Source organism: Pseudonaja textilis, chromosome 10 (genome assembly GCF_049901715.1).
Source record: "Pseudonaja textilis isolate UNSWEBS1 chromosome 10, rPseTex1.2, whole genome shotgun sequence".
NCBI lineage: Eukaryota > Metazoa > Chordata > Lepidosauria > Squamata > Elapidae > Pseudonaja > Pseudonaja textilis.
The window spans coordinates 4,893,314-4,965,402 of record NC_141999.1 but is presented as its reverse complement, the minus strand read 5'-3'; the positions used below and the strand labels follow the sequence as shown (position 1 = coordinate 4,965,402).

The 72,089-nt window shown below is 41.4% G+C and overlaps 1 protein-coding gene across 4 annotated transcripts; it reads left to right on the top strand.

Annotated features, from left to right (window-relative positions):
* The first annotated feature begins 11,970 nt into the window (after nucleotides 1–11,970).
* On the top strand, nucleotides 11,971–70,407 carry NFYC (nuclear transcription factor Y subunit gamma). 4 transcript variants are annotated; one of them, XM_026702692.2, is made up of 10 exons: nucleotides 11,971–12,186; nucleotides 41,727–41,836; nucleotides 49,317–49,388; nucleotides 52,405–52,518; nucleotides 56,965–57,060; nucleotides 64,035–64,208; nucleotides 65,298–65,456; nucleotides 67,304–67,411; nucleotides 68,802–68,861; nucleotides 69,508–70,407. In XM_026702692.2, the coding sequence occupies exons 2-10, from the start codon at nucleotides 41,735–41,737 to the stop codon at nucleotides 69,625–69,627; spliced, it is 1,005 nt and encodes a 334-aa protein (XP_026558477.1). In that variant the 5' UTR covers nucleotides 11,971–12,186; nucleotides 41,727–41,734; the 3' UTR covers nucleotides 69,628–70,407. The 4 variants fall into 4 exon arrangements, with proteins under 4 accessions (XP_026558477.1, XP_087795685.1, XP_087795687.1 ...); XM_087939559.1 differs by lacking the exon at nucleotides 11,971–12,186 and adding an exon at nucleotides 12,540–12,719; XM_087939561.1 differs by lacking the exon at nucleotides 11,971–12,186 and adding an exon at nucleotides 17,127–17,668.
* Nucleotides 70,408–72,089: the final 1,682 nt, after the last annotated feature.

Here is a 72,089-nt window from a genome sequence, read left to right as displayed (position 1 = left end):
ACCAGATTGAGGTGGCAAAACTTTTTTTCTTTAATGTTATAGTTTTTTTTATATTCCCTTCTTGTGTGCTACATCTTAGCTTGTATATAGGCAGTAGGGTTCCTCTGGGCAAACCTCATGGCTGCCTTCAATTTCTTTTTCAGTCCCTGGCAATCCGAATCAAGCCAGCGAGGTCTAGCAGCTGAGTATACCACTGAGTTACTTCAAAGGCCAGCATGAACTCAAAGAACATTAGCACTTAATCAATCTCGATGGTGAATAAATGGTAACATGACTGGTTATCCCCATGGGTTCACTCAATAGATTCCCTTGAAGGCACGGTGACAGTTATTACGGAATAGATCAATCTTTCTAGAGGATCCTGAAGTCAACTGGTAGAATTTCCAGAGGCGCAAGGCCAAAAGTTGCCATTCTTGGGAAGCTAGGGCAGAATCTTTTTGTTTATGTCTGGATTTTCGGTAGCTGAGTCACAAGTTACCTCCACTAAAGCTTCTCTTCATTTGGAGTCTTTGTTGTTTTGTAAGTGCTGGCAGAAACCGAGTCTGAAAGCACAAAGTGGGCGTTTCTCTTGCAACCTGGGATCCTCATGGAGGTCAGAAATGGTTGAGGGTCAGTGCTGCTGCTTTTCCAAATGTTGATCGGCTCTTTTTCTTGGCAGATGGGCTATAATCATAGGGTCAACTGGGTTTAGGTGTTCCCAGGACATGAATGGTGAGCTGAGTGAAGTTATTTTAATCTTGTACATGACTGGGTTTGTTGTGGGTTGAATTGAATCTTGCCGAATCAGTCAGTTGGATCAATTAACCCTTTTAGGTGTGTAGCCACATTTGATCCCTCATTGACCGAGTTAAACATGTTGTGGAAAAAGAGCCACGGTGGTGCCTTGTTAAGAAAAAACATATATATTTTCCTGATCTCCCAATTGCTTCTGGAAAATGTCATCAACAGGTATAGCGCAATAACCTTCCTTTATGGTTACCCTGGCTTCTGGTTCTTAAAGATAGTGGTCCTTTTTCCAAAGGACGTTCCATCACCCAGGCAAATCTTTTCAGTGGTTCTTACATTATCACATTAACCAGGTTAAAAGTATTATTTTCTGGAAAAAAATGTTCCTGCTCATTTTATTTATTACATTTCTACACCATCTCTCTTACTACATTAAATGGCTGTGAGTGTTTTACAGCAGCACAAAATATACACACCTGAATAAAAGCACAGATTAAAAATAGAGCTAAGATCAAATTATAAAACCTAGAAGTTAAAAGTGAAAATCAAAGGTAATCAAATTCAGAAGGTTAAAAAGATTAACAAAGCAGCAGGAATGCCCTGAAGCACTGGTGGGATTCTACCGGTTCAGACCGGTTTGGGCGAACTTGTAGTTCCAGTAAACATTTGGCCCTGACCACCCGCCTCTGCTCTTTCCTGTGGTTTATTTCCTGTTTTTCTAGAACAGATTAGCATGGCAGAACAGTTTGCCGTGTCTCGGTTGTTTTAGTCACTGGGCTGCAGTAGAAGGTAAGCCACCAGCCGTCCCCAGCGTCTTAGACACTCATGCTAATTTGGCAGAATCAGTCTTTACATTCTTCTGGAAATCCAGAAGAGTAGGGGGTTCACCTCACCCCTGGGGGTGAGATGTTCCAACTAGAGGAAGCCCTCCTCCCAGATCCTGCTACTCAAAACTCCTTGACCAATGGGATACACAACATGCCCTCCTGCTTGACCAGGTGGGACAGATCAATGTGATGGGTGGGATGAAACAGTTCTTCAGGTATTCTGGTCCCATGTCATGACAGGCTTTACAGATGATGACCGACATCTTGAACTGGACCTGGAAGTACATCAGCTCCCAATGCTGCTTGTGCAGCAAAGGTATTACATGTGCCAGCCTTTCTCCAGGAAGGCCAGCCTTTCTTTGTTGGCCAAGCAGGCAACAGTAGGCATGGGTTGGTCAATGCAGTCAATAGATTTGGGTGATCTGTTCTCAGCTCCATGCTTAGGGAATGAATGCTCTTATGGTCTGGCTTCCTTTTTCAGCCACTCCTTTTGGTCTTGGAGAACTAGATATGGAAAACAATCAGTAACTAGGGTTAGATATTTCCCGAACATGGATGGATCAAGTTAGTCCTTGGTATGACTGGTCTTTTTAAAGGAAATTTTATTTCCCTGGGGATAATGCCGTGAACGCCATCCCATTGACCAATTCCAGTGGAAGCAGCTAGAATGATAATAGCCAACATACTTGTACAGGTTTATCGTCTTTCTCACTTTTTGGTGATCCCTGGTGCTACTGCTGAATAAGTTACAGTAGCTTAATTGGCTACCAATTTGCTTCCATTTCTGGTTAAAAATGCTGGATATCACTTATAGAGTCCTACATTACTTGGTTCTCAAGCACTTATTTCTCCCACCAAGTTTCAACTTGTCCTGATAACCTAGAAATGACTTTCTAAGTCATTTAGACTTAGATGACTTAGAAAGTGATGCTGTATCTGTCGGTTTGTCTGAATAGAACCTGTGAGGTCATTGCCTCACAAAGGTAAGCATGGAAATCTCATAAAGTTGTAACCTCCTACCTGATCAGAGCATTAAAAAAGAAGGTTGGGGATAACAATTATTATCTGATGCTGAGAGTCTGATATTACACCCGAAGACATAATGGTAAGTAAAATGGGCTTTCTAAGTCACAATAGCCTATGGCCATCATTATTACTATTACTGTTCATTTAGCAATAGCATCAGCCCTTAGATTTGTGAATGGGCTGAGGACACTGTTCTAGGACCTCCCATATGCTTCTGAGGTAAATGGTGCTCCTAACCTTCTGGCTTTTAAGATGACACTGAAGAACAAGCTTATTTTGAAAAGAGTTTGCACATAAATGGGAATACTACTGCCTTCAAATTGATTTTTAATGTGGGAAATCATTTCAATTTCTATTTATTAATTGTATGCATCATAGCAAATGGCCTTAAGTCTTGTGAAGCAGATGGCATATAAAATTTTATGTAAATAAAATAAGCCAAAGCCAGGCAAACCATACTGTGTTCATTCAACATTGATTCAGTTATTGATTAAATGTATTCATTGCTCATTTTTGCTGTCATAATATCCTTAGCCAAATGATACCTTCACACAATGCACTTTGCTCAGTTGCTTCTATTTTTCAAACCTAGCTTTTTTGGTTAGTATGATTAACCCCAAATAAAATTTAATAACCAAGTTAAACATGCTGTGCAAGCACAGCCGTGAGGTCTTAAGTGTGTTAATTAGGTACCCTGTTATAAATAATTGTGTTTTGAGTTAATATATTGTGTAAACACAACCACAGTAGTTTCTTCAATATTATCTTTTATTCATTAAACATGAAGCTCAGTCAGCTGAACATTTAAAAATGTATCACAGATATCAGTGACTGATTCTAATGGTTGCCAGCACCCTAGGTATCAACCAAGTCTTCTTAAAATATATGATGTTCTGAGTAGTGCAGTTTTTTGCAGTTCCACTGGTGGTGTTGCAGGAAGCTGCAATTTCTTGATGTATTATGTAAAATTATTGGACAAGGTACCAAGTGCCCTGATGACAATGGGTATCACTGTTACTTGTTTCATCCATAACCATGTAGTTTCAATGGCCAGATTGCAATATTTTATGACTTTTTTCCAGTTCTTTTTTTCCGACTCTGGCATCTCCTGGTACAGCAATATCAATACATTGTACGCCTCGGCCCTCAACAACTTTAATATATGATATATTGTGTTCCAAATGGCGATCCATCTGTATTCAAAAGTCCCACAAGATGTTGTTATTGTTATTGTTGTTGTTATTGTTATTGTTATCCACCTTGTTAGGAATCTGTCCACCAATTAGTTGGATTGGCAATATATAAACCAGCAATGTATGTTTGTAGCTTTAAGACAAAAATCACTGTATCGATTTATACTATATTCCGATTGGTTGATTATATTGCAAATTACCATAAGATGGAGCTAGAGATCATAGCTTGCTCTGTCTCTGACATTCTGTCTCTCTGACATTCTGTTTCTATCTAAGGTTATCTGTTGTATTTATGCTGTGCTTATACTTTGATATTTTTGTTTACTGGAAATGACAAAGGCAACCGGTAAGAAGGTTTTGTAATTAGATATTCTTTGGACTGTAAAACGTATATGACCTGGACTGTTTATTGGGCTGTGCTATTTCTTAAAGTAAACTTTAAGTCAATTTAGTGTATCTGTGTGTGGCTGAATAATTATTCATAACTACTCTCATAAACGTTTCCATATGCATATCCTTGTTACTCAAGGGTTATTCTGTACATATCATAACACACCTATCTCACCATGGCTACTCTGGGCAACCCAAAACCATAAAAACGAGGAAGATTAAACAAAATGAAAGCAAAATAATAGAATAAAACAAACAAGGAAAGAGAAAACAGAAAATACATCAATACATCTAATAAAAAAGATGGATGTGTGGGGAGCAAGAGGTGGAGCAAGATGGAGTCTGCTGTCAATCTAGCAGTACCTCATTTCCCCATTGGGACCCCATGCCAAATTGCAGAGTCAGGTTTTTAGGCTATTATGGAGGGTTAGGAGCAGGGGTGGGATTCAAATTTCTTAACAACCGGTTTTGTGGGTGTGGCCTAATTTGTGGGTGTGGCTTGGTGGTCATGTGACTGGGTGGGCATGGCTTGTATGTAAATATTATAAATATTTATGTAAATATTGGGTTTTTTTAATTAAAAAAGAGCAACTTTTAAACAATGGTTGCAATGGCTGGGAATTTCAGGAAGCTGCATATTCATTTATTATAATACGTATGCCACTTATTCATTGGACAGGCAATTTCACTTCACTTTTTTCTTACTTACTGCAAAAAACATATTCCAGGGCTCTTTATTCTGCAAAGCCATGTAATGCAAACTTTATCTTTTGTGTGTGCCTTCAGGTCAATCCTGACATCTTCCTGGAAACATCCCTGCAGTTTTCTTGGCAAGATTTCAGAAAGGATTTGCCACTGCCTTCTTCCCAGGGCTAGTGAAACAGCGAGTGGCCCAAGGTCACCCAGCTGGCTTTGGGGCTAAGGTGGGACTAGGCACTAGGGTAAGGTGGGACTACAATTCAGCCCCCTTGTGAAAGCCTCTCAACATCCATGGCAATGGTGAGGGGGGGGAGGAAAAATAGAAAAAAAGAAACAAGATTTATATGACTCTCATATAGATATAAGATTACTTTAATGATAAACAGAAATAGTTTGTAATTTCCCAATTTATAAAACAAAGTTTAATCCCAAATTCTATGTTTTTGTGCCTGTCAGACAAGTCACACAGATGAACAGGTGTCTAAGCACCAGGTTATAACAAACATGACCAGACAATATAAGAGAGAGAAAGCGTTAAAGAAATAATGAACCTTGGAATTCATGTATCAAGAGAACTCTTACATATGCTATCCTTTTATATCAATAATGCAGGATAGATGTTCCAAGAACAGACAATATAACTCAATTTAAAAAGAATACGAAATAAGAATAAAAAAATGAAACATAAACCTTGAGCAATATAAAAAGCAAGCCATGCTACTGCTCCTAAGGTGAATATTCAACCTATATATTTTATATAATAACCATTAATGCCTGTCGGAAACAGAAAGGCATCGTCAGCACACTAACCCCAACGATGCTGTTCACAGTGTTCATGATCGGGCCCCAGTTGGAACCCCGAGGCGCTGAAGAAGCCATTGCTGGGGCGTGGGGGGAAGAAAGGACATGAGGGAGAGAGGGCAGGTAAAACAGGGAAGGGAGCCTGGGAAGAGGGAGGGCAAGGACGGCTCTCTACGCCCACATGGAGCGCCAGACTATGGCGGAGGAGAGGGGTCAGCGGGCCGCTTCGAGCACCAGCATCCCACCAAACAAACTCTTCTCCTGCAAGCTGGCTCCAACCGCACATGTCCTCCACCTATGTGGAATTCTTAGCCTTCGCCTTGATCTTCCCCTGCGACCCACTGGGAGCGATGGTCAGGTTGTTTTCCTGACCATCGCTAGCATCAGCAAAAACCATCGCTCCCAGTGGGTCGCTGGGGAAGACCAAGGCGAAGGCTAAGAATTCCACGTATAAAAGCACACACACACACACACACACACACACACCACCCCAGCCCTCCCAAAGCACCTCGGTGGGCGGCAGAGGCAGAGGACCTGGATGCCTCCCATTTGATGGCTGGGGCAGCAGGTGCTCCTGGCCCTGCTCCTGTAAGCACCTCCACGTGCTTAAAACAGGTCCATGAGCAGGGGTGGGATTCTACCAGTTCACACCTATTCACTAGAACCGGTTGTTAACATTCTAAATAGTTCAGAGAACCGGTTGTAGAAGAAATTACTGGCCTAATCCTGTAAGGAAGGCAGGAAGGAAACATTCTGGGGTTGCTTTCAGAAACTGCCTCTCCGTTAACCCTTATTACATTCTTGGCAGGACTGGACTTCCTGTCTTAGGAATGTCTGTGGAGTTTTTTTTTCCCTTTTTTTTGCTGGCACTTTGCTTATGTGGAGTGACCATTTAAAGTTACAAGGGCACTGAAAAAAGTGACTTATGACCATTTTTCACACTTACAACTGTTGCAGCATCCCCACAGTCATGAGAGGCCAGGCGAGGAGATGCGTGCCTCGATGTGAGTGATATTGAGTTGGCCATGCCCAGGCAGTAACATGGCCACCAAGCCACACCCACCAACTAAGCCACGCCCACAGAACCAGTTCTTTAAAAATTTGAATCCCACCCCGGCCATGAGCACACACACACACACACACACACACACACACAGCCCCAGCCCTCCCAAAGCACCTCCGCTCCACATGCAGTGACAGCTGGGAAGCAGGTGCTCCTGGCCCTGCTGCTTTAAGAACCTCCACATGCTTAAAACAGGTCCATGAGCACACACACACACACACACACACACTGCCCTAGCCCTCCCAGAGCACCTCCGCTCCGTGTGCAGCGACGGCAAACCATTGCTCTGAGTGGGTCCCTGGGGAAGACCAAGGTGAAGGCTAAGAATTCCACCTATAAAAGCACACACACACACACACACACACACACACACTGTCCCAGCCCTCCCAAAGCACCTCTGCTGGTGGTAGAGGTGGTGGACCTGGCTGCCACCCGTTTGATGGCGCTGCTTATGCGCAGTGCCCAGGTCAGCTGCCTGCCACGAGGTAAAGAGAGCTGGGAGAGCACTGCTGGGAGAGCCGAGCCCGGGGATGTTGGGGAGGGCAGCTAGGTAGGCTGGGCGAGGCCCAGGGAGTCCCAGGGACAGTGGGGGAAGGGCAGGCTTACCTGTGAGCAGGCAGATCAGCTCCGGGCTGCTTCTTTCACCTGCTCTTACTGGGAGAGCCTCTCCCGGCAGAGCGAAAAGCTTACAAGGACTCTCCCTTCGGGAAACGGCTCCTGGGCAGCAGAGAGAAACGGGATTCAACCAGGCTGCTTTTCTGCTGCCCGGGAGTGAAAGGCAGGCAGCAATGCTGGCCTGGCAGGCAATAGCAGGCTGCAGGCATGTCGCACATGCTCATGATGTTGCGCATGTGCAATAGGGACTGACTGGGCAGGAAGCGGAGAAGCGGGCGGAGAGGGGCCGGGCCAGTCAGGGGGCCATTTTACCAGTTCTCCGAACTACCGGGAGCCCTAACATCCGGTTCTATAGAACCAGACAGAACTGGTAGAATCCCACACTTGGTTAGGAGGTTGGAGGCAGATCTTATGCTCGAGGGCAGGATGTCCCACAGGGCGGGTTCTGTGGTTGTGAAGGCTCTTCTTCTGGATCCAGTAGTTGTTTGACCAATGGGATCCACAGTAGGTCCTCTCTGCCAGCTCAAGTAGGAACAACAGAATAACAGAGTTGGAAGGGATCTTTGAGATCTTCCAACCCCCTGCTTAGGCAGGAAACCCTATACCATTTCAGACAAATCGTTGCCCAATCTCTTCTTAAAAAGTCCAGTTTGGAGCACCCACAACTTCTGCAGGCAAGCCGTTCCACTTATTAATTTTTCTGTCAGAAAATTTATCCTTAATTCTAGGTCGGTTCTCTCCTTGATCAGCTTCTATTCATTGCTTCATGCCCTGCCTTAGTTAGGAAGGGCTACCCTTAGTCTCTGTCCTTAATAATATGATCTATGCACATTGTGCAGTTTTTTTTATTTCTGATTTGGATGAAGGAGATCCACCCCATAATCTGAGAATCTGTAGAATGACCTTCTTAATGAGCATGTATAAACACTGTGGAAAGGAAACTTCACGCGGACAGTGGTGACACCCAAGCAGGAAAAGCCCGAGGGGAACATCAGGCCAGCCATAGAACAAACTTGCATAGGAAAAGAAATTTAATAAAAAGTATTGAAAGAAGCCCCTTAGACAAAAGCCCAAATAATTAAGAAAACTAGGGAAACAAGAAAACATGCCAAATCAGCAAAACAAACAGGCAAAAGACACAAAATATATTGCAAAAGAGACAGACAGGAGATTGCCACAAAACAAATATAAGAAAACATTAGGACAAAACTGATAATCCAATCAAACCACCCCGCGGAGTTTACCCTCCGGCGGAAATGAAGACAACCCCTGACAGGATTTAAAACATTAAGAAATACAAACACAAGCACTCACACACAAAAGGAGAAAAAAAGTATAAAAATCAGGGGCTTATCATACAAAGCTAGCTAGCCCCAGGAATGCAGACTTCTTGCTATCTCTCGCCTTCCTGAAAATAAAAAGATCCAGCTTTCAAGCAGTTACCTGTATCCTTGCACTGGAGCTCTCCCAGCAGGAAAATCAAATCCTCAGAAGAAAGGCATTTTCCAAGCCTTTCAACAACACGAAAGGGAGCTTTTACGTAGATTAGGATGAGGGACCTAGAGTATAGTCCACCAAATGATAGGGAACTACAGAATTCAGCAACCTCTGCCTTGGAAGCCCAGGACAATTATCATACCTTTGTGGTTTGGGCAAAAAAGGCTGACATCATCTCAAGGAAACTGAAGTCCTGCCTTCCAGATTCTTGGTGTAACCATTCGCAGTTTCTTGTCATTCTCTGGTTCTTTTGACCATTCTCAGCCAGGCTGTTGCGAGCTGAGTGAAGTTTCAATAAAGGAGAATAGGTCAGGGTTGAAATGAGGGATCCTTGGTGGTCTGTGAGCTTGGTTGTTTTTTTGCAGATGTTTCATTATCTAAACTAAATAACATCGTGTGTTAGTAAAGTCTGAAATACACAACCTCTCAGCAGAGCATTTTGTTGTCCAGCCTTCTGGATGGTGTTTCCTTTCCTTCAATTGCAAGACCTGGGTTGGAAACATTTGCAAGCCAAAGATACAATACAAAGAGTTCTAACCCTCCATCTAGTGGCTGTCTGTATTTGAATAATGCCTCAGCTTAATGAAAGGTGAAGTCCCTCAATATGTGGGAGGCAAAAGGCATGCAGAGTGCACAATGTGGCAATTGAACCTTATGTCAGTCTCCTATCCCAAGAATTCAATGAAACAGACCAGCTGCATTCCTTTGTCCCTTGATTGTCATTCTGACCCTAATACAGGTAGTCCTCAAATTACAGCCATTTCTTTAGGAACCATTCAAAGTTACAACAGCACTGAAAAAATGACTTATAACTGGTCCTTGAACTTACAGCTATTGTAGCATCTCCACGGTCATGAGAACAAAATTTGGATGCATGGCAACCAACAAGGATTTGCAATAATCGCAGTGTCCTGGGGCCATGGGACCACTATTTGCGAACTTCCCACTTGGCTTTGTTGGAAGAAATATCCAGTTCCAGTTCTAAGCTGGGAATAAAATGGAGGCTGATTAGAAAGAAAGATTCTGTTTATTGGTGAGCAGAACCAACACACACACTGTGTGCAGTTCTGAGACAGCTGACCAAATGGAGTTGAGAGTGAGTGGGTTTTATACCTTCTGGATCTCTATGGGGTCAAGTAGGGATCATGGCTGGCTCTATAGGCAAAAGGGGAAATGCAAATCCTAGGTGTTTTTCTTAGCTAATTTTGTCAACCTTTGGCTTGATTGTGTTGCTTATCTGAAGTTTCTGCCTGACCCAAATTTACTTTACTTTACTGTCATTGCACATTGTACAACAAAATTAAATACCATATTCAGTGTACTATATAGTAGAATTCAATAGTTACTGCCCTGGGATAGAAATCTGCATTTCTATAGGCTGGCCTCTTCAGTTTCTTCCTGGGGAGGGAAACTGGGGCTGGTTTTTGCCTCCTTTAAGGGTTTTTTTTCCCCATTTCTCTGTCAGGGTAAATATTCTATCCTGCCTTTTTAATATTCCCCCAAATATTTCATTCTTCTAGGGGTGGGGAGGAGGGAAAGGAAGACAATGGAGGAAGCTGGGTTCACTTAATGACCATCTATTTGTTTAACAGCTGCAGGAATTCACTTAACAACCATGGCAAAAAAGGTTATAAAGTGGGGCATGATTCACGAAACCTCCTCCTTCGTTAGCAGTCGAAATTTTGGTTCCAAGTTTGATCCCAAGTCGACAAGTACTTAATTCCATTCCTGGAGTTACTATATGGCAGAGGTCTCAAACTTGGCGCTTTAAGACTTGTGGACTTCAACTCCCAGAGAATTCTCTGGGAGTTGAAGTCCACAAGTCTTAAAGCAGCCAAGTTTGGAGACCTCTGCTATATGGCAATGTCTTCTGGTTTGTTTATTTATTTTATTTGGTTTGTCAATTGTTTACAAGATAATAGGTATAAGTAAAAACATAGTTATGAATAGATGGATGCATATAAGAAAAGAAACAATAGGACAGGGACAGTAGGCACATTGGTGCGCTTATGCACGCCCCCTATAGGCCTCTTAGGAAAGAGGTGAGGTCAGACTTGAAATCTAAGGTGAGGTCAGTCTAAGGTTAAAGTTTTTGGGGTTTGGGGAAGAAACCACAGTCAGGTAGAGTATTCCAGACATTGACCACTCTGTTGCTGAAGTCGTATTTCCTGCAATCAAATTTGGTGCAATTAACCTTGAGTTTGTATCTATCGTTTGCTCTTCTATTGTTATGGTTGAAGCTGAAGTATTCATTGACAGGTAGGCCATTGCAATGTATGATTTTATACACTATACTTAGATCAGACCGAAGACGGCATAGTTCAAGATTTTCTAGGTCTACAATTTTGAGTCTGGTGGCCTAAGGTATTCTGCAACGAGTAGAGGAGTGGAGAACTCTTCTTGTAAAATATTTCTGGAATTTCTCAACTGAGTTAGTTTCAGATACATAATGAGGGTTCCAGACTGATGAGCTGTACTCAAGTATTGGTCTAGCAAATGTTTTGTATGCTGTAGTTAGTAGTGTGATATTACCAGAGAAAAAGCTACATAGGATTAGGTTAACAACTCTTAATGCCTTTTTGGCTATGTAGTTACAGTGGGCTCTAGCACTTAGATCATTAGAGATGAGTACTCCAAGATGCTTGACAGAGTTTGGATCATCAACAAGATCTTGACTATTCAGCCTGTATTTTATTTTCTGATTTTTTTTTTGCCAATATGTAAGATAGAATATTTATTTGTTAAGATTTGAAGTTGCTGATACATAGTCGAGGTCTTTTTGAAGGGTAGCAGTATTGTCTGTTGCTTAACTAAAGTGTCCTTCCACCTTCCAAGACAAACAGCGAGCGAAGGACATCAGAGGTGCGCAGCTGCTCGTTCCCAGGCCAGGCTTTCCTCTGCAGCGGGCGGGCAAACCCAGCAGCCACATAGTGGGCAGAGTTCCACGACAGACCTGTATCGGCGGCTCCAAGTCCGCCCAAACTACACTTCCCATAATTCCACGGGAGAACCAACTCCCTCTTGCAGTGGCAAAAAAAAAAAAAAAATCTCGGCCATTGGTGAATTCTCGCGGTAACCTACACTTCCGAGAGAATGGAGGGAGAGGTAGACGAAATTGGAACGTTGAGCCTGCGCATTAGATCAGAGGGAAGGGGGCGGGGCTTGCCGTTCTCCTCAGTTTCAGCCCCGCCGCCATCTTGTTTCACCGCCGCTTCGCGCTCGCTCCGTTCCCTCACATCCCCGCCCCCTCCCGCTCGTTTCGGTGGGAAGCGCCCGAGCTGCGGCTAAACCACTGGCATTCTCCGGTGCAGCCGAAGCGCAACGGGAGCCACGGACTCGGAGCTGGACGGTGAGTTAAAGTTGGGCGAAGGAAGCTCCGAGGTGGAGTGGCGGTTGGACTTATCTTTCCCTTCCCCCTTCTCCCGTCGCCGCCATTCACCCTGCCCGTCCTTCTGATTGGTTGGAATGGCCCTCCGCTGTCATTCCTGATTGGCCGCCGGCGGGGTAGACAAATGGGCGGAACTGTCGGTAGGCCATTGGGTAAAAGATTGCGGACGGACCGTGGAGAAAGCAGCGTGCAACGGAAAGAGTCTTTTTCTCCGCCCCTCTATCCAAGCCTCGAGGCGGACATCGGAAAGGGCGGGGCTTGTGACCATGGGTAACTTTCCATAGAGGAGAGCAGAGGGGCCGGCAAGGTTCAATCGGAGGCGGGGCTTAAATGGAAGGAACCTGAATTTCTCCTGGATTCTAAACAGCCAAGAAAAAGTCAGAATTCTGGCTGGGCTCCGACCATACCCCGAGCCGTTAATCTATGCTTGTATGGGTATTGCATGAGTCCTAGTGATGTGGTTCATTCAGTAAACCATGATTCATTTAATCATGGTAAGTTTTTCGAACAACTCGGTACCTGTGTCCTCTTTAAGAAGGAAGCAAAGTGGGTTTCATCTCTTGGAATTTCATGACTCTCAGGAAGATCTGGTGTTGATGATCGAAACTCTTATTGATCTCTGGCTCTTGACAGCCTCTTACTTCCCATGGCTATGATTGGGATTAGAAGAAGGGTATATAGAATGCAAAAGAAAAGAAAAATATTTAAACCTCTATGTTTCATTACTTCAATTTCTATAGTTACATTCTGATTTTTGAAGTATCATAGTTTATATCATGTTTTCCTTTAGACAGGAAAGTCAGTTTTTAAAAGTTAGGCTTTGAGCCAGTCACACTGAGCCCAACCTGCTATTCACCCCGTACTATTGTGGGGAAAATAAGAGACACAAGTATTAATTAGTTGCCTTGAGTTATACAAAATAAAGGTGAAGTGTGAATCTAAAAATAAGTATTTTAACAGAAAAAAAGTGAGCACTTTGGATTCAGAAACAAATTTGAATATGCTTTATATATGACCTTAAGTCTGGGGCAGCTAACTTTGCAGGTGTTATATTCTAGCTTTTAAACACTTCTAAATATGTAATTCAGGAAATTTACCAGGGCCACTTCATAACCCTAAGTCAATAATTTATGTTCTGTGCTGAAGAAAGTAATGCTTCTAATAGATAATGCACATAGTTCAGTTAGTTGGGAACTTTCAAGGTGTTCCAAAATTCTAGATCCTTTTGTCTTGGAAAGTGATAGCCTCCCATCCTTCACTTCATCAGATGCGAGGAATGGCTTGAGGTGTGGGGTTTAATTTCATTTGGGGAGGTGAGGGAGAGAAGAGTAGAGGAGAAGACATTGCAGTTACATAGATGCATCTCATGAGAACTTATTTTTTTAATTAAATATTTAAATTTAATGGACTCTAGGCAATATACAAAATGAAGACAGAAAAACAGTTAATATTGACTCATGCAGCCCAGACAAAAATAATGTAAGACAGCAAAAACAATAAAAGAAAATGGGCCATTTATTAAATAATATCAACTCTGCCCAGCAGCCAGTTCAGCTCATGTAGCAGTGGCGATACTTAACTTCCTCTTTGCTTTTTTAAACAGATGTTTACTAATTACAATTAAAGCTATATGAGATTTATTTCCAATTAAATATACATTGAGTTGTATTCTAATTCAACCCCCCCCCTTCTCTGCTTTCATGTCTATGTGAGTGTGTCATCTCCAGGCAGGTTCTTTCCCTTTAGTGTGTGTCCCCCCCTCCCCATTTCATTCCTGCCTCTTTCCATAAGCAGTTCTCCTGATTTCTTCCAGTTCTCCATTCTTCTCTAGAGGTAAGGTTACATCTTGGTTGTAGACCAATTACTTGCTTGATACCTGTCTTGTTTTGCATCAAAACAGAACAGTTTATTGGGATGGGGAAAAGACTGTGGATGTTCCTGTAGTTAATGGTGTCTTAGGACATAACACCTTTTTGAAGCATGTATATGTCCAGTAAGCTTTGTGTACACAGAAAGCTTTATTTTTATACTGTTGTCCAGAGCAATAGCAAGAGTTTTGCCCGTAATTTTAAAGCAAGGTGTGTGACTCATGGCAATTTTAAAATAGAAATAGATTGGACTTCCAGAAATCTCCAGCTAGCACACCACAGCTATCTAGAGAATTCTGGGAGCTGAATTCCACCTATTTTAAAACTGTCAAGGTTGAAAAACTTTTTAAAACCCTATCTTAGCCTGGTCATATCATTTTCAAAGTTCATTCTGTTTTCCCTATGACCATTATCAGTATACAATCTCTCAAAGTGTTATGAGCCTTAAATACATGTAAACATTACAGTTATGTAGAGAAGTCAGCACCATGGTTATCTGAATAAGCTAGTGTGATGGGCTACAGTAATACTTTCACAAGGATTTTTTTCGGTTAATGAGTGTTTTACGTCAGTCATTTTTGCAAGTTTTAAAAATCTAGTTCACTTAAAAATAGATATGTAGGCAATTAGATATGTAGGTTCAGTGTATCTTCATTTATTCCATTGTTCACTAAGAATTAGTGAATTGGACTTTTTATTGAAATATTATTACTGTCCAAATGTTTGGCTGTTGTATGTCAAACTCATTTCAACCTTTTTCTTTTCTCTTTGCTATTGGAGAATTTAAAATGCTCTTTACATAAAATATAATAAATCACTTAATATCTCTCAAGACTTTAAAAGTAGGAGGTGTAAAGATCGTCTTAAAAACTTAAGCAGTTTCAAGAGAAAGCATATGTCCAGACACTAAGCATCACAAAAATTACAGCTAAGTGCTGATTCTGGCAAAAAAGTCCAGAAAATATGCAGGTATATGCATAATTTTGTATTTACTGTATTTATTTTGTCATGTTTATGTAGTGTATATTGGAGAAGGAGACCCTTTGAGAGCTATATGCAACAAATTTTCATTTTAATGTATGTTGATTAATGTACATTCAAAGTGACAATCAAGTTATTCAAAGTCTAAAAGTGGGACTAGATAATGGCAGATGAGGTAGACCCATTTAGCTGGAAAAGTGGGGATACTGTTAACATCAGGAAGACAAGGAATGTATTCATATAATCTGCATAGGTCACTTTTGCATGACTTATGGGTGACTTATCTTCCGAGTGGATAAAAATCTATTCTTTTTCATTTTTAAAAAAATTTAAAAATGGATTTTTTTATTTAAATCAGTTTTTTTTTATTTTTATCAATTTATTTTAATAAAATGCTTTTGGAGTAAAAATCTATTTAAAGATAGTTTACTATTTAAGATACATGAGTTTATTCAGCATGAAATGGAGCTTAGTTATGCAGCATGAGGCTGTATATTCTGCAATATTGGGACTGTTGGTGGGTCAACAGCAGGTCAGAGGAGCTGCTGCTGGACAGAGATGACAGTTGCTCTTAAAAAATTATGTAAATCAAGCCTCATGATTTAAATCGACTTGATTTAAATCAAACCCATCCTGCTTATCTTCTAGTGCTAGATAATTGCAGTATCTCATAGCTACTTGTCAGAGGTAAGTAACCTGACCCCAACCTTTTTTACAGTAGCTGGTTTACTGTCATTTCTCTTTAAAGAATTATTAAATACACATGCAATTGAGCCCAAATCAAGCTGAAGTCACCATGGGTGCTGGAGAAAGTCTTGAATTTTCCAGACCTTCCAAGTCTGCAACACAGTTGTTTGTATTGTTTATTTTCACAATAAACTTTTGATCTAAAGGTGGGGGGAAATGACCTTTCTCCTGAGTTGAAATGATTTGAGTTTCAGAAGACTTCTTATAGAAACGTGGTCACATTTATGATATGACAAGAGAATCTTCAGCTACTTATTTGAAAGCATTGCTTGGACTAGATGTAAATCCGTGTTTTTGAAACCTGGCAACTTTCTGATGTATGGAATTCTGGGAATTGAAGTCCACACAATCTGAAGTTGCCAAGTTTGAGAAATGCTGAAAGAATTAGGTTTCCCCCCCTTTAAATATTCACACAAATGAAAAAATATGTCATCGTCACCCACTTTTGTGAACTATTTTCTTATAGTTGTTCTTCCTTGAAGCCTGGGATTCTCTATTTCCTAGTAACCTTTTACTATTGAAGTGCAGGAAAGTAGTTTTGCTCTTCTCGAATGCTTCTTGGATTGCCTCTTTGTTCCTAGTTATGGAACTTTTCCATAATTTAAGATGACATATTTGTTTGCTGCCCTTTTTATGAACGTTACAGATGCCTTTTCAATCTTCTATTTAGGTTTAGTTATGATTTAGCTGACTTTACAAAATATTTTCTTCACTAACTTAGAACTTTATTTTTAAGGTGAATCTAACAAAGTGATTTAAATCTAGAACAGCCTCTCTTGACTTCTTGCTAATCTGGGATACTCGGAGTTGTAGTTCAATACTCCTGGAGTTGCAAAGTTAGAAAAGACTTTGCCCAATGCAGTTTCTACATTATACCAACTGATATATTAAGGATACTTTTTTAAAAAAATGCAGGTGCATTTTAAAACAAAGATTAATATAAATCATCTGACTTTTCTGATGTGTCTTGATTTTAAATTAGACCCTTGGGGATCCTACCTCATACATACATCTATAATCTCAGGGCATTTTGTGTATGAAATGTATGCATGTTTTGTTTATATTCTGAATGGTTGGAATGAGTTTGCAATTTTGAGGTTAGCACCCAAGCAAGAAATTCTGCATTTGGCAACACATTTAAAAAAACCCTTTTTTCCCCTCTTGTAAAGGAAAAGCCTCCGTTTCGGCCTCTTTGCTGTGCCTCTCCTCTATCCTTTCTGTTTCTCTCCACTAGTCCTGCCCCCCTTCCCTCTTCTTTCATTCCAACGGCCATCCCTTGTTTTAACACTGCCTTGCCATGGAAACACAACTGCCCTGGCTTGCAGTTTAGGTAACACAGAGATGGGGTTGAGGGAAGGAGTCGCCTTCCTTCAAGAAATCGGCTGGGCCGGTAAACCGCTGAGCCAGGATGAGAACCGGGGCGGGAATCCCAGGAGCGGCCAAAGGACCACTTTAAAGGAGGGGGGCGGGGAGGGAAAGGTAAACGGAGCCTTTCCACGCATATCCCCCCGCCCGCATTCCCCATTATTCGTGAGGGCGAAGCGAGGGTCTAAAAATTAAACCTCGGGACTCCCAAGGCTCCTCCCGCCTCGATTCCTTGCTCCCGAGGAAAGCAGCGTTTCTCAGCGTCTTCTCGCTGCTTTTTGATAAAAGCCAACGCTGCCTTTTCACGGACAGTCCCCGGGTCCCATCGCGAGGCTCCGGCCCCTCCCCGCCCCCTCCGAAAATCACCCCGGCTCCCCTTTTGCTCTATTGTGACCCTGGAGCGTCTCCGCGAGATCCGCCTTTTACATAAGTTGCTCCTGGCTTGAAGTCTCTGCGTCTGACCCCTGTTCTGCCTTCTCAAGGTAACTTGTAAAACAGGAAGTGTACAAAGGAGGGTTTAGTGACGAGCGGAGCAGCCAATCCGGGCGCGGGGAACCTCCGCGAGGAAGGCGCTTGGCCAACGAGGGGCCGGCCGAGGGGAGGTTCGGTGTCCGGGAGCAAGCTAGATTGAATGCCTTTCACCGTTAAAGTGGAAGGAGGCTGCACCGTGTCTCATTGGAGTCTCTGGGAGTTTTGCACTGAGGCAGGGGTCAGCTGAAAGACAAAGAAAAATGGCGAATAGTTTGGGAGGGCAGCTGCTCAGTTTTGTACCACAGTGGACACTCCAGAGAGCTTGGCCTGCATCTTCTGCTGCCTTTGTTTCCTCTTCCTCCACGTCTCTCTTCCTCTCTCTTTTGTGTGTGTGGAGAAGGACTAGCAATGGCTAAATTAGCTCTGTCAGAGGAGGCATAATTAGCTGCCTGTAAAATTAACGCTATCCCTGGTAAGTTTTTTTTTTTTTGCATCGCTTTTGTTTTGCTTTCTTAATGTAGCAATACCCGGAGTAGTCATGAAATCCCAAAGTGCAGATAAGTTGAAACTGTCTCAGAAAATGGCCCCTTACTTCGCAAGCTTAAGGAAGCACCTATTTTACCTTGCTGTCCTTGGCTTAAACCCAGTCTCTCTCTCTCTCTCTCTCTCTCTCTCTCTCTCTCTCTCTCTGTCTTTCCTATTTTAATAGCTGTGAAAACTAAGAGAAATTTGTACAGAGATGCATAGTTTTTTTTGGGGGGGGGGGGAGGGTGTTGTAAAAAGCTGGAACTCTTCTCCCATCCACTTTCCTGTCATTTGTCCTTTTTTTTGGAAATGCTTTTGTGGAAGGCTAAAAAAATGTAAGCAGAGAGAGTTATTCAGCTTCCCTTTGGATTTTAGGAAAAAGGACATCGGCAACAAGCGTGGGGGGGTGTCGAGGTGTCAGATCAGGATGTTCCATTTCAATACAAAGAATTTGGAGTGATTGGCACATCTGAATTAAATGCCACCTATTTGCAACTACTTGTATGTTGACATCTGTTTCATCTGTCATTCCTTTTTCCTCCTTGTCTCCACCCACATCCCAATATTGTGTAGCTTGACTAATGAGGCTGCAGGATTGAAAGGGTGCTTTCTTAAAATGACACATGTTTTAAGCAGCATGAGTCATAACAATACCTTACCTATCATAAAGCTAATTTCCCAGTATAGTCTTTGGAACTTTGTAATATATTTACAAGGGAAGAAAAGTTTGTGTGGGATAGCTGAAGGGGGATAGCTTCTCTTCTCCTAACTTGCTCTGTCTTTTCATAAGTATAAGGATACTTTGGGTTTTTTAAAAGTAAGTGATGAAGGTCACTGGAATGTTCCTGATGTTGAGATATCTCATCCTTTAATAGATTAAGGTGCATAAGTGTATTCTGGAATCCTTTTATAGCAAAGGGCTTACCTTTGTGTTTGCCTTAAGTAAAGAATTACACCTGAGTTCTTTACATTTTCCTCCTTCCCTTTCATCTGAGTGGAATAGTGTTGCAGTAAAAGTTGCTGAAGCAAGGCCTGCCTCTGTGCAAGCAAGAGTGACCTTGAAGCACAGCTTCTCTGGGTTTTAACTGTTGAAGGATGAAGTTTGTTTATGCTGTTTAGAGCTGGTGAAAAGAATCAGTTGGAAGGAAGAAACTGGGTTACTAGTACCTGAGAAAATCACTATGAATGACATGAACATCTTAAACTAAAGCCATTGTAATGAAGAGATTTGAACTACCTATTCCCTCATGTCTTCTGTGCCCCACTATTATCCTTATTCTTAAAGGTTTCACGAGGGTAGAGTATTTTAACTCTTCAGAAATCCAGAAACATGACACATTTATGCCTTTCTCTCATCTATAACCATTTACTGGCCTTGAGCAATATTTTGAAAGTTCAGAATAGGTTATTTATTCAGAAGTGACCTTGGCACTCACCTGGCTTGCTGAAAGGAGCAGGAAGTAAGTTCATTTTCTTTCCTCCATCTGTTCTGCTTTGTGTCAGGCTGCTGGTCACTTCCTCTTTTTTCCTTTGCATTTTCAGGAAATAACTATTTTTGGAAGCAGTTTTACAAACAAATGTATATCTAATAGCATCTTTCAATAAACTACTGTGAGAGCTCTAATGGCATGTTCATTCAGTCCTCCCATTTGTCACTGAAGTTTTGGAAAGCAAAGTTATCTATTGTTCATAATATAAAAATGTAGTACATAGCCAGCTGAAGTTTTCCATGTGCATCTTTGAACTAATGGGAATTGTACAAAGTCATTGTTATTTCACTAGGTATTACATGGCTGAGTTTCCTTTTAGATTCTACTTCTCATGTAGTTTGATTACACTTAGAAGCTTATTTTCTTTTTACCTTTTGCAAAGGATAGTTTTAGATTTGATACGATTCATAGACTCCCATTGTGACCCATACTTTTCCTCATGTAAGCAGGTAAACCACCAGATTTATGAAAAAGTAGATTAACTTATGTGTAAAGACAAAATACTTAATGTATACTAATGTATGATCCATACTTTAGCCATAGTACTTGGCTTCATAAAATGTGCTAATGTACAAACCCATCATGCCCTTGTGCAATATGTGAAACCTGCCCACAGTTTATAAGACCTGGTTGCTTCTATGCCTTTGGTCTAGGTTTTAAAAATAATGTTTATTCTATTTTCTCTGTCACCATTTCTAGGCATCTATATTAGTTTCTGTCAAATAGCTTGGTTTTATTAGCAACTTTTAGATATTTTATTATGGGTGTTATTAGTAATGGCAAAAAAGCTGGCTTGCAATACAATTTTGCTGAATTTTTTTTGTCTCTCACCTCAGCAACAATTTTTGATAACCACAGAGGTCCTAAACTATGACTTCCATTTTTCCGAACAAAGATCCATTATTTTTGCTTTCATTTTTTAATCTGTTCAGCATTCTAATTAACATCTTACATGTGTGCTTACGTGTTGACACATTTGCATCGGCCTTGTGTAGCAGTAAGTTTTGGGTTGTTTTCATATATTATTGTTGTGCCTGTTGAATTATTTCATTTGGTTCCCTCAATTAGTAACTAACTTAAATGCTGTGGTTTGTTAACCATGGTTATGATTTAGTATCTGTGAACACAACCATGATATTGGTTTGTCATAATTATGTTAAGCTCTCTTTTTTTTCTTGGTATTTTAATACATGATCTCAGCTACCACTTTTGTTGGTAAATTGAGGTTTATGGGTTAGTATTATATGAATCAGCTGCTTGTAATTTGTTTTAAGAAACATAAGTAAAGCTATGGTTTAATGTACTGTGTAAAACCAGTGACTGTTCTTCAGAATCTCAGATGCTTTCCCTACAGCTTAAATGTTTTTGTACCTTTTTATGGGACATTTATTTTACAAATAAATGAACAATCAAGATGGCTAGCTCAAATTTATGATCTGGAAATGAAAGCAGACTATTGCATACTATATAATATGTAACATAAGGCTCAGAATATACAAATCTACCAATGTGTTGTGTTTTTCTTAAACTCTTATTTGAGCAAGATTTTAACCAAAAGTATTTGCAAATTTAGGTATTAGGAGTCAAATTGTTAATATATATCACCTGATGGTTAAAAAAGATTTGTCCCACAAATATGTATATATATATATATGTATGTATGGAACCGTATGTTCTGTTAAGCCATTGTTTAGCATAATGTGTGAATCCAGTTATTGTTGTTTGAATAACACAATTTATGCCATAAGACATATAAACTTTTCTATAGTAGCTTAGTTAACGCTGATTGAAACAAGCCTAGGCTTTTAAAGTAGTTCATGCTAATTAAAAATACATACTTTCCACTATCTTTAAAGAATGTGGCTTATTAGATAACAGTACAAATAATGCTTAACAAGATATTAAAAGCTGAGAAAATGCACAATTGTTGAGGGTGGTGCTTGAAGCCTGTCCAATGCCATAGTTGTTGCAGAAACCCAAATTTTAAGCATCGAAAATGAATTATTTCGTATGTTCCTTAAAGTTCTGAGGAGCCCACAATTGTTTGCCTTTAAATGGGTAAAAAGTGCTCTTCGTGTTGATTCAATTTTTTCATGTTCTTTTTTGTACTTCTCATAAAGCAATCTATTTTTTGAATATGACTTCAAAATCATTATGATTTATGATCTATAACCTATCACTTTGCTCTTTGTGCATAAGAGCTTATGCACTGGAGACAACTCCTTGTGTGTCCAATCACACTTGGCCAATAAAGAATAAAGAATTATATGGTTCTTGATAGAGAACTAGGATGGTGTTACAAAACGTATACGGCTTGACTTCCTAATATTTCTGTGAACTGTCTCTTCTTTGACTGGCATACAGTAAAAAAGATATATTATAACTGGATTATTGTAAGCCACCAGAGTCGCTTTTGATGAGATGTGCAGCTATATAAATTTGATCGATACATAAATAAGGAAAGAGTTCAGGGATGGTAACTTTGCCCTTGGAAATAGTATAAATTAACTGCCTAGTTAATAACTCAAGAATGTGATGAAGGCAAAATGGCATTCTATGGCAATGATCTTATTTCACAAGCTTGCTGTATTTTGTATATCCACTAAATTATTTTGTCCAGAAGTCTGTGAGAAAACTCAGAAGGGAGAGGGCAAAAAATAAATAAATTATATATTGTGCTGGATTTCTTCCTGTTCACTGTTCACTGCAACATTCCCTCTCACTTGTGTGTAGAATTATGATACCCTAGCAGCGCATTTTCATGGTGTTCAATTTGGGAAGGTAGATATGAAAAGTTTTTATCCTCTTTTCAGTCAACAATCTTTGTGAACTCTGATTACACCTTAATATATGATGTTTATAAGTGTCCCTCCCGTTCCCAGGATCCCTCGCAATTGTAATTTAGTCTATGTTTAAGTTTACAGTGTGTCAGAATTATATCCCTTTAATTGATATTGCAATTACCGGCTGGGTGACTTTGGGCCAGTCACTCATTGTCAGCCCAAGTCACCAATCACCAGGACGATTGTTGGGAAAATTAGAGGATGAAGGAGTATTAGGTATGTTTGTTTCCTTGTGTTATTTATAAAAACAACAAAAGCAGGATAAAAAAATAATATTCAGAGCTTTTGCAATAGAATCTGAAAAAGTGTGATCTGTATTACACTATCTCTGTCTTCTTGAACCTGCCTTTAATACAGGTAGTCCTCGACTTTCAACAGGTCATTTAGTGACATGTTCAAAGTTACAAGGCACTGGAAAATGTGACTGGTGACCATTTTTCACAGTTATGACCTTTGCAACATCCCTGTGATCATCAAAATTCAAATGCTTGGTAGCTGGTTCATATTTGTGACTATTGTTGTGTCCCAAGGTCATGTGATCACCTTTTACAGCCTTCTAACAAGCAAAGTCAATGAGGAAGCCAGATTCACTTAACAACCAGGTTACTAACTTATCAACTGCAGTGATCCATTTAACAACTGTGGCAAGAAAGCTCATAAAATGGGATAAAACCCACTTAAGAAATGTCTCACTTAACAGAAATGTTGAGCTCAATTGTGGTCATAAGTTGAGGACTACCTTTAATGACTCTGAAGTACAACGGTAACATTGACTTCTTTTTCTACACTTATTCTGCACTTGGAAAGTGCCTTGCTCACTAAGGAAAACTTAGGAAAATTTAATGTAACAAGGCGATAGCTTTAACAAAATAAGTCAAAGTAAATGTTTAACTTTTAAAGTACCATTTTTAAATATGCCCTTGAACTGCTCGGTTTTAAAGGCAAGCACAATAATTGATGGAAATAGCAATGCCAGTATGTCTTATTCCTCTCTTAATACATTACTTTTTAAAACTAGCAAGTGAAGCATTTTCCAAATAGCTGGCAATTGAGGTGGGCCATGAAGGAAAGGTCATTTCTTCTTTGGCATGCAGCTCTCCACTTTTCTTCTGGATCATGGTTGCTTGCTGGTTGCCTGTCTGGTCTATAGCTTTATTGTTCAGCTGTACCTTGAAAAAAACTTTGTAGTGGGAAAGTGTTGTGTAGTACTCTGATATTAAGTTTTGTGCAGCAGGGTTTATGCAGTATAAAGTTTAATTTTGTGTGATACAAATCCATTGCGCTCATTCCACCTCAATTAAAATACATAAATTGTGAACACTTAGTGAAAATAAGCTGTCAAAAAAGAGACTTTCTCATAAGCTACAGAAGGGTTTATTCAATATTATTTAATAATTCTGATACTGAGCTGACAACTGGGGAAACGTGAAAATTCTTGTTGACCAGCATTGTCAAATGCTGGAAGGTACTTACCCATCATATATTTTACTAAAGACATATGTGGCAGGGCTTGATAGAGGTAATTTAAATCAGCAACAGGTATTATTTCAGCTAAACTCTACAACAAACAAGTAAAGGTTCTGAGATTAAAAATAGATGTGCCGAGAATAGAGTCGATTAGTAGACCTTCTCATAGGTACCCACATTCTTGATTTGCTTCATTAATAGGTTGTGCCTATCAGAGTTTATTCTGGCTCTTGTTCTTAACATAGATTCTTCCCAAGCAGGTTCTCCAACTTCTCCATGCAACCATGAGAACTGAGATAATTTAATCTTCTGGTTGCTCAGAAACAAAGTTTTGTGGAGGAAAGCATGTATTAGTAAGATGACAGATAAGGTGGTGGATGGTCTTTCAATTACAGGTAGTCCTTATTTAGTAACTGCATCATTCACAATTAATGATGCTAATGAAAAATGACCAGTCCTTGTATTTACATCCTTTGTAGGTCTGCAAAAGAAAGGTGAAGTAAGCATAGTAATTGTTTCAGTTAGTTGCATTGCCAACCCCAATTGTGGGTAGTAAATGAGGACTAAACCATATTTTTATGTCAATAGCCAGTCTTGTGCCATAGTATGGACATAAACTTTTGTTAAAGTGAACAGGTGTATAACCAGACCTTCAAGCACATCAATATATCTCCTTAGACATGGAAACCAGCTGGGTAACTTAGGACCAGTCACTCTCTCTCAGCCCAACCCACCTCGCAAGGTTATTGCTGTGGGGAAAATAGGAGATTTTTTATATATCCCTTTCTCAGGTTTTTTGTAAGGAAAAGAAACCAGATATGGGTTGTTTTTATGGTTGCAATGTGTAACACTTGCATTGATGTTAGTTTCTTTAACAATGTTTGTTGACATCCTCTTTTATAGGATCACATGCCATGTAATTGATTAACAGCATTTAATAATTCTGTATTTCTATTTCTTAATGAATAGTTGTTAAAAAGGAAGATAACATTAGAATTGGTGGATTGGAATAAACCTTGAAGAAAACCAATCCTTGGGATATATGTATGTTCAGACTTTATCTTGAATTATTTCTGATTCTTCCTTTTTTCCCCTCTTATCGATTGGGGGAATTAATGACAGAAGCTGATCCAAGAAAAGCAGACATAAAATAACATATTTTTGAAATAACTTCTGAAAATACACAGCTTTCTCTTTCAATATTGTATTGGAAGATACTTTATTTTACCTTATTTCTATATTTCTACATTCTATATTTCTATTTTCAAGATAAATTGGGGAGTATTAAAATTATCCCTGTAAACCAACAGAGATTTTTAAAATGACAAAAATGCTTACTTTTTTAAAAATAGAAAAACTGAATAAGAGGCAAACATAAAGGCAGTCTGGTCAGGTAATTATAGTTATAATGCCTGAGTGAACAGGAATTTCAATTGTTTTTGTATTGTAGGGAGTAGCCTAGCTTCCATTTTGAGAAAAGATTCTATAATCAGATGGTTTTTACTTAGAAGTTCCACAATACATAACAACTATAGAACAGTGAATTCTCATACACGCTGCTAAGAGTGTCCAGGAAATGGGTATGACTCGCCATCAGATGGGTATGTTGCCATCAGACAGAGTGTAACTGAGGGGTTTCAGCAACTCCTTTGCCCTCAAGGGGGTCAGTCCTTGTCTTCCTTGCCCCAAGGAGTGTCTCCTTCTTTCAGTGTTCCCTAGCCATCGGCCAGCTCATTCTGATTGGGGGGAGGAGGAGGAAGAAGATTATACTAACCCTTCTGATCACAGTCACTACTCTCACTCTGAGGAGGAGGAGGAGGAGGAGGGTGAGATTGTTGATTGCAATATGTCTGTGGAGGAAGAATTTAGAGCTGATCAGCCTTCCTCTACTGGGGTTTTCAAAACTTCCCTTTTCAAACCTTTCTTACACAAAGCCTTGGTTACGGCACAATTGATACCTGAGAAAGTGGCCCCAGAGCCTCAGACGGCCCCATCAGGCCACAATTATTTTCTGTTCACAAAACCAGTGATCCACACTGAGATTCTCCCTTCTCCCACCATATTCCTGGATCTGGTTAGGGAACAGGGTATCTCCCCAGGAGCGGGACCACGGCCTTCATCGCATGATAGGCGATTTTACAATGTGGGACTGGCCTGGCCAATGCCCTCATTGTCCCCATGGTAGATGCTCCGGTGGTAGCCTCTTTCTCCTCATTGGGCACACCCACTGAGCCTGAGGATGTGCTTAAGGCAGAGGATAGGAGGTCTGAACAAACCCTCAGATGCACCCACCAGGCTGCAGCATGGGCTATCAGGGCATCTATGGCTGCCTCGTTTTTCACAAAGTCCTCATTGCGCTGGCTTCAACAGCTTCAAGAAAGACTCCCGGCCACTGATTCCAGGGCTCACCAGGATCTTAACAAAATAATTGCAGCTGTGGAATTTACGGCTGATGCGACCTTGGACTCAGCCAAATTCACCGCCAGGGCAATGGTTTCCTCGGTGGCCACCAGGCAACTCGTTTGGTTACAGAACTGGCAGTCGGATGCAAGGCACAAATGGAAGTTGGCATCGGCCCCCTGCTTGGGGGATAAACTGTTCAGGGAGGCTCTGGAGCCTACTTGGTCGAAACCAAGGACAAGAGAAAAGTTCTCTCTACAGCAGAGAAGAGGTCGGAATATCGTCCCAGTCCGTACTGTCGACCAGCCACATTCAGATCTGAATCCGCATCGTGATTCTCTAGAGGCCAGAGATTGTTCCCTCAATGCGAAGACCAACGTCCTGAGGCTTCAGGCAGGCAACAACAGGCCTTGGGTAAAGGGCCCTTTCGAGGGGGAGATCATTTGTTCTGTCGCTCGAAGTAAAGAGGCGGTTGACCCCCTCCCCATTGGAGGCCATTTGGCTTTTTTCATCTCTTGATGAGAGGAGTCAACTTCAGACGCCTGGGTACTGGAAACAGTACAGTACGCAGGTTTGGCCTGAGGCTTGAGTTTATATCTCCACCCCCATGATTTTTTGTTCAATGCCCTATGTCAAAGGACAGATCTTGACGGGACCTCGTGGAGTCGGCCATTCAACACCTGGTCGAAATTAGGGCCATTGAGTTGGTTCCGATGGGACAATGAGGACTGGGTTTCCACTCTCGACTCTTCATCATCCCGAAGGCTTCGGAGAGGTGGAGGGCCATCCTCGACCTTAAACGGCTAAACAGGCTTATTCTGTACAGACGCTTTAAAATGCAAACTCTGCATTCCATTTTAGGGAGTCTATGAGAGGGCAACCTCCTTTCCTCCATTGATCTCATGGAGGCTTACCTCCACACACCTATTTGGCCTCATCACTGCCAGTTTCTCCGTTTCTGTTACCAGAATGTCCAGTTCCAGTACTTGGCCCTTCCATTTGGTCTTTCATCGGCGCCCAAGGTCTTCACAAAGTTGTTGGCAGCTCTGGCGTTGTCGCTGAGGGCTATTCCGGTGAGGGTCCAGTGCTATCTGCACGATATCCTGATTCAGTTGCAGTCCATCAGTTCGGCCCATCAAGATCTTCGCGTCACGGTACAGTGCCTGCGAAACCATGGGTTCTCGATCAACCTCAAGAAATGCCACCTCTCCCCTACGACCAGGCTGCAGCATCTCGGAGCGATCATCAATACTTCCCACTACCAAGTTTTCCTCTCCCCAGAATGTGAGGAGAGCCTCATCGCCCTTAGTATCCAGATCAGAGGACAACGCACCATTCCACTGTCTCTCCTATCTCAGCTCCCAGGGAAGATAATCTCCTGCATTGACATTGTCCTGTGGGCCTGCCTTCATGCACGAGCACTTCAGTGGTTCCGGCTGCCATTCCAAAGGGCAGGCACCAGCCACTCATCAATCAGAGTGGAGGTTCTACCTCAGGTTCTTCATTCCTTCAGGTGGTGGCAGTCCCAGGCAGTAGGGTGGGGCCTTCCCTTCAGGGAACCAAACAGGGTCCTGCTCACCATGAATGCCAGCCTCCAGGGCTGGGAAGCCCATCTAGAGGGCAAGATAGCTCAAGGCAGCTGGTCCTAGGGAGACAGGACTTGCCCCAACAATTGGCTCGAAATCAGGGCCATTTTCTTGGCCCTGAAGCATTATTGACACAGGGTGATGGGTTGCCATGTCCTAGTCATGATAGAAAATATGGCCACAAAGGCTCATGTCAACAGACGGGGGCACTAGGTCCAGGGCTCTCGTGAGGGAGGCGGAACGCCTGGGGAGATGGGCAGAGAAGCATCTGCTTTCCCTCAAGGCAGATCACATATCGGGGGTCGACAGTGTCCAGGCTGGCTGGTTGAGTTGGTCCCGGGTCGACCATTTGGAATGGAGCCTCCACCTTTCACTGTTTCTGACATTGTCCCACAGGTTCGGCTCCCTGGCAGTGGACCTATTCGCCATTCCCTCAACGCTCAGGTAAGCAGATTCTTCACCAGGTTTTCAACCCAGGGAATGGAGGGGACCAACGCGCTTCGGAGTTGTTGGCCTCCAGGTCTCCTTTACACCTTTCCCCCTCTTCCACTCATTCCAGCTGTAATCCGGAAGTTGTTGGAGGAACTGGCGGAGCTAATTCTCCTGGCCCCCCATTGGCCCAGGACACCTTGATTTGCAGATCTGGTGAATCTGTCTGTGGCCCAGCCATGGAGGATCCCGGACAACAGGATCTCTCTGCATCAGGGGGCCTTGATCCACCTGGATCCTTCGCCTAAAAGATGGCGAGCAGCTAAGGCTGATTGGTTTTATAGTGGCAAACCCAGCTCTATGACATCAGTAGGAGGAGTCATACCCATTTCCTGGACACTCTTGCAGCATGTATAGAAAGGGCATTCTCAGGTAATTCTACCAACGCCCATTTCAGCCTGGAAAATAAGTTAAAGATTTTCTGTATATGTTGTGCCAGTTTATCTGATACTCTCTTTACATTCAAAATCATCTTGTTGTATATTATTATTATATCTACATTCTGCATCTATTTAATTGAACAATCTTTAATGTGTTCTATTTTTGAGTTACATTTTAGCAATAGTTTATAGATAAGGCTCAACAAATGCTCCAAGTTTCATGTTAGGGTACAAGATTTCTTGTCAGTTAGAACAATTAATTAAGCAGTGCCTCCAGTATTTGCGAATTCTCCAACCATGGAGGTTTTTAAGAAGAGATTGGATAACCATTTGTCTGAAATGGTATAAGATTCCCGCCTGAGCAGGGGGTTAGACTAGAAGACCTCCAAGATTCTGTCCTATCCTATCCTATCCTATCCTATCCTATCCTATCCTATCCTATCCTCAAATTCAGTTAGATGTGTTAAGTATTCTCCTTTATATCTGCAGTTCTTTAACTACTGCAATAATCATTTGAAGTTATTTAAGCCACTCAGGAGATGCGACCATTATGAAATAAAAATCTGGAAAAGGGACATTTTAAATCAAGTATTGCTGTTTAAACTTTGAAGTGTGTCAAAATGGAAGATTTTTTTTTTTTTGAATGATTACAAATACTGTCTGATTTTGCAGAGTTATCATCTGAGCATTTTAGACAAGGTTTGTCCCTGAAAATAGTTATGGCAACACTATATGAATTTGGGTGAATTATCATATTGCTTTCTCTCCAGTTATCCTAATGGTTTTCTTAGTAATGATATCATATTTTGATATTGTTCTGTAAATGTTATTTTTTTTACATTGTGCAGAAAAAATATTAGAGTACTTCAGAATAAAGTATTTAAATTAAAGGAAGATATGATGTGAAAAATCATCAGGCAAAAATCAGAGCATGAGTGAGACTTTCAAAACTTTTAAGGACTCAGAAGGCTGTACTGTGTAGGTAGTCTTCAACTTCAGTTATTCGTTTAGTGACCATTCAAAGTTACAATGGCTCTGAAATAATATTTCACGCTTAAAACCTGTGGCAGCATCCCCACGATCATGTTTCAAAATTTTTTGGATGTTTTGCAGCCAACATGTATTAATGATGGTTGCTGTGCCCTGGGATCATGTGATCACCTTTTGTGACCTTCTGACAAGCAAAGTCAATGGAGAAGCCAGATTCATTTAACCGTCCTTAACAGCTGCAGTGATTCACTTAACAATTGTGGCAAGACATGCTGTAAAATGGGGCAAAAGTTAACAGTTGTCTTGCTTAGCAATGGAAATTTGGACTCACTTGTGATCATAAATCAGCTACTATTTATACTGTATGCATATTTTTTTCTGATTGTAATGGCTTAAGAACTTGCTTTAAGGTATGCCTACTAAGACGTGTGGCCTTTAGCTGCACTACTCCTTGGATAGAAGACTAATGACTAAACCAGAAACAAACTCTTTCCCAAAACTTGTTTCTTACTTGAGCATACTTGGTAATCATAGGCTATTCTTTTAGAATCCTCCCCTACCACACCTATACAAATAATATAAAGTAGAGAATTTCCAGTGTTTGGGAGAAGTATCCTGTATGCTGAAGTAAGGAACTCTCTCATAGATAGCACCATCTCATAGTTTTCATTGTTAATGTGGCATGTAGCCTGTGGAAAAGCAATGACAATAGAGATAGGGAGCAATCTCTAGTCTTTCTGAATTGATGGCCGTATAGGTCTAAGTAATACAATTTTATTTATTTTTTCTTTCTATGTAAGCATAGTATTTGAATTAACTAGATAAAGGAGCAAACAAGGTTTGACAAAGGGCAAAATTGCTGTTAGTAATTGTAGCCTAATTTTGTCTTTTAAGGCAATTGCTTTGCTGCTTGGGAGGATAAAATTCTATGTTAGTAGCTAATATAGCAAGTTTAGTTATATAACCAACCCCTGCCAGGTCAAAGCAGATTTGATGGATAGGTTCGTGCTATATAAAATCCATATTGGACATCTTGACATAGGAAATAAGTTGGTACTCATTTCAGTGTGATGCTCTCAAACATTCTAAAGGTTAATACTGCGAATAGGCTCTAATGAAAAAATGTAAATCCCTTGGTGAATTTAACGGTGGAGTGCAGAAGAAGAAACTTTAAATTAGTGGATTTCCCCTGGCTTCATTAGAATCATTTCCAATTTAGCTTATGCTGATGAATCTGTGTGCAATTGCTATGAAACTTCAGCACATTACTGCAGATTCTGATGGTAGGGAGATATTCTCCTCCCTGCTGCATCGAGAGCCCAGGATGGGTTGACTCCTTCCTATGATGTCATTTAGCTGAGTCTGTAGTAAGATATAAAAGCCAGCCCCTGGAAGAGACCCCAGCTTTTGACTCAGCTCCTTTCAGTCAGTAGCTGTGTCTCTGAAAACTTCTGCTAGATAACACTCACCAGCGATCTTCAGTGCCGTTTTTCCTCGTTTCAAGCAGCCCCCAGGATCTGGGCAGCTGCTCTTCCAGGAGAGCAGGGCTTTCTCTCTCTCTCCTGCAAGGTTGGGAGCAGCGTTGCCAGAGCGCTGTTCAGGCAAGTTGGGCAGCGTCTGTAGACCTCCCCCACGCCTGCGGTTTGAGTGGTCGTAAAACGCGATCAGCAAACCGATAACAGCTTCAGCCAGCTGAGGTTCTGTAGATAGCACTCACCAGCGATCTTCAGTACCTTTTTTCCTCGCTTCAGCAGCTCCCAGGATCTGGGCAGCTGCTCTTCTAGGAGAGCAGGGCTCTCTCTCTCTCCTGCAGCGTTGGGAGCAGCGTTGCCAGAGTGCTGTTCAGGCAAGTTGGGCAGCGGCTGTAGACTTCCCCCACGCCTGCGGTTTGAGCGGTCATAAAAAGCGACCGGCAAACTGATACCAACGTCAGCCAGCTGATAGTGTGGCCAGAGGCTGCCCTTTCCTTTGCTGACTTCACTCGGGGCTCTTTATAGCCTAAGGAGAAATTCTTCGATCTCGGAGCCTGTTTCCCATAGTCAGCGGCCATCTTGGATTGAAGCCTTCCACCATGAGGTGAGTGGCCATTTTGTAAGCCCGGGGGCCAATTTATACCCTAAGGGGCTTAATACAAAAAATTTCCAAACAGTTTCTTTCCATAGTAAGAGCCTTTATTCTTCAAAGGGTCAGGCAGAGTCGTTTCCCCCAGTGGAACAGTCTCTTAAGCCAATAAGAGAAAAAGTTGTAGGCAACACACCCAATCAGTCCAGAGGGAGGTGGCTGTTAAAGTCAGAGCTAAGGCTCTAGCCCCTAAGAAGGCAACTCAGGCGGAGTTGAGGGCAGAAAAGCGCAGGCATGCAGCCCTAGAGAGGCAGTTCAACAGAACTATTCAACAGAAGGGAGTGCAACTACAGCATGTTTCAGGTGACCTGTGGGCATCAGCCAAGCCCTCCCAGGGGAGGAGAAGTTAGCTATGAGCCTTTCCATCTTCCATCCTGGTCTCCTGAGGCTTTTGCAGTACAATGATCCTCAGGATTTAAGCAGATCTGGCAGGCCTTATTTCCAACAGGCTTCTGGGCCCTATGCTCCTCCCCCTCCCTCCAGGCCTCGAACCTCTTCTCAATCTAGGCCTTAAGCCACCTTCACTCCCTCAGCAGCGGGCCTTCGGCCTTCTGCCCCTACCTTTGAGCATAGACCAGGGGATATCCAAGATGTTGTCTCTTTGGCCATTAGGCAGGGATTGGCTGAAGGCTTCAAGCAAATCCTTCGACCTCCAGAAAGGGTTCAGGCCCTTCTCCCTTCTCAATCTATAAGTTGCCTCATCACCCTGATTTACACAGGCCCCAGGACCTCAGGGTCCATTCTTCTCTACCAGAATGGGAGGAGGTTGATGAGGAGGGAAGGGCTTTACCATCTGAACACAGTTACTCGTTCAGAACGTGAAGAGGGTGAGACCTTTGACCAAAATCTTTCAGAGGAAGAGGACTCTCGCCCAGAGCAGACATCCTCTGCATTGGTCTTCAATCGTTCTCTCTTCAGGCCATTACTCAGCGTGGCCTTGGTCATTGCCAAGCTGTCGCCAGAGGAAGTGGCTCCTGAGCCACAAGGAATTCCCTCTAGCCAGGGAGACTCATTCTTCTCCAAGCCTGTAGTGCATGCAGGGGTTTTGCCTTCTCCCACTTTGTTCCTGGACATGGTCAAGGAACAGTGCGCTTCCCCTTCGGCAGGTCCTCGCCCATCTTCTCTGGATAAACGTTTCTACAACATCAGCACAGCCCTGGACAATTCCCTGGCAGTGCCTTCTGTTGACATTCCAGTTCTGGCCTCGTTCCCATTTTCTGGCACTCTCACGTGGGCATCCATACGGTGGCTGCACCAACTCCAGATTAGATTGCCTACATCTGACCTTCGGTCTCACCAAGGCCTTAATAAGATTATCGCAGCGGCGGAATTCACTGCAGATGCCATTCTCAATTCCACCAAATTTGCATCTAGGGCCATGGCATCTTCAGTAGCAGCAAGAAGACTGTTACGGCTCAGAAATTGGCAGGCGGAGTTATGCCGTAAATGAAAGCTGGTTTCAGTTCCCTTCGCGGGCAATAAGCTTTTTGGCAATGCTCTGGAACCTTATCTCATCGAAATCAGAGATAAACGTAAAATTCTCTCTTCCTCTGGGAAGAGAGCCGACTATCGGCCAGCTCCTTATACTGGTAAACAGCCCTTTTGGGAGGATGGGGGTCGTTCCTGCCGTCGCTCTAAGTAATCCCTCGTTCTCACCACCCATCAGAGGTCGCCTAGCCTTCTTTGCCTCCAAATGGGAGGAGTCAACGGCGGATGCCTGCATGCTCAGCACTATTAGGTCAGGATTACAATTGGACTTTCTAATGCACCCCCCCCCCCCAAATAAATAAATAAATAAATAAATAAATTTTGTTCTGTCCTGTCTCTCGGGACATTTCAAGGCAAGACCTCATGAATCGGGCCATTCAACTCCTTCTTGAAATCCAAGCTATTCAAACCTGTTCCCCCCTCTCAATGGGGACGTGGGCTTTATTCTCGCCTTTCATCGTTCCCAAAGCCTCAGAGGGGGTAGCGAACCATCCTGGATCTAAAATTTCTCAACCAATTTGTAAAATACAGGCTATTTAAAATGCAGACTCTGCATTCTATTTTAGAGAGTGTTCGGAAGGGCGATCTCTCTTCCACTGATCTCATGGAGGCTTACTTCCACATCCCCATTGGGCCTCATCATCGCCAGTTTTTCTGTTTCTGTTATCAGAATACCCATTACCAGTATCGAGCACTTCCCTTCACCCTCTCATCGACTCCAAGGGTCTTCACGAAGGGTCTTCTGGCAGCATTGATGGCATCTCTGCTTTCTGTTCCAGTGAGGATCCAATGCTACTTGGACAACATTTTGATTGTGTCCTCCTTCATCCCTGCAGCCCATTGGGATCTGCAAATTACCCTGTCATATCTCCAGAGCCATGGATTTTTCCAGTCCTGTCCACTTGAATGGTTCCTGCTTCCCTACCAACGAGCAGGAACCAGCCACTCATCCATCAAGGTCCCGCTCCCGCCACAAATCCGGAGATCTCTCAATTGGTGGTGTTCCCCATTAATCTGGAAGGGACTCCTTTTCAGGGTCCCAGACAGGCTAGTGATAACCACCAATGCCAACCTCCTGGGTTGGGGTTCCCATATGCAAGGCCAGACAGCTCAGGACCTTGGTCCAGGTCAAAGCAGGCCCTTCCCATAAATTGGCTAGAGCTCAGAGCTATTTTTCTAGCTCTCAAGCATTTCAGGCACTCATGACTGACTCTCATGTTCTAGTCCTTATGGACAACATGGCCGCCATGGCTCATGTCAACTGGCGGGGGGGCGAGGTCTATGGTTGGGGTTATGTGCAGAGCAACACCTGTTTGTCTATCTCAGCGGACCACTTCTCTGGGATCAACAACTCCCAGGCCGACTGGCTCAGCAGGAGCCTAGTCGACCAGGCAGAATGGTCTATTCCTCCTTCTCTATTCAGGGACCTTTCCCTCAGATTCGGAATGCCGGTGGTGGATCTTCTCCACTCCTCAAATTGCCCAGGTCACCAGATTCTTCACCAGGTTTCCTTGCCAGGGACCGGAGGGGACCAATGCCCTTCGGTGCAGACGGCCCCAAAGTCTCCTCTATGCCTTTCCCCCGCTCCCGTTATTCCGGCAGTAATTCGGAAGATGTTGGAGGAACGAGCAGAGCTCCTCCTGCTGGCACCCTCTTGGCCAAGGATGCCCTGTTTGTGGACCTGGTCAACCTGTCGGTGGCTTCTCCTTGGAGGATCCCAGCCCATCTAATCTCCCTTCATCAGGGGATTCTGCTCCACCCGGAGCCCCAGTGGCTCAAGCTGACCATGTGGCACTTGAGCGGCAGTGGCTAGAGGTGGTTGATCTTCCTGAAAGGGTCATCATCACTATCCTGGCATCTCACAAACCTCCCACAAGGCGCATCTATGATGCCACCTGGAAGGCCTTTCCAGATGGTGCCTTAGGGAGGGTCTCTCTCTCCCGCTTTAGCCCAGTTGGCAGAGGTTCTTAGATTCCTTCAGCATGATCTGGAGAAAGGTTTGCTCCCAACACCTTACTCAGGCAGGTTGAGGCCCTCTCCTAGGTTCTTTCATGGGGTTCGCTTCCTTCCTTATCCCATCACCCTTCAGTCAGGAAGTTTTCGAAAGCGGCTTCCAACCTGCACCCTCCGGTGGTTCACAGGTATCCTTCCTGGGATCTTCATGTAGTCCTTTATGCCCTTACAAAGCCCCCTTTTGAGCCCCTTAGAACATTGTCTCTCCGTTTCCTGACTCTGAAGGTAGTGTTCCCCGTTTCCATCACTTCAGCCAGGCAGGTATCCGATCTCGCTGCTCTTTCCATCAGACAGGACCTTTGTTCCTTTCACGATGATAGGGTTGTCCTCAGTCTGGACCCCTCATTTATTCCAAGGGTTAACACCTGTTTCACAGGTCCCAGGCATCATGTTGTCTGGCTTCTGCCCCCTCCCGCACCATGACTTAGAGCAGCAGTGGCACTCCCTAGACGTAGGTAGGGCTCTTAGAATATGCATTAAGCGCACTTCCTCCTTCAGGAAGTCTGAAGCCATTTTGTTTCCTTTTCCCTTGGGGCACAAGGCCTCTTCTCCTACTATTAGCAGATGGGTCAGATCTTGCATTGAGCAGGCCTACAAAGCTGCGGCCCTTCCGATTCCTTGAGGTCTGATGGTGCACTCTACCAGAAACGCGGCCACTTCGGCTACCTGGGCGACCCAAGCACCCTCGGAGGAGATCTGTCATGCGGCCACGTGGACATCTCCCTCTCCTTTCATCAGATACTACCGTCTGGATGTCTTTGCCTCGGCAACTGCAGCCTTCGGCAGACGGGTGCTTCAACGAGTGGTTCAACAGTCGGTGTGATAAGCTAGACGAGGACCCACCCGTGGACATGCAAGCTTTGGTATGTCCCATCCTGGGCTCTTGATGCAGCATGGAGGAGAATGGGCGTTGGTAGAAGTTACCCCGAATGCCCTTTCTATCTATGCTGTGAGAGAGCCCAGCCCCTCCCTTGATTCGTCCAGAGAGGGTAAGTCATATTTCTGTGCTTTCAGAGACACCTTTCAGACTGTCAAGTATCTTCGCCAAAGCTGGGGTCTCTTCCGGGGGATGGATTTTATATCTTAGTACAGACTCAGCTAAATGACGTCATAGGAAGGAGTCAATCCACCCTGGGCTCTCTCGCAGCATAGATAGAAAGGGCATTCAGGGTAACTTCTACTAACGCCCATTTTAAAGTGCCTTCAATTAACTAAAGAAACTGACCTGTCCTCCCTTATGACCATCTACAAAGTCTTTTCACTGCATCGTGACCTAATTATCTTTAGCAGCTAGAGTTGAGGTGCCTGTCTTAATACTTATGGTCTTAATACTGGGTGTTTTTTAAAACTACAGAAGCTTTTTCTGTTGTGAGTTTGCTTATTTCTCGTGCCTTCTACAGTGTAAAAAATACAGATACTGCATACATTATCTTCGTTTGCTTCATGTATTATAATGATTGTCAACTAAATATACATTTGAAAGACCTGATTGCATTTTGTGTATTTATTCTAGCCAATTCTCTAGATATGCTCAACAGAATTCCTTTTTTGCAAGCCATGATACTCTGCATATTAAACAATATTCATCAAAACTTCTTTAACCTGGACACTTAAAAATGTAACTAATTGTAGATATTTTTTTAAAATAAGTAATGTATGGGAATAATTGTTTTTCACTGATGTGTATAAGCAACCTAACTGCTATTAATTTCCCCATGGGATCATTTAGAAGTATTTTTTATTTTAAAAAAGAACTTGCTGTTTTACACTGCATGAGTCAAAATTCATGCTGTAATTGGTTCTGGACAATTTTGTTCCAAACAGTGGACTTATATTGTGGGTGGGTATGGCGGGAGAGAAAGCCAAAATAAAATCTACCACATACAATGGAACATAAGTCGGTGGGAATCATATCCACTTATATTAGAATTATTCTTGGCCTTAAGCCATTTCCCATTACGCCACTGCATAAAAAGATTGTAGGCATTCAAACTTTTAAATAAAGCAGTCTTTTATTTCTCTCACTCTTCTATGCATACTTTGAATGATATAGTTAACACAGTCATTTCTAAAAGTACCTTTAGTATTTTTGAAGAGAACATTTAGCAGATTTAAATTTCATTGGTTGAATCTTGTTTTATCTTATTTTAAAAGGAAATAATCTTTTGATCCAGACTGTTTCTGTATAGAAGCAAACTTTCAGTTTTGCTGTTAAATAGAATTCTGAGTTCTGTAAACGTTCTTTTTAAATAATTTGATGCTTTCTTCTTCTTTTCCAGGCCATCCATGTGTAGGCCTAGTTCCCAAGAAAAGTGCAGTTGTTATTAAAAACTAAGTATACATCAATATCAGTACATGAACACTGTGACCCTTGCATATAATTCATTTTGATACAAACATCAGTAATGATATAATAGTTGTATTAATCAAATTTATATTATCTTTGTATTAATATACATGATTTTAGAGTAATTATTCAATATCTCAGCGTTCTATTTTAATTCCAATGATATAAGCATACATGGTAATACTATCTTTTAACACCTGATCTTTTTCATCAAATTATTACTTATATTCTGTTATATAAATATTATGTCTGCTAATATTCCCGCTATTTCTATTCTATTCTAGCTTCTATAATCAGGTTATCATTGCTAATCCTAGTATTAAATCACATGTTTATATTAAAACATAGTCCTTCATTATTTGGTTGTTCAAAGTCACAATATGCCATTCAAGTACCCATCTTCCTATTATTTAAACATACCCAATAATACCATCTTTCAGCTTCCAATTATGTAACTATTGCTTCATATGAAGGTGTATATTCTTATTTCTACCACTATTCAAATGTCTAATCAGGCCATAATTATATTAGAGAAAAAGAAAAAAAATTCTATCCATCATCTCTTGTTTGTTTTAATACTTCAATTCTTATTCATTTTTTGGCTTGCCTCCCATACTCCTGTCTTGGATCTTTGTCTTTATCAACACCTGCATCTTCACCATTCAGACTAAATATTTCTTCCATCTCTATCCTCCTAAGCTGCCAGGTCTCCAGAGTCATCCATCCAAACCCTACGTCCCTTTCAAAAATATCTTCTAGGTCAGTGGGGGCTAATCTTTTTGGGCTCCTGTGCCAAAAATTGTGCACCAGAAGGCAATGTGTGCCCCTCCACATCCCCTGTGTGTGCCCCCTTACCTTCACTGAGCCTCCCAGCTGGTTTTTGGTCCATTTGAGGCCTTTTTTGGCCTCCCAGAGGCTTGAGGAAAGCTTCTGTAGGCTTTGCAGGCCGAAAAAGGGTCCGTTTTGTCACTTCTGGTATTTCCGGAAATACAGGAAGTGATGAAACGAGCCTATTTTTCGGCCTACAAAGGCTTTCCTCAAGCCTCTGGGAGGCCAAAAAACGCCTCAAACAGCCCAAAAATCAGCTGGGAGGCATGAGCATGCGCAGTGACGTAAGTTTGCCAGCAGCTCATGTGCCAGCACAAATGGCTCTGCGTGCCACCTGTGACATGCGTGCCATAAGTTCGCTTCCATTTTTAAATTTCTTAAAGTACTTTTTCCTTGGTTTATTTCATCAGTCATTATTGTCTTTATTGTCTTCTCCTTCTCATCTTCTTACTTGGTTTGCTAGTTTGTCTATTCTATCTTTTCTTCCATTCTTTCTGCGATCACCTCTCTTTCCTGGATTTGTTAATCTTCATTATCAGCATATTTTCTATTTTGCCATATATGCCTTGCATTAGGTTCTTTATCTCTCCGTGATTATTTTCCATAATGCTTTGGAACATCAACACCATTTCTCTTGAAATCTCACTCATTTCCTCCTGATGGAGCATCTTGTCTTAATTTAATAAGTCCCGCTCTTACTCAAGTCCAAAAACAATATATTCCAGTCCAATGTTACTCCTCACAAAGTTCAATAATCATAGTTCTTTACATCTCAGGATTATTAATTAGGCAGTTTCCGCAAATCAAATGTCTTCCTTATTCTTCCTTAAGAGTCTTCCTTATTCTCATAATAGAGTCTCCAGTAATCATAAAGTAAATAGTTATAGAACAGTAAGTGTTACCACAGTCCTCCTGATGAATGTTAATTATTTCTCTTATCCAAAGTTTTTCTAAACTTGTAGGGGTCTGGTATATTCTATTCACCAGTAGATGGTGCCCTCAGTGTTGTTTCAAGTCTTATAGATTTGATTAATCCAAATTTAGTTCAATTTATATAGGCAAAGTCGGCTATTCAAGTAGACAGTTCCAGCATTTTATAATTCCTTTTCAAAATAACACCTGCTTAATTTAAAAGTCCTATTTTTTTATGTTTTAAAAGGTCTGTAGCTTTTCTCCCCTTAATTCCTTTCTAGGATTTTTCTCTCTATGGTTGTTCGCTGCTTTGAGAAATAGTTCTAAGAGTCTCTTTTCTTGGATTTTCATCTTTCTTTAAAGTTAGGGTCTAAATAAAAAAGTATCTTCTCACCCAGCTCCAATCGCTGTTCATCTACACTGCTCCTGCACATTTCTTTGTTGCCTCGGCTGTCCCAGCTTCGTGACAAACATGATGGCTGCCTCTTCTCGTCGTGGTTGAGAGGGAAGTCCAGCAGGAGAGTTACTGCTCTCCACAACCTGTAGGGCGTCCCCCTTCATCACCACTACAGAATGGCGTTTGCTCTTTCGGAGCCCTCCAACAGGGAGAACTCTCCCCCCCACACACACACAGTAGTTCTTGTTAAAAATGTTTATAATTGCTCTCAAAGGAATGAACTTCTATTTGATGGGGCTTCTGAATGGAAAAAAAGTCACACCCAACCCTTACAGAAAAGTTACAAATATCTTCTAAGCCTGGATATATTTATATCCTCTTGAGGTTCAGTCCCCACAACATATCTCTGCATTGAATCATTCACTTTAACCTGCACCAAATATTAAGAAATATAGAATGCTATGAGTAGAAATGTGCGATATAAATTGAATACATAAATAAAAATAAATAAATTATATCAGAAAAAGCTGAAAAGAAAAAAAAAGCAGGGAAAAGAGAAGAATCATGGGAAGACACAGAGGGTGGTCTCTTATGAGTGAATACTTTTGGGCCAACCAGAGTCAATAATTTTTTATGTTTTATTCTAGATTGTTCAGAAATTAATTTTTGAAAGATAACTTGCTCTCCATTCTTATTGATAATAAGATACAGACTGCCACCAAAGCAAAATATTAAGGGTTTTTTAAAAGCTGATTTAGGATCCTGGCTTCTATTTCCTCGTGTTTCCCTAGCAGGGTTGTGTAGAGCTTTAGATTTAACTCCCAAGAAATTGTCTGGGATATTGAATGCAGCATCTTTGCATTCTCCTTTAAGAAGCCATACCTTTCCCCAGGATTTCATGCCTCCTTGGGCCTCTGTCATTCTGTAGAGGAGCCACACAATATTGGAAACAGATGTCATAATGAGTTTTCCAGAGCATTATAAGAAGAAGTTAATTTGCAGTCAGAACAAATGCTTCAAACAGTAATATTTAAAATGCATGATGATGTAACCCTACACACAACACGCACACACACATAACAAGTCAGTACAGGTGAATGTAGAAGTTAGGCAAACAGATTATCTGAAGGAATTCTGCTGTGCTTAGCTGAGGATAACTTCTTCATATGAAATAAGTTTATCCTTGTCTTAGATCAGGAGTGAGGAACGATGGCCCTTTTATGACCTGTGGACTTCCAACTCCCAGAATTGCTTAGCCAGCCCTGTTGGCTCAGGGCTGACTGAGAAATTCTGGGAGTTGAAGTCTATAAATTATAAAAGGGCCATCGTTCCTCACCCCGATCTAAGACTAATACAAGTATCTTAATTAAATCAGTGGAAGAGAAGATAGGAAGTTCCTTGACAGATTATGGTAAAGAAAAATGCTTGGTAGAGAAGGATCTTCAAGATCTTCTGCAAGAAAAAAGAACATCAGGAAGTATATCTATAAAACAAAAAATAATTTCTGAGAGAAAAGGTACTCCCTGGATTGATCACTTAGCAGAATAGGGAATAGGAAAAGTATCAGACCTTACAAAAATCCTTGACCAACAAAATTACTTTGTTCCAAGGTTTGATGGAATAAAATCTATGTTGTTGAAAGAGATTTGAGGAAGATCCTCTCTACGTTCTTAGTTTGAAGCTTTATGGAGCATCTTTATTTTACTTTACAATTCATCATATGCTATATATCTTTTAAAACATACCTTATCCACATTGTCTTACATTTAATATATTACTTGGTTTCTTTTCAGTTACCATAATGTCCACGGATGGGGGTTTTGCAGGAGGAAATAGTGATGCACAGCAGTGTCTTCAATCTTTCTGGCCTCGGGTCATGGATGAGATTCGAAACCTAACAGTGGTAAGATTTTTTTTTCATACCATCTTACAGAGAAATTGTTTATAGACCTCTTACTAGCTATATCCATGAGCATTTAGTGATTGTTCATGTTGTACTTTTGTAGGAGAGAAGGTTCAGACTTTTTGCAATTTTAATGACTGTAAAATTTTAAAAAACCTTGACAATCTCCTACATGGATTGCTAGTTACTAGAGCAACTAGAGTGGAAAATCACCCTTTTCTGATTTTCCAACAAGAGAAAAATGTTTATCAGCTACCCCTTTCTATATAAAATATATTGTCTAGATACTTCTAAAGAAGGACTAGTAGATATATTTCAATCAAAAGTATTTGAACTACATAAAAATCTTCCTGCCAGGGTGCTGGCATCTTCATCTGCCATTTTTCATTTAGTTCTTCATTGAAACAGGGTCATTAAAATATAGTATTGTCCACATGCTTAGAAATATTAAAAATACTTTGCTCTTACTTTCAAGTCAGAAGAAGTTCCATAGTTGCATGTTGAGCAGTGTATTATTTCAGCAGTTGACAAGCATCCATTTCTATGTATGGCTTTCTGTGGTTAAACATACCCCATTGAATGGTCTGCACTACTGTTGATTATGGAGCCATTTGGTCTTGAAAACCAGTCATTCCATCATTTAGGAACAACTTCAACAATATACTACTAAAACATTCATGTTTGTAATCTCTAACAATGCATCATAGAATAAAACTTTTTGAGCCAAGTTGCCTCAAATTTACCTTTTTTTATTCCACCTTTACTATTTTTGCAAGGTAATGAAACGTACACTTTGCCTCTTATTTTACCCACAACAACAATGCTGTGAGATGACTTAAGCTGAGAGAGAGTGGCTGGCCTAAGTCACCTAGCTGGCTAAGGCAGGACTTGAACTCCGGGTTTCTAGCCTCGTGTCTTAACCACTAAACCAGACTGGCTGTCTATATAACAAGGATAATGGGGGCATTGAGATTGAAAAATCCCCCCTGCGCTTGAGAAGGCAACACCAAACATGCTACCTTCTTAGATAGAGCTGTTCCCCACAACACACACTTCTTGAAGCTAAGCTCCCCCTTCCCTAAGGAATATAAAAATTTTACAGTCTGGCACTTACACTCCTAGAAACCTAAGAGGGAAAATGCTCAGGTCCCCTCACCCCAGCCTGCTGATAATAGCAGACTGATTAGCATAGATTCATGCATGGGCATCACACTGGCACCCCAGCTAACTAGTTGGCCAGGCTCAGAAATTTGACTGGCATCACACCACTCCCAGCTGGCTAGTTTAGCTGCACTCTGACCTTTTTCAAGAAGATATCGACATCCATAGACAGTCAGATTAACGCCCCCACCCCACCCATCCTTAGCCTAGAAAAAGGAAAAATCAATTCAGAGGATGTGTAGATAAGGTCCTTTATTTTTATTAGCATAGGAATTATTGCCAGTCCAAATGTGTCAAGAAAATAGAATCCTAGGATTCAAAATAGCTTCACAAGAGTATAAATTGAAATTATTTGCCGATGATGTTGTACTAACTCTTGCTTAACATGAGGTTTTCTAAATAGTATTGATATACAATAATATAATTTGGTGTCAGGCTAATGAATCAAGGAGAAAACTCAGATGTTGATATGGAATTTGACAAAGGATGAAAAGCAATTTATATATTGACTAACAGATTTTAATATAAGAAGATATTTGCTTCCTGATTAATAAACAATTGTTCTTAATTACTTTTTTTAAAAAAATCTATTTGGTTTTTTTAAAAAGTATTTATTTAAGAACAATTGTTCACTAAACTGGAAGCAAATAACAGATATTTCCAAATAGAAGACTTTTACCTTGGTTAGGCAGAATTGCAGCATTTAAGATGAATACTTTACCAAGCCTAAATTTTCTATTTCAAATTATTCTAGTTTCTAATGAGAGCAAGGTATTAAATCACTTGCACAAGTAATGAATTATATATGTAGTAATACAAGGGCAAGGATTAAATTCAAGAACTTGCAGGATTCAAAAGAACTAGGCAGCCAAGTGGCTCTGAATTTCAGATTAAGCTATCATGCTGGCTTTCTTAACATGGATTTCAGAATGGATTATATTTCCTTATGGTTGTATCACTTCTGTGGAAGCGGTACTCCTGGAGGGGTTGCATAAATATATTTTAAGTTGATACACATAGAAAAATACCATTTCAACATACTATATAATACTGAATGTTTAAACTTACTAAAGATCAGCACAAATCGAGGAAAAAACTACATCCAGATTTTTCCATTCTTGCTTTGTTACCAAATGACTATTTTTTATGAAGAGGATAGTACTAAAACTAAAAGAAAGCAATTTCTGCAGCTTGTAAGATATTATTAACATGAGGAAACTAAGGTCATTCAAGTCTTGGCTATTCATTGTGCTTCCACACTTAATTGATTTCCATGCTGCAAAATAAACAGCACAGCAACAAAGCAGTTATGAAAATAAGGCAAAATATTAGAAATCTAGCAATGGCAGTTCCAGCAGTCCCTGTTTACTGTTCTTAAGTGAATCACATGAGAAGAACCTTATATGATCAGGACTTCTGACTTCTTGCCAATTTCCCCATTGAAATTGATCGTGAGAAGCAGCCAGGGAAGGTCACAAATCATAATCACATGACCACGGGACACTGACAGTTGGAAATATGATCATGTGATCCCAGGAGCACTGTGACTGCCGGAACTTTGAAGACTGGTCATAAATGTCACTCGTTTGGCACCACCGTAAGTTTGAATGGTCACTGAATGAGTTGTTAACTGAAGGCTACATGTATAGTCATAAAGATGGAACAATGAGAATTTCAGTGCAATTTTTTTTTTTAACCTCAAATATTAAGCTTAGAATTAGTATAAAATATTTACTTCCAATCAGGATTGCTGAAATAAGCAACTCATTTTCTGTGAAATACTGGAAATGCAATAAGCAAATTGGTTCCTAGTTCCAATTTATTACAAAGCCCAATAATACTGGAAATTAATTCATTGTAGAATGCAACACATTTTGAAAAATCTAATCCCACCATCCTGATACATTTTTATTAAACTTTACTAAACCATACATTTTTTCCATTTTTTAAAAAAACTGGTATTGTATATGTTAATGTGCACACATATTTTATATGTTCTTTATAAAGTTGTAAAGTTGCTGCCCTAACACATATTTAGAGTCCCAGTTTTGAGCAGACTGTCCTGGACAATGTATATAGATTACTTGGCAACTGGAATAAGTAAGTGGCATTCTTATGTCCAGAAGTGGTGTTGTTAGGTATTAAAAGGACATGATGGGGAAAGACAGCTAACTATATGGCCTTTCCAAAGACTTCTGTTAAAAACTGGATTGGGAATGTGGTAAATCCTTGTAGCTAGCATTTTAATAGGGATCTTTTATCCAGGTAATCCCTAATTTACAGCCAGTCATTTAACAACCATAAGATTATTGTGATGGCTGGAACCATACATTGGCTCAGAAAGGGTGTTTTACAATCCATAAATTACTTTCAATCAGCATTAAAAGTCCTCCCACTCGCAATCACATTATTATGATTTGGGTGCTTGGCAACCTATTTGCACTTGCAGCAAGTTGCCAAAGCGTCCTGCTCCGTTCCCCTAATGACCTGTGTGGTTGCTTAACAACCACAGCTAGGAGAGCTGGAATTGCAGTCATTGAATGAAGCACTCATGTGGGTACCTCTTGAATGACCGCTCCACTCAACAACTGAGATTCTGGTTCCATTTGTCATCGTAAATCAAGGACTACTATCTCTATTCCAAGTTGTTTGGGTCATTGTCCTCTGTGCTGCTTGACAGATTTGTGTAGGATGGGACTTTTTGTAGAGTTCTGCGGTTTCCGTCCCACGGCTTGAATATTGAACTCTTCAGAGGGAAAAAAGACAAGACAAGCAAGGCTGGCATCTAATTGCAAGGAGGAGAACTAAATAATCTATTAAATCCTCCTCCGCGAAGCATTACTGATTTTGTCAAGCTTTATTTAAGATGCTTGCATGAAGCTAAAAATAAGCAACTGGAACTTTTCAATGTGAGGATTCTTAACAAGACCTTGTAAGAGAATTGCATCTCCACATCATTAACTGTAGTCCAATTTAATTGAAAATCCACTCCCCACCAGTAAAAAGCTGCTTTCATTTTAAAAAAATGAAATATAAAATCTCAGAACCAGGCACAAAACTAGCATGCTAACAAAAAAGCTTTGCATTTATTTTCATTTGACACTTGGAGCCCAGTAGAGAACATAAAAAGTAGAATTAATTCCCAGAGGTTTACTACATGGAAGCGTTGAAATTTCAGCTTTGTGTGGTCAAGAGTTTTACTCTACAAGCTTCCAGGGAAGGGTAGTTGTTTAAAATTTTGGGCATTTGTATGTATGAAACAGTGTACTACACTTGAGTAAGTACAATCTTGAATACTGAGCTGTAACCTTTCTGCTTAGGACTATGGAAAAAAATATTTACCCCAAAAGAAGAGGGGACTCTTTATCTGTTGGTATCTTGCTTGTAACTAGTTCTGAAATTCTGCTGTAGCTGTGCCAAGTGATCAGCAAGAGTACAGAAGTTCAGGTTTCCTTTCACTTGCACTGACCTCAGTGTTCATTGTTGTTAATCCATACAAGAGATGTGCACTTAGTTGAATACCTGATCCGAGTGAGACAGGCATTTTTGGCAAGTGCTCTCAGGATGCTGCTGCACTGAGAATATGGAAACACCTTGTATTTCTTAGAATAATCATTTTCTACTTGTCTTGTTTTAGTGTTCTCTTGCAGACTGACTTGTCTTCCCTAGAAATGCCTGCCTGATAGGGATTTATTTTATGGGGCTGAGACCATGTAGCACTTTCCCTGCTTCCTCTCACCTTGTAGTCACCTCATACAAATGGGAGGAGCATCCTGAAGGTCACAGACATCATCTTTTTTCGGAGGGGGAGGGAGGAGAATCTTATAATTGTTCTTTCAATTCAATATTTTCAGCTCAGACATTTGTCAGACGTGTGGCCTTCCACTCCCAAAATATTCTGCCACCATAGCTGTTATTGAAAAGTTGGTCCACATATCTGAGAAGTTCCCCGTTTGGGAGGGACTATGTTTAACAGAAGAATCCCGCCCCCTGTTCTAAATGTCCCAGCAACATGGAACCACCAGATTTGGTTTGATTACTTGGAGGAAATATCTGGCTACACCGGGTTAGCAATAACCAGAATTCTCACAAAAGGAGCTTGATGGAATTGCTGACACAAGATGGGGTTATTTGTAGCCCTTTTAATTGCTAAGGTTGGATCAAGGTTGTAAATGGTTTTTTAAAGTCCACCTCATTCCTTGGATTTTCTATGGCTCTTTAAAGTTCCCAACACTCTACAGTAATGGCCAAAATTGTGGAAACCTTTTGAGAAAAGTGTCTCATTATGTATTTTATGCTTTCACTACCAAACAGAGAGATCTTGATCTCATCCCTCCAAATAACACTGTCCCATTGTTCCTCTGTCCAGGTAACATGGGTTTTAGCCCAGGCTAGTCTTTTCAACCTTTGTTTGAGAAATAAAAGTGGCTTTTTTCATGGATTTCTATATTTTAGGCCAAATTCCTGCAGTCCACGCTAAACAGTCTTTGCAATCAACTTCACATTGCATTGTGCCATTTCATCTTGTATACACCCAGATGATTTTCTTCTGTCACGTTGACAGTCCCTTCATTCTTCTATCTTGCTGTTGTGCATCTTTTCAAAATGAAGTGTGATTTTGTGGTGTCTTGAGTCTCCTTATACCTCTTCAAAAACTTAGAAATGCCATCTTTGGTTAAGTTTCCACCAATTTTTCTTCTAATTTCTTGATAACTGTAGCGTTGTCCACTTAATAATACTATTTTATATCACTTTCTGGGCAACCAGTCCTCTTTTGCACCATTACTTTATTTTTTTTTACATTTTACAAGCTCACTAAAAATGAAAGAACACAAAAAACCCAACCAACTTGGTAGCAATCACATAACACACTGATAAACTCGGCTTCAATACATGACATTAATAACTGAATCCTACTGTGATCTGATTGGCTCATTGCCAAAACAAGATGACACCTGATTGGCTCTCTAAACACTCATGCTCATTGGCTACAATCAGATGAAGGAAAGCTACCTGATATCAACCTAAGCAAGTTGTGCTTCCTTTTTCTGATTATTTGGCTATAACTTTTCATAGAATACAGATAATTGAACAAACTTTGTTGCATTCTTGATTAAATTATTTTTCCATTGATATATAATTTTATAGTTCTACTAAAAAACCATCAAAGTTCAAAAATATTAGCCATCAAAGTTCAAAAATACACTTTTCCCAAAAGGTTTCCAGAATTTTGGCCCTACTGTAATATGACCTTCCCTACCTGTTAATTTTTACTGATGTGGTCCTTGTTAAAAACGGAAATGATAAGAACCAAGCTCTTCCTTCTGACACTCTTCTTGTATATTTTCACCGCTAGAGGCGAAGGCCAAAAATGGCTAAAAATACAAAATGATGGCTTTTAATCCCCTCCTAGAATACACACACAAAAAAGAACAGGAAAAGCTGAACCTAAGCTGAGCTCAAACTGGCATATATCCTTCTCAGCCTATCCTCACTTTAGTTATTCTGGGAGTGGTTTAAAGCGGGAACTGAATTTTATTGTATTTTGACTCTGGTCTGCTTATGCTACTTAAGTGAGGTTTCTGCATTTTGAGTTGCTGCAGTTGGAAGGAATAGGCTAGCCCTATGCCAATTACCTTGGTAAGTATCAGCAAAAAAGCAGTTGCTTTTTCTGTGCGCTCAATATTTACCCACAGACTTTTGAAGTGGTGTTTTCCTTCTAACATTTAGGGGAAAAATGGGCAGAATGTTATTTGTTCAAGCATGATTGACTCTGTGGTATCAGACCTTGGGTTATGCTACATATTTTCATTCTGGGGAAAGAAAAAGATTGAAATTTTAATTGCACAGATCTGTCTGTGAGACATGAAGTTTCCTGAGCTGGTACAGGCGCTTGAAGGTTATGGAGTTTACCTAATTTGGGAAAAGAATGACAAGGAATTGTCAAGATAAGTTTGTTTAGCTGGATGGTTGCCAACGTATATTTTAATAGATTTCAGTGTAAAACAGACTTCGGGTTGAACATCCATGGAAACCCTTACCAATCTATCTGGTTGTATATTTACCCAAGCATCTCTGAAGAGTTTGATTGTGTTGCAGCAAATCATGCTGTTCTTTGCAGTCCTGAGATCCACTTGCCTAATTTTAACAGTGGATCACTAATGAAAAAGAGTAGGGAGAGCAACACACAAGACCTCATCATATCTTGGGAAGGTTTGTGCAATATTCTGCACCATAACTGTTGGATAGCTGTCTCATCCTTTACTGACTATAGGTTTGGGGGAATAATGTCAGGCTTCTCTTATGTTACTCTTCGCAGAAAGACTTCAGAGTTCAGGAGCTCCCATTGGCACGCATTAAGAAGATCATGAAACTAGATGAAGATGTGAAGGTAAAAAAAAAACGTTTAAATGTAAACCCCTAAAATTTGTTCTAAGCATATTGGACTTCCCTGCATACTTCCCTGGAGACTTGTCTATTTTCAAATTAGAAACTAAACATAGACTGGCTTGGAGTTGAATAGAAACTTAAGATGCAGTACAGAGTGGGCAGTGGCAGCTGGGTGGGGGAGGGAGATAGGTGGGGTACCAAGTGAGGATTGTACTTTAGTTTGAAGAGAGTGAGTTTCCATTTTAGTTCATGTTTCGCTTTTCCAGTTTGATTTTCCACTTGTTTTCTGGAAAGGAAGAAGTTGCTTTCTCCCTGTATTCTCGTTCTCTCTTTTCTCTCTCTGCATATATGTATCAAAGGGAAAGCCCTGTGTTTGCAATATAGCAATAGCATTTAGACTTATATAGTACTTTACAGCCTGCTCTAAGCGGTTCATAGGATCAGCCTATTGCCCCCAACAATCTGGGTCCTCATTTTACCTACCTCGGAAGGATGGAAGGCTGAGTCAACCTTGAGCCTGGTGAAACTCAAACTGCTGGCAGCCTGCAATACTTGCATTCTAACTACTGTGCCACCACGGCTCATATAGCTGAAACACAATGTAGTATGCTAGGTGGATATGCTATTGTTATTTGCTATTAAAGTAGAATGATGGACATTGTTTAAATCATAACTTTTTGGCGCATCTGGGGAATTGCTGGATTGATCAGAAGCACCACCAGTCATTACAAGTGCCAGTACTGGTGAGATCCCCTAAGAAGTCTACAATAAGAGCATTCTTTGATTGTTGCTGTTCCCAGCAACTGACATGCCATAGTAAACAAGTTTCTAATTGTAGATTCCCTTTGATATTCATTTCTGAATATAAGTAAACTTCTTTAAAACAGCCTAGTGTCCATTACACCTTATAAAAGCCATGTTATCTTGATCTTACTCTTTAACCTGCAACAGCAAACTTAGTCCAGTTTCCCTTCCTTCTCTCGCTCTCTCACTCTTTCTCTTCTCTTCCTCCCCCCTCTTAGTATCAGGATTAGGTTCCTCCAGGCTGATTGTAGTTCTCACAGGATGGGAATAGGGTCACTGAAACTGACACCCTTGCAAAGGTGAAAATCTTCATTGGTTTGGATCAGGGCACTTTTGAAATTGTTCCAGTTGATTAAAAACAGATTCACCTGACAGGCGCATTTGATAGTGATATATATATTTTATCTTGGTCTCTGTGCCTCTCTTAACTTTCTTTGCAGATGACCTATGGTTCCTTGGAACAATTTCTCCTCTTTTATGTAGACATTGAATCTGGTTGCATGGACCATTGTTCAGACTTGAAGTAAAAACTGCAGCTTCTCTTCCTCAACAGGCTAATGCTGGAAAACCAAGTGATGTTTGCCCTATTCCTTTTGAGAATTGGCCAGGCTTTGTATATAGACATGGCTGTCTGGGAAGTAAGCTGTGTGTGAAATATTGTCCCATTTCTAAGGAATTACAGATTGAGCCAAGGTTGATTTCAAAGGCTGCACATGTTTGATGTCTACTCTTCAGTGCAAAACTAGAATTCTTCAAAGAAGTTCCTGAAAACAGGTTTCTTAAAATATCAGATGAGATCATTTTCACTTCCATCTTAAAACCTAAGGGATCAACGTTTAGTCCATTATTTCATTAAAAATATTTTGTTTAAAAGGTTCTGTGACCACTTAAAAATAATGGACAGCAGACTTTTTTTAAACAAGAATACATAAAAACTCTTAGATGCTTAGTATAACCTTTGAAGGAACTTAACTCACTAGAGAAAATGCTTCTTCTGAAAAGCATCTCAAAACAAGGTTCACCATGCTTTATACTGCAGAATGATAATATTACTTCATAAATATATTTTACTGATTAAAATTCCAGGATCAAGGTGCTTTTATATGACAGCATTATTTGTTATTTGGGATTGTAGCCTGAGAAGAACAAGAAGTTCACTGAGGCCAGCAGTGCAGTCAAAATTAAGAGAGACATTTCCTGTGTGAGGACTAACCAGGAAGAAGCTGTTAGTCTTTGCCAAAGGCTTGGACCATGCCATGCTTGTTCTTATTTGGAAATTGTAGATAATATTTGTAGCTTGGGTTGTAGATTTAGGCAGAGATTTGTGCTCTGAGCTTGCTGCTTGGCTCCCAGATGTTTCGTTATCAAAGTTGGTAAGTCACAAGACCAACTGACCACCCAGGACCTATATAAACAAAGAAGACACTTTGGCCAAAACCCCACTGAAGATGTTACCTAGTTTGGTAATGAAACATCCAGAGGCCAAGAACAAACTTCTGCTTGCTTTCTTTCTTTCTTTCTTTCTTTCTTTCTTTCTTTCTTTCTTTCTTTCTTTCTTTCTTTCTTTCTTTCTTTCTTTCTTTCTTCCTTCCTTCCTTCCTTCCTTCCTTCCTTCCTTCCTTCCTTCCATCCTTCCTTCCTTCCTTCCTTCCTTCCTTCCTTCCTTTCTTTCTTTCTTTCTTTCTTTCTTTCTCTGTTGTATGCTTGTTCTTAAACGGAAAGACATGCACATTTGTCTTCTCTGTCACCTTCTTGGGCTTGAGGCAAGGCCTGGAGATGAAGCCCTTTCATATTTGTATCCCTTGAGGTTCAAAATCTTGAATTCTCTGGCTGGAAAATGGCATGTTTCAATCCTAACATATCCGGAAGGCAACCTTTGACAGGGTGGCAAAACCTAGGGAATTTCAGGTAAAATTTTCAATTAATCCAAAACAGTCAACAAGTAACCTTGAACTAGCCTCTAATTCCGTCTATCTGACCTTTTGGGGTTGCTGTGAGGACCAAAGGAATAATTTCCATATGCATCATTTTGATCTTCTTGGAAGATAAAGTATATTTATACTTTATTTTCCAAGATATGTAAGTAATAGCTCTCACTCATCCCAAAGAAAGCTTTTTGGGTGGGTGTGTTCGTAGGTGGGGGGTAACACAGGGTCCTGTAATTGTGTTCTTTTGATACAGTCAGTAGATTAAATGCACCCTCATTTCTGTAGATGATAAGCGCAGAAGCCCCTGTTCTGTTTGCCAAGGCTGCTCAGATATTCATCACGGAGTTGACACTGCGAGCTTGGATACACACAGAAGACAACAAACGCAGGACTTTGCAGGTAAAAGGCTGCTTATCACCCTGACATTATGCTGTCTCCTTTACTTTGTTTGCCTGTTCCTGCTTTGGGGGTGGGAGCCTAGATTGAAGCAAGAATAGATTGTATTAAGATCTTTACTAGTCAGTCTTGGTAGGCAAATGCCTAATGATAGCATCTCCCTTGCAAAGCCAGTTGACAGTAAAAAGCATCTAACAAGAGCTTAACTCTTCTTTCAGTTTCTATTTCTAGGTCTCTGCAGACACATGTCCAGCATCCCATGGGGGGAAGCGGGAGGATGGAGCAATGGGACACCAGCGACGTCTCTTTTGATCTTTTGAGCATTGGCTTCAGTATTCATTGAGCGTTCATTCAATATTCAATATTTATATTCATGTATGAATTGCTCTAGAAGAGGCGTAGGTGACATTTTTGTACCAGAAGGAGGATTCCACCCCTTCTTCTCGTTCTTTCTCTCCTCTCCTCTCCTTCCCCCCACTCTTTTTAGCACATCTCAGAAAGTTGCAACAGATGTGGCAGTGATGCTTCTGAAGGGAGAATGGGGGGGTTGTGTGTGTGTGTGTTTTATCAAATGCTTCCTGTGACTTATTTGCACATAGCTTTATTGGAGATTGCAAACGTTGAATATCTTTTTATTTATTAATTAATTTTTATGCCATCCATCTCTCCTGTAATGTGACTACTGAAATGATTCCACAGTGCAGGTGTAAAACTTGTTTCAGCTTGTTTTAATTTTTGTAATTTTAGTCCATGTTTATAATCAACGAGAATTAGTTTTATCTTGGTGTAAGTTGCTCACAGTCGCCTGAGCTGCGAGATGGTCGGCAAATAAATTTGATCAATAAACAAATACTGAAAAAAAGCAGCACTGGCCATTTGCTCTGGGACAAGATGCTCCCAAGGCATAAAAAGGAAAAGAAGAGCCCTATGCTACCCCATGATGGATCCTGGATGGCCTGTTGTTGTTACTGCTGCTCTAGAAATGTCTAACTGATAGCTGAGCACTGAAACCAACTGGTTACTATTTACTCCTCTGCCCCCAAAACTTCTCGCGCTTTGCAAGTCAGCAGACAATTACAAGAGGAGAGGAAAAAGCCTACATTCCAATATGTCACCATTTCAAGAGTCTTGGTGGACTATTTTACCTCAGCAAGTCTTGCAAGCCAGCAAATTGACAATCCTCCTTTTTTTCTTTCAACCAGCATATTCAAATTTTCTTCTCTTGAGCTAGATTGTGAAACACATTACAGGATGGGTGGTGTTCAGTGCAGGGTTTTTCAACCTTGGCAAGTTTAAGCTGTGTGAATTTCAACTCCCAGAGTTCCCCAACATGCTGGTTGGGAAATTCTGGGAGTTGAAGTTCACATGTCTTAAAAGTTGCCCCGTTTAAAGAATACTGGTCTGTTTCATGCCACAAATTTAGGATGACCTTGCTTTACCCTACCTTTGAAATGGGTAAGACTATGTTGTATCATGACAATGGGCATCAGCCGCAGGCATTTCAAATGTCCCTTATTCCCATCTTTCGCCTTTCCCAAGAGGTGTTTGCAACAGTTAAGTGTTGGTATTTTGGAATAAAACAAGGGTGGGCTATCTTAGCCTCCCCTTTTGTGGCACAATAGCCTTGTTTGCTGAAGGCTGACAGCATGGTTTATAATACTTGAAATGAGAACCGCACAGAAATTGTATTAACAGGCTTGAAGAATTAATTACAGTTGAAAACAAAGAATTCCAATGCTTTAAGTAGTCCATGCCGTCCTGCAAAATATTAGCTTGCCACCCCAACATTGCCTATTCCTTGTATAAAGGGAAAAATGAAAACTGAGATTCTTGAGCTCCCTGTTTCATACAGGGGAAAATGAAGCATTCAGAACATTAATTAAAAGCAGATGAGAAATAACATTAACGGCCATTTTTCTTAGTGGATGCTTTACAGCATTCATTCATTTTGGAATTATTAGTGGTGTTATTGCTAAGCTATTAGAAATGTTTAACTGCTTAATAAATGTCATGCAGACTGTAAAAGATAACACAGTCTCTGCTGTAGCCTCATAATCTAACAGCCACAACATAGAGGCAGCAGGGAGAAACGGTAGTATTGGACCGGAAATGCCTTCTCTTGCCATTGCGTAGAGTCATCTTGTTTAAGTTTGAAATAGTTGTTGTTTTTGACTAGAAAGGGTAAAGCCAACTCTCTGCAAACTGTAATTATTTCCTGCTCTGGCTAGTGGATGACGGCAGGTTGTCCCAAAGGTGCTTTTTCAGGAGGCAACTGGGCTTTTTGGAAATTACCTCTTGAAAAAGCACCTTTGGCACAACCGTTACCTGGATGACCGAGAATCTCCATTTGAGGGCAGGTTGATCTTCCCTTTGCCATGGGAGAGCCTTCACGCCTCCAGTTCTAGATCAAGAGTAGTAGTCCAGCATGCTGTAGAAAAGATACAGGGATTTCAAATTACCCAGAGTCACTTTGAGGTAAGGTAGGCAGCCTATAAGTTTTACAAACAACAAACAACATCTACGTGTTACAAGTAGTCTTCAACTTATAACCAGGGCTGGGATTCTACCGGTTCTGTCTGGTTCTATAGAACCGGATGTTAGGGCTCCCAGTAGTTCGGAGAACTGGTAAAATGGCCCCCTGGCTGGCCCGGCCCCTCTCCGCCTGCTTCTCCGCTTCCTGCCCAGTCAGTCCCTATTGCACATGCGTGACATGCCTGCAGCCTGCTATTGCCTCCCAGGCAGCATTGCTGCCTGCCTTTTGCTCCTGGGCAGCAGAAAAGCAACCTGGTTGAATCCCTTGTTGTGTGTGTGTGTGTGTGTGTGTGTGTGTGTGTGTGCGCGCGCGTGCGCTTTTATATGTGGAATTCTTAGCCTTCGCCTTGGCCTTCCCCAGCGACCCACTGGGAGCGATGGTTTTTGCTGATGCTAGCGATGGTCAGGAAAACAACCTGACCATCGCTCTGAGTGGGTCACAGGGGAAGACCAAGGCGAAGGCTAAGAATTCCACGGCGGACATGTGCGGTTGGAGTCGGCTTGCAGGAGAAGAGTTTGTTTGGTGGGATGCTGGTGCTCGAAGCGGCCCGTTGACCGCTCTCCTCCGCCATAGTCTGGCGCTCCGTGCGGGCGTAGAGAACCGTCCTTGCTCTCCCTCTTCCATCCATTGCCATGGATGTTGAGAGGCTTTCACATTGTGGAATCCAATGTAAAGTAGATTTTAGAAACATATGCCCCAGGTTGTTTCATATTAAGAAATTATCTGTGTGTTTAAGCTCCAGATAGATTCCTTAGGAGCCATTTTGGTGTAGTGGTTAAGGCATCAGGCTTGAAACAAGGGGGCTGAATTGTAGTCCCACCTTACCCTAGTGCCTGGTCCCACCTTAGGCCCAAAGCCAGCTGGGTGACCTTGGCCCGCTCGCTGTTTCACTAGCCCTAGGAAGAAGGCAGTGGCAAATCCTTTCTGAAATCTTGCCAAGAAAACTGCAGGGATGTTTCCAGGAAGATGTCAGGATTGACTTGAAGGCACACACAAAAGAGAAAGTTTGTATGACATGGCTTTGAAGAATAAAGAGCCCTGGAATATGTTTTTTGCAGTAATTAAGAAAAAAGTGAAGTGAAATTGCCTGTCCAATGAATAAGTGGCATACATATTATAATAAATGAACATGCAGCTTCCTGAAATTCCCAGCCATTGCAACCATTGTTTAAAAGTTGCTCTTTTTTAATAAAAAAAATCAATATTTACATCAATATTTATAATATTTACATACAATGCCCAGCCAGTCACGTGACCACCAAGCCACACCCACCAGTCACATGACCACCAAGCCACACCCACAAATTAGGCCACACCCACAGAACCGGTTGTTAAGAAATTTGAATCCCACCCCTGCTTACAACCATAATGGACCCTGCCCATTACAATTGTAAGTTATGTTGGTCATAAAGAGGATGAAAACTGCAAGTAAATGTCAGTTTTCAGCAAAAACATTGTAAAAAGCAGTTGTGGGATGATGGGACCCTGCAAACAGCTGTAAATGCGAGTCAAGTGCCCCAAATGCAGTCACATGATTATTTGGGAGCAGCCTTCACAACTTCAGTACTCTGCTTTAAATACCTCTGGGGAGGTCTGTCGTGACTTCAGTGGTTAAGCAACTGGTTGCAAGTTGAGGACTACTGTCTGAGTGCAACTGAAAATGTTTCATATCTGTGCAAAAGTAACTTTGCATAATGCAAAGCATTACATAAACATCAGAGAGCTGGGAAGTTTGAAAATAGTCTTCCTGTCAAATATTTTAGTATATCTTCAGGTTGTTAAGATTTGATGTCATCTTCGTCACCTTTTGTTCTCTCTACCTTTCTTGTTAAGCTGATTAAGGCCAGTGTCAACAGCATTCGTTCAGCTAGAGTTACAGAAACCAGATGTTACTTGCGCTTCCTTTTTTGTTACAGAGAAATGATATTGCTATGGCCATCACAAAGTTTGATCAGTTCGACTTTCTCATTGACATCGTTCCAAGGGATGAACTGAAACCTCCAAAGCGGCAGGTGAGGGTGAAAGAGAATCCGTGCATGTGTGTTCTCTTTATATGTCTGCACCTGGACCTGATCAGTCCAGAAGGAACGTGCTTTGTTTGCCCTTCATGATGATGTAACATGCCCAAATCAGATTAACTGTAACTTTGTGATGTTATCACGGTCAGTGGAAATTAATGAGAGAGAGAAAAAAGCTTTTCTTCTTGATTAAGACGTTAGCAAACAGATCAGCACGGACCAAAATGTAATTTTATCCATGAAAAAGAATGTGTGGACTGTTCTATGCGGTCAGAAAGTTCTTTCTCCTCTCAAGATGTGTAAATATTTTGTGTAAACCAAGCTAAAATCCTATTTGATAGTACTCAGGTTCCATCTGATTTCTGTACCATGATTTCTGGGACATTAGGTGGATTTATATCTTATTCCCCAGACAAGAAGCCCCCTGGAGCAAATTATAGATCCAATAAATACAAGAAAACGTGTGTCTTAGATTTGCAATCTAAAAAGACAGCATACAGTACAAGAGATAAAAGATGCAAACACCAATAGAAGGTCCTTGCAAGAAAACTAACACTGGTGACCATAGAACATGGTGCTCTGGCCAACTGAAATGGAAGCAGTTCAAACAGAGGTAGAACTGCAAATTTGGGGTACATCAGCTCTGCACAGGGGCATAAACCTGTTTCTTCTTCAGTTATCCTTCTGAAAGCCACTGAACCTGGCTCCCCTGAAGGTATGAAGGCAGCCTTGTGTTCCCTCTCTGTAGTCTGACTAGACTAGATTAGGGTTCAGCTGCAGCAAACTAGTGAAGTTGGCTTCTGGGTGAATGTGGAGTTCCTTGTAGCATTGTTGTATATGTATGTCTTAATTCCCCATGAGGGTTTGTAGAGTCTAGAGGGTACTTTTAGCCATGCTCTTGGCTAAAAGTCACCTGTGGAGCTGCCAAATGTGTTACCAGCATTACTTAGTCAAATCTGTACAATGCCCAGATTTATATGCAGGATTCAGTTGGACTTGTTGAATGCAGTTTGAACTTTAGCTGGCCTGAATGGCCTGCCAAACTTTACATTCGGTCTTGGGAATGGAACAGCTTATTCCTCCAGCTTTGGCAGTCCTCCCCTTTTCAGATGTGTGTATATAGCAAGCATAGTTATGTTTAGTCTGCCAGTTGTATTTAATATAGAGCCTTCCATTTTTTATTTATTTTTGCTCTCATCTCAGTGTTACGGGGTATTGCTGCTGCTTTTGACTCAGATGATTGAATGTTTTAGGAATTGTGCAAAGCAGCTTGAGGATAAATTTGAAATGCAGTGTATGCCATCCCTGCCCTGGCCTCACAACTGGCTCCTTGCTTGCCTACCCAGCTGGTTCCCGTTACATAAGCAATAACCTGTGCATGATGTCACAGGTTTCTGCTTTGTGCATAGAAACAGGACACGTTTTCCAATTAGCCATTTGGAATTTTGCCTGGTCAAAAAACCTTGTCCAGTGGACTGGACAAATGATAGCCAGAGAGTTAACTTAGTCTGTGCCTGCTTGAACTGAGAATTATGTGGATGGGGAGCCACCCGTCTTCCTTAGAACTCCTAGTCTTTCAGCACATTTGACGTGGAATCAGCCAACACGTGCAAATACCATGATTTTCTTGCACCAAGGAATCCATCATCCTGGGGGAGTCCCATTGTGAATCTATCCAGGCAGTTGTTGCCCCTGTAAACATCCTTGACTGGAAGCTGTGCAGGCTCAAAGAGGCTTTCAGTCGGATGTTTACAGCGGCAGGCTGCCACAATCCTGCTGAATCAGAATGGGTTCAAATTGAAAAGTTGCCCTTGGCTGACACCTGGCTAGAGAAGGCTCCAAACTTGGAATCTAGTCAGTCACTACTTTCTGTTAAACCAGCCTTAGAATACAGAAGAATGTTGGATGCGAAATGTTCTTTGAACTATAATGGTCATAGCATTTACTGCTTACACTACCTCCAGAGACCTCAAGATAACGTATGTGATCCCTTTCCTTTGCCTCTTAGTAAAACATGCCTTCTTATGGCAGTGGTGATATGCTTGGAAGATCTCCAGAGAGGAGTTTGGCTGATAACAAGGACGTCTGACTCACAGGAACAACAAATAAAACACACTTCTTCCTCCTATATTAGGTCACTGAAGTACAAAAATGCCTGGGAAAATTGGGGAACTAGGAGTAGGGTTGTGGTTGTGGGAGGATTGGGGAGAGGAACCTGTGAGCTTTAACTGTTGTACTGAAAACAAATTCTTGAACTGCTAAGTGTACTCAGAAAATACCCAGTTCTGGAATCCCAATCATACATCTGGCTCTTCAGTCCCTGCTTTACATTCTGGGTCTTGATGTTCATACAGAAAACCGGGCAGATCTTTTAGGCCTGAAGTTTGCCCCTGTCCTTTATCTAAGACATTCCATGGAGAAACCGCCTGTTGGGGAAGTTGACTTTCCAGATTGCGGAGAGAACCGCTTAGTGCCACTGAAATACAGTCCCATGTCTGTACATCAGCTTCCACTTGTGACGTTCAGTGACTACAGAGAAGCCTTGTCCAAATGTTATTTCTGCTGGTATAGCAAGTATATGTCTGGAATTTTTGTAGGGAGGATGTAAAAAGAACACTGATCCTAGTATAGTGTTTGCTCTCCATGGCTTTAAATCTCCCCTCCACTTAGAACAAGGCAGACCTTTCCAGCTGGAGGATCAGAGAAGGGGTATCTGGCTTTGCAGAAATATCTACATAACAAATACATTTGCAGTGTCCCTCAAGAGGCCTCACTTTGGAAGTGGGGAACTTGCAGTCTTCCAGATGTTATTCAGCTGTTGTTCTCAGCTTGGATGGCAGGGGAGGGGGTTAATGGAAGGTTCCCACCCTTGCTAGATGGTGTTTTTATTTTATACTGTTCCTTCCATAAACATAAAATCGGGAGTCACACTGATGTTCCAAAGAGCCCTGTAATGAAACTGCATTTCTGGACATTGATAACAGTGCACAGTATACAGGTAGTCCTCAACTTACAACAGTTCACTAAGTGACGCCACTGAAAACAGATACTTATGACCATTTTTTCACACTTATGACCATTGCAGCATCCCCATGGTCACATGATCAAAATTCAAAGGCTTGGCAACTGATTCAGGTTTTGGGGATCACGTGACCCCCTTCTTCAGCCTTCTGATAAGCAAAGTCAATGGGGAAATCAGATTCACTTCACCTCCGTGTTACTAATTTAACTGCAGTGATTCACTTAACAAAAGTGGCAAGAGAAATCGTAAAATGGGCCAAGACTCACTTAACAAATTTCTCACTTAACAACAGAAATGTTGGAGCCAATTGTCATATGTTGAGGACTACCTGTACTTCAAAAACATAGCAAATCTCCTTATGCCACAGCAGAATAACAGTGTTGTGCAGGTAGATTAGATTAAGGCTTCTGTCTCCTCGAGAAGCTCAATGGCACTGCGTAGTTTGCTAGTCATGCAGGATCCTAAAGGATCCAGGTGTGCCACAAAGCGGGGCGGGAGAGGAACATTCTTCAACGCTGCACTGTATGAACGTTCCCAGCAGCAGGGTGGATAGCAGCGCTCTGACGTCTGTTCCACTTTCTCTCCTTGGTAAATGCCAAGACAGGCTTGCTTTGGTTTCAGAGAAGTCTTGACGACAAATATAGAACAAGCAAGCCGCTGTTGTATATCTGTCCTCCTGTTGTCCCTTGAGGTCACATGTGGGAATGGCTGCAGTTTCAAGGGTTACCGGACTCCAGATTTCATGAGCAGACTCAAGTAATTCTCTGTGGCTTTGAATAGATGGCATTCTTGGCTCATTAAAAAAACATATCATTACTGATATAACAAATATAAGTCCTTACGGAGCAGTATTAAATAAGGCATCTATGCTGAGTTAACAAAGGGAGAACAATGCAGAAATATAAAATAAAAAAGAGTGACATCTGTTAACTTTAGGTCTGCATACAGACTGACTTGAGGTCTTGAATAAGAAGAAAAGAAACACATGTCCTTATTACCAAATCTTCCAGGAAGCTTTAGGTGTCAACTTAAAAATGTTGCTATGGGCCAATTTAAAGTGGCCTGCAATAGTTTCGTAAATTATAGAAAAATCCACAAAGAAAAAGGAACCTTTTTCTTTGTGGATTTTTCTATAATTTACGAAACTACTGCAGGCCACTTTAAATTGGCCCATAGCAAAATTTTTAAGTTAATGTTTTATGTTTTGTGACTATTTTGTGTTTGTGAGATAATCTTTTGTAGCTATTTGGGGAATCCAGAAATCACAATTATAGCTACCTAAAGAGAGTTTTGCATCTCTGTGATTGGTTAGATTAAGTTTTGCATCTCTGTGATTGGTTAGATTAATGAAACAGATTTAATGAAGCCAACTTTGGATGCTTGTGGATGTCTTGCTTTTTTTTTTTCTTTTTCTTTTTCTTTTTGCACTGAGTTCTACAAATACGTTGGCCCATTGTGGCACTGCCTTATCATGTTTTTATCATGTTCCTGAATTGTACATTGCAGAGCTCTGGACGAAAATCATACTGCAATCAAGTAGATAGACGCGTTTGGATTCCCATTTTGGCAGCCCTGGACTGCTGCTTCTTGTTTTCAGCCTGTCATTTCCTTAATAGGCACTCCTGTTAGTCAAGTTTTAGTTTGGAAACAAAATAGAGCTGCTTAAAATTAAAATGAGGAGCTTCCACATACTGGTTGACTCCTTATTGTACAAAAACGTATAAAGTATCCACATTGGAATCTTGGGGAAGAAAAGTTAAAAACAGTTCATCGTAGGATCTGTGAGTTTTCAAGAAGCTGAGGCCAATCTTGCAGTATTGCAGGAGGAGATGAGAGATGAAATATATGAAGAGCACTTGGATTGCTTGATGTGTTGAAGGGAGCAGTCACGATTGATATAGTTTGGAAAAAAAAATTAAATAACCCTCTTCCAATCATTATGTAAAGGATCTTCCTTCAGCTTGGTGTCCTCCAGGTGGTGTTGAGCTACACTTTCCACGTTGTGCTAGATTTAGTGATTTGTCAACCACAACCATCCATAGTTGCTTGCAGTGACCTTTAAAACCTTGAGCTTTCTAGCATAGGTTTACCAGCTGGATCTTTCTCATCACACTTACCTCTTTCATGGTGAACAGAGCCCTAACCTCATGTCTAAGGGTGCCCTGAAAAATGCAGGAAGCCAATTATGTCAGCTTCCCTCTTTTCCAGCTCAGTGACCAAATGGGAATTTGTTTAGTGCTCATGTCTTGTGGCAACATGAATCTGGTTTTAGATAAAAGGGAAGAGGAACGACTCTCGTCAGCTTCCATTCTGTCTGCACAATTCCAACTCTTCTAAAGTCAGCAAGGGATTTTCTTTCCCAGAAAGATTTTTCTCCCACCCTGTAGGTCCAGGGTCAGCTGCTTTGACGCAGGCCAGTGACTTTGCACAAGAGATCCTTATGTGTTATTGATGGAATTCATTCTTGGCAGCAGGATCTCTTGGCCGTGCCCACTGACATGGTTGCTGGCAAGTGGGCCAGACAACAACAGTTGTGTAGTGCTTTTGAAGCTCTGATTCATTCAAACTTAGTAGTCGTTCCAAATGCCAAATGATTTTAAAATAGTTAAAAATTGTACTTGAGTTTAGGGACATTATAAAAATTATACCTGTCTTTTTGAAAAAGTTCAAGAAGAAAATAACCTACTGGATTTTCTATTTAAAACCTTCGAAGGTGGGACTGAATTTTTCTAACTAGATCTTAACATCACCTTTGAACAATGAGTCACTAAGACTGAATTTAGTCCCCACCACCCTTCTATTTTTTTTGCCTCAGCCATTTCGCATAGGAGGTGGTGGATGTTAACTGGCCAGCAGCCCTCGTGTGTGTTTTACCAATTTAACCCTAGCCATGTAGCAGTGTGTGTAAACATCCTACACTCTCAGCTGTGACTTTGTGGTAGCTGGGAGAAGGTTGTTTACGCCTCCTGGCATGGACTGGTCCTCTCGGAAGTTGTAACTCCTCATTATGACTTGCGGGACTCGATGTACCTGCGCATGGCTCCAAGCCTGTCCTCTCAACGTTCTGTTCCCTCATCGTTTGGAGGGAGGCGGAGAACCAGGAAAGGTAGGTGGGGTGAGGTCTTGATTGGAGAGTTTGGGTAGCCACATGCCTGGCGTTCACTTAAGATAAAAATTGCTCCAGTTGTACTGCAATAATCATCGTACTAAGATGTTATTCTTGCCTGTTTCTGTGCTGTGAGTGCATTTTATTGTTTCCCTTCATAATCTACCACAAGAACCACAGTCATTAAGCAGGTCAACTTCCCCCATTGACTTTGCTCATGAGAAGCTGGCTGGGAAGGCCACAAATGGTGATCGCGTGTCCCTGGGATGCTACAGCCATCATAAATAAATGCTGGTTGCCAGGTGCCCGAATTTTGATCTTGTGATTGTGGGGAATAGTTGCAAATGCAAGGACTACTCAGAAATCACCTTTTTTCCCCACTGCCGTTGTAATTTGGAACAATTGCTAAATGAATGGTTGTAAATTGAGTACTACCTGTAGTTTCAAATCTCCCTTTAAATCTCACTTTAAGTAAGCAAATGGCATCCTTCATCAGCTCGTTGGCTTCACTGCTAATAATACCTCCTTCCTTTCATTGGCCTGGAAAGCTTTTCCCCCAAAGTAGCAGGCCTGTTCACTCTTGGATGCTGCTTGTCTTTCAAGAAAGAAATGGAAATTCACCAGACCTGAATATTCTGTCAAGATGGGAAAAAATAAAACAGGCGGAACATCTGGCTGATATGCAGTGTCCAAAAAAGAATACTAGTCGGGGGGGAAGGAAATCTTGACATTTGTATACCTCTAATACTAATTTTTCCATACCTGTTTGCATTTCTGCTTACAATCCATGTTTCAGGCTTAGTTTACCGTATCTGACCACCTTCTTCTCCATTGGCGTAGGAGGAGGTCCGCCAGGCTGTGACTCCAGCAGAACCCGTCCAGTACTACTTCACTCTGGCCCAGCAGCCAGCAGCTGTCCAGGTCCAGGGCCAGCAGACGGGCCAGCAGACAACCACGTCCACTACCACAATCCAGCCTGGGCAGATTATCATTGCCCAGCCTCAACAAGGGCAGGTCGGTAGGCAGGCCTTTCGTGGCTCTTGCGTACTGAATTGGAAGAGCAGGTGGAAAGGGGTATCGGGTGCTCTCTGCGTCGGGAAGGAGACCAAAGCAGCGTGTTAAAGTGAACAAAATGGAATATGCTACATTGGGGTATCTTGGTGCATTCAGACAAACAAACGAATAAAAAACTCCCCAAGTTCTTGTGGCTTAATATATAGACCGGGTCCTCCCAACATTCGGTGGTTGCATTCTTACAGTGTGCTGAATCGCAAAATACCCATCCCTGTTTTAGGCTGCCCTTCATGTGTTATAAGGACCAGCCTGTTGGCAAAACTGCAGATTAAGACTCAAGTCAACTGCTTAGACTTCTACCCAATGAGGGTGGAGATGGGAATGGAAGTATGGTCAGATTTCTCACTGCCTTCTTAAGTGAGAAGCAAAGAAAGAAGACAGTATTTGCTGCAGATCCTGTTCTCCCTCCCCAGTCATATTGGCTGGGACAACATGGAGTTAGAGTTCCAGCAACATCTGTCTGGCCATGTGTTGTCCACATCTCCTGCAATTTAGTTAATGGAGCAGATCCATAGGCTCTATCTAAAGTACACCAGTGAGGAGAAACCAGTGCTCTCCTCATGAATGCTGACAGTCATTTTGGAACATTCAAGTCTGTCTGCTCCTGTTTTACAAGGTCAGACTGAGGCTTCCTTTTCATTCAAATCCATCTTTGGCTGTGGAAGCTCTGTAGATGATGTGTGGCCACTGTTGTTGTTTGCCAATGTTGTTCTCAGGGGGAAAAATTGGAACAGTGTCTTGGATGCCATCTTGAAAGACTGAAGGAAGGACAGGATATAATTTGAATTTTAAAAGAATGAAATAGGGACAGTCTTTTGCTTTCAGAGCATTAGCATCTGAATTTTTTTATTTTTTTCTGCTATCTTGAGCTTTTTCTGTCTCAAAGATTGTGACACTGAACAGAGGGGAGCATTTCCTCGTGAGAGAGGAGTTGTCTGGTCCGGGTCATGTTGCAGGATTGCAAAGTGGTAGCTGATCATTGTATCTGAGATGTCCTCCATCTTCTCCTGTGTGCCTCTCTTCTTTCAGACCACTCCTGTGACCATGCAGGTGGGGGAAGGGCAGCAGGTGCAGATCGTTCAGGCCCAGCCACAGGGGCAAACCCAGCCGGCGCAAAGTGGGACGGGGCCAACTATGCAGGTCATGCAGCAAATCATCACCAACACGGGCGAAATACAGCAGATACCGGTGAGAGTCAAAATTGGTCTAAAAGTTACAGAAGCCCTGGGCTTGATTCGAGAAGGGAGTTGTGGACAGCTGCAATATGTCCTCAGGGAATGGCAAAAATATGGTGGCTATGTTGGTATCCTCTCCTGCAGAAACTCCTGGGTGATCCACACTAGTCCTTTTTTGCTGGCTGGGTTGGGTTCAGGTTCGTGTGTGGGGTCTGCATCTTGACTGCCAAGTTCTAGAGCCAGGGGTGTCCAGCCTTGGCAACTTTAAGACTTGTGGACTTTAATTCCCAGGTTTCCCCAGTTAGCTAGAGTTGAAGGCTACAGGCCTTAAAGTTGCCAAGATTGGACGCCTCCTTTCTAGAGAGAGAGAGAGACCGCTCCAAAAAGCAGCTCGTTCAAACCTTTGCTGAAGCCATTTCTCCCCTCCACACTCATCCGCTCAGCTCCTCGACTTTCTTTCTCCCCTTCCTTCATTCTCATCTTGTGAAACAGGTTTACATTATATTCTGAGTTAATATTTGAAAGTCACACAATCACTAGGGCCGCACAGATATTTGCAAAACATTCCATGCTTATTTTCATAATCAGGCTGGTTTTGAAGGTCTCTCTGCAAACTGCCCCTTCAAGCTTTTCCACTCTTATCTTTAACAAGTGGTTTCCCAGACAGAAGCGCCATGGTGGTGTGCACCAGAGCAGTAAGTCGAAGCCCTTAATGCCTGCGTTGTCCATTTTAAGTTAGTTATTCTAGTTAAAGTCTAACCAGGGCCTCTGCTTGCAAACAGCTCTTCTCCCTGCGGGCATATTTCTGTGCCTTCAGAAAGACAGCTGTGAAGCTTTCGCTTGCAGAAAGTATGCATTTGCAATGGGGGGCTACCCTTTGCCTTTAGGGACTGGTTATTTGGGGAGGTAAAAAAAATCCCAGTTGTTAGAGAAGTCAGTGGAGGGACGAGGTCCAAGGGTTGTAATTTCTGCTCGAGGAAATTTGGAGCATCAATGACAGATTGTCTAAAGATCTTATCCACCTGTTCCTTGATTAAAAGATGCTGTCCTGAGCACAATATAATTGTGTTTTGTACAAATACAGCAGGGCGGGCAGGAGGTTAATTATTTCTAAATGTTGTGAGGTTGTTCTAAAACAGAGCTGAGCAAGCATTTTTACACTTTTTAAAACACAAAAGAGCGAACCTGGGAGATCCAGCAGTGACACCATAACATCACCAGAGGGGGTAGATTGAGATTCCTGGCATCAAAATCATTGCCTTAAGCACACATCAGATTTAATGTGTCCATTTTCACGTTTTTAAATGCCATTGTTTCATTTTTTTTTAAATGTCATTATGCCACTGAAAATCAATGATTAGATACCATATTTTGCCGGCACAATTTTGGGAGAGTGTCACAATGGGGCAGGATTTGCATTAATCAGAAAATTAGGAACCAAGTCGGGTTCTTTCAGGTTTGAAAAAGAAGTATGGATATGTGCACCTTAGGTGGTTCTTTCAAGTTTCCACTTAATTTCATCTCGAAGTCTCTACACTGTTGAGCTTCGGATTTATGGTTTTGATGAACGAAAAAAAATATACAGAAGACTATAGAAATAAAAACAAAAGTTGTGATTGTAGAGCAAAAGGTGAATTTAAATTTACACTTACAGCTGATGTAAAAGAGAATCGGAAATTAAGATAACAGGAAGAAGCAACTTTTCCACCCCAAGCACATGTGTTTATGGTTTCATCTTTGGTCTTATTATGTCATCTTCCTGTGTAATCTTTCCAAGCCTGTCTGGGAAAGGAGAGGCTAGTTCTGTTTTCAGGTGACCTCTTTCATGTGTCCCCTTTTTCTCCCTCCTGCTGTTTCTAGGTCCAACTTAACGCCGGCCAGCTGCAGTATATCCGCTTAGCTCAGCCTGTGTCTGGAACTCAGGTAGTCCAGGGCCAGATCCAGACGCTTGCAGCCAACACGCAGCAGGTATCAGCTGACCTCCTGGATTTCTTGAGAAGAGCTGTTAAAATACCTGCGACCCTTCGAGAAAGGGATTGATTTCTCCAGATACAACCACTGAAACCAGGGGTGGTGGGAGGAGTTCTGATCTTGTATTTCTGCTGACTACTAACCCCCCTCCGCCTGCTTTTTTTTAAAAAAAGAAATCCTCAACCATTTGGAGAAGTTGTATCAACCCTGCTCCTTTGCATGTGGAATAGGACAAAATCTATGACTCAGAACTATTGTCATAAATCTGCCCAGACATAAGGCCTTTTATGTTTGCTTGGCTGTGAAAAATATAAATCATGTTTTGTTTGGTAAACACCCTGTTTCAGGGGCATCTCTTGTGGAGTGTCAAAGAAGGCGGATGCAGCTACATCTTGACTTTTTTGACAACCCTCCTCCACTCGGACATCGCCATTCTCATTAAATGCCTTGTGTTGGTTAAAAATGAAACCACACTTTAAAACACTTCAGTATGGTAAAAGGCCTGGTGTTTGGAGGCTGGAATCCAAAATCTCTTTCTGATTTCAAAACTTTATGCAACTTTCAGCGAATTTAGTGAAACTCTGTTCCTTCCACCACCAGGCCTTTGTTGTCGGTCAGCTTTTCTGTTTGAGCCACCTGCCAGCCTTCCTGTTGCCATTCTTTGTGTTCAGGCGCCGTATCTAATTTCCCCTGCTTTGCAAAACCTTTTTTAGTAACTGCTAAATGTATTCATTAAAAGCAGTACTTTTGTTTAGGTCCTGGCTAAGAGTAGCCTTCACCTCTTTCGGATCTGATGCTTCATTGTCTGCAGCCTGGGATCTGCCTTGATTAGTATCAAATCGGATTGCTTTTCTCTGTCTGTCTTCCCTTTCCTCTTAGCTTTTCCTAACACATACCTCTCTTTTCTCAAGAAGGCTTTGTGTCCCGGTTGCGCAGTTTCTATTGTCATAGACTTTCAGACTTTGCTTATGGAAGGCCATTTACTTGGAAAAGTTCACAGCTATATCTGCAAATGGACTTCTTGCTCAACAGACTATCTAAATGGCTTGCGTATTGCGCCCAATTGCAACAGCAAAAAGAACACTAATGGTCCAACACACACACACACACACACGCCCTCGTATCCTTTTATCCCCAACTATGTGGGGAATGTTACTTTTGACAGGGTCTTGAACCTCCTTTGAAGGGATATTTATTTCTATTGGTAGGCAAATTTCTTTGGGAAATAAATAATGAAAACCACAAATTGAAAGGGGTTCGCAGGAAAAAGAGCAGACCAGAGATTCAAGGCGTCTCTTATATTTCGCAGTTCTTCTTTTGCATTTATTTTAAACACTGATTCCCTCTTGGTCAGAGGTGCAAATGTCATCCATGTATGTCTTTCCAGATTGCGCAGACAGACGTTCAACAGGGGCAGCAGCAATTCAGCCAGTTTACCGATGGACAGGTATAATATGTCTTTGCAATTGGGGCTGGGTGAAGGGGTGGTTGCTTGAAGCAGCTTGGCATGGTCAATTTCTCCTGAAGGAAACCAGTTTCGTGGGAATGTTGTTGACCTAATAGGAAGAAGCCAGAGACATTGTTCTGTGGATTACATAATATTTACCCGATCAGTTCGTTCCACTAATTGAGAACTAGCTTGGAGTGGAGATGGCCAAACTGACTGCTTTGATTAAAGGAAAAACACAATTACTTTTGTTTCTCCTTGGAAACTGCTTTTCTACTTTGTGCTTGAGAAAAAAAAAGAAACTTTGATTTTGGGCTTTACCAATTACATAGGTTTGTTGTTACAGAAATAGCTGGTTTATACTATTATGTAAAAGTAAAAAGTTGAGGTTTGATCGTCATTATGATAATCTACTGCAAGGAGTAGACAAAACTAGCTTAGAGTTTCATGCTTCGGATGCTCCCTGGCAGTTCAGGGGACTGATTAAAGTTGTGAGTTTTTCTCGGTCGAGGACTATTATAGAAGAAAGTGTTTGTCGGTATCACTAGCAGTGTGTAAATGAATCTGAGGATGCAGTGCACGCCATGCCTTAAAAGGATCCACCAGAAACAGTTTCACAAGCTTCTCTTTGCTTCTTCCCTTCCAGCAACTCTACCAGATCCAACAAGTTACTATGCCTGCTGGTCAAGATATCACCCAACCCATGTTCATCCAGTCTACCAATCAGACAACAGATGGACAGGCGCCACAGGTCACGGGAGACTGATCAGCTCCGGCCGGAAGCTTTCCTGATGTGGCGGAATTCATAGCGACTTGATTCATGTTCCCACTGATCAAGTCCAGAAGCAGCCTTTAACTAGTCCATTCCCTCCCCACCATGTGTCTTCATTGATAGAAAGATGTCAAGGGTTGTGTTCGGCATTACATCAACTGCTTACGTTGGCTGGGAGGAGAGGATACCACAGGAACTGACTACAATGCAATATATGTATTTCTTCTTTTAAACATTTTGAATTCCTCAATAGTTCCAATTTGACCATTTTATAGAGGGCTCTGCAGGCAGCGCAAGGCCTTCTCATTTCTCCATGGTCTGGGATCTTTTCTGTGTCCTTTCTGTTCTCCCGTCCATTACATTTGAAATCAGAAGATCTTTATCCTGTTTCACACCTGATCTCGCATATCACATTGTTGTCATTAAATCTGAAAGTGTGTTAGTGTGTACATGTATATATACAGTGTGTGTGTGTGTTTGAGAGAGAGACAGAGAGGGAGAATGGGCAGAGGGATTCCTCTTTTTTTTTTTAATGTCCCAAATCCAGGTGCTGCTACCTGCAGCTCCCAAATATGGAAAAAAAAACCAGGAAAAATCCAGCTTTTCCTTCATGAACCTATTTTCGAAACGCATTAAATTTAGCCTCAAACTTTTTTGGAATGACTTATGGGGATTTGGACATGCAAATGCAATTTATTGGGTAATGATATAAAATTCAGCCATGCATGTTTTTTTTTTAAATGCATGAAATGCAATAAACCCTTTTTTCTATAATATTCTATACTATGTGTCTTTCTCACCTCAGCTCATCAATTGATCCTGATCCAGAGCAAGTTCTGCTTTGCCAGATTTAGACTTGCCAAAATGGTTCAGAACCTGCCCAAATTCTATGGACTGATATGCTTTAAGTTGGTGCTAAAGAAGCTTAGATCAATCCATTGGCCAACGGGTAAACCTCTGCCTCATTTTTATTTCCCGTTTCTTTGTTCCTTAACTTTGGGCCACCACCGGCTGATACTTTGCTGCACTGCAAGTTCTCCATTAGGAACGAACAATAGAAATCAATCATTTGGGGGGGGGGGTGCATAAAAAGGGAGAATCCTTCAAAATATCTCTCAATACCTATAGGAATAATGATGGCAACTCTTTGGAGGCTAGTTTTTCATTTCATCTCCAGCCATTTAATTAAAGTTACTTTAAAATAAGTAAATTTGGGTGTGGGGTGTGTGTGTCTTAACAGAGGGTGTTATGAATCCAGGGATGGATCCGTGGTGCACAGCTTCTCCTTCCTTTGGTAGGGGTAGGACAGTTGTAGCTTTAAATGAGGCTGGGTTACCGGTAGAGTTCTACTCACTGTGGCCTTCTCCCGAGGAAACACTATGATGAGCAGGAGAGGAAGAAAGTGAGAGGAATTTCCTACACAGGCATGTTTTTTGGCAGGCATCTGGTATATACGTCTTGAGGGAGCTACTCCAAGAATATAGCGACATTGCTGCGCTTGAATAATTTTGAAAGCTACCCAGCAGATGAGGTCTGCTGTTCACTCTTTCCATCCCCCAACAGATTAAGAGGGGCAAAACAAGGAGGCAATTTGTGATTAACTCCAGGCATTGCACTGTGATTTTGATTCAGGCTTAGCATGTGAACTCAGCTAGCTGTCCCTCGTACATACACTGTGGTTAAGCTCAAGGTGCAACCCTCATCATAAACCAAGAGAATTAGCTCCAAACCAGTGAGCACTTAATTGGGAGTCAGTCCCATTGGATTCTGGGTGGGGTAGGTCTGATTTAGCATTTCCCTGTAAAAGTTTTAACATCCCCTCTATCTCCCAGAAGCCTTTGCAATACCTAATCAACATCTTGCATATTTTCAAAACAATCTCGGCACAATTCTGGTGAATCAACCAACAGTTGTGTTTTGCTAGTGTAATATACAGGATGAGGCCAGAGGAGTAAATTCTTTCAGAAAGAATCTTGTGAGCACCACCAGAGGGCAGTAGATTCTCTATTCTGGATCTGTTGTTTTTTTTTCTTAGTAAGGTCGATGTTGATCTGGTTTGTGTAACAGTCAAACTTTGTCAGACCAATGCACAAGTTAGCAGTGGTGGATGAGCAGCTTTTTCAATAATTACGTTTCGTGCTTGCCGATCACAGGAAATTGGATTTTTAATTTTTTTTTTGCTGTGATCTTCTCTTGACTTTTTAATCGGTACTTGGAATGCAAGGGCTGGCGAAAAGTCTCTCTGGATGGCCTTTCCCATCAGTTCAGAAGACATGCGTAGGAGGGTCCAGAGTGGTTCTCCAGTAGCTTTACCTCCGCCACCCCAACTCTGCTGTAGTTAATGAGACAAATTCATAAGTAGAAATGTATGGGCTCGAAAGGAACTTCTACGTAAGGAAAATTTAGATTGGCTAATTCTGAAAGTGTAGGGAGCTGAGCCATTTTTAATATTCCTA

Bases quoted from the DNA above. Each gene is read 5' to 3' on its own strand.
- NFYC (XM_087939559.1), top strand. From the start codon at position 12,668: ATGAGTCCTAGTGATGTGGTTCATTCAGTAAACCATGATTCATTTAAT. The intron at 12,720-41,726 runs GTAAGTTTTTCG...GTTTCTTTTCAG, and splicing joins CCATGATTCATTTAATCATG to TTACCATAATGTCCACGGAT. The intron at 65,457-67,303 runs GTGAGAGTCAAA...TGCTGTTTCTAG, and splicing joins GCGAAATACAGCAGATACCG to GTCCAACTTAACGCCGGCCA.